We start from the raw sequence: 68380 nt of genomic DNA, 5'->3' as shown, positions 1-68380 counted from the left end.
CCTGTCACCACTCCTGCTGCTGTGACCACTAGGTAACCCTGCCTTCCACACACCTGGGAAAGGGAAGAGCAGCTTTTGTAGATATACAAACATTTAAAAACTCAACGTGGATGAGGTTTTGTGCCAGATGGGTTGTGGACAGTAAAGTAAAACCCACCCAGGTCCTCCCCTGGGGCACACTGAATACCAAGTGGAGAAAATCAGACTTTATGGTTTTTGTCCTACACGGGGGCTGCATCTAGACTGCCATGATTTTGCGCAAGAGAACATGGAAAAGTTTTTCCATTAAACGTATTTGTGCAAGAGAGCATCTATACCGGCATGTGCTTTTGCGCAAAAGCATCCGTGCCAGTGTAGACGCTCTCTTGCGCAAGAAATTAACGTTGCTGCCTACACTGGCCTCTTGCGCAAGAATACTTGCGCAAGAGGGATTATCCCTGAGCGGGAGTGTCAGAGTATTTGCGCAAGAACCACTGATTTTGTACATTACAAAGTCCGTGTTCTTGCGCAAATACTCACGGCCAGTGTAGACAGGTGGCAAGATTTTGCACACGAGCGGCTGCTTTTGCGCAAAATCATGCCAGTCAAGACGCAGCCGGGGTGTTTTCACCACCACGTCAGTGTAGAAGCAGTAATTTCCTATGCATGGGAACAGCATGCCCCCTGTACTGTAGCGGATGACAATCCAGTGCAGGGACTCAGATTTAATACTGTTAAACCAGTGTTTAGCTGCCAGTTGTGCTACACATACTCATGACAGGAGGTGTATGCCCTGAAGCGCTTGCACACTGTTATGGACAGGACAGACAGGGAGAGGGAGACTCGGAGAAGTGATTTGCCGAAGGTGACACAGCAAGTCAGTGGCAATGCTGGGACTAGAGCAGTGACTCCACCAGTGGTACGAGTATCCTTAAGGATTCTGGAGAGAGGGGGAAGAGGGAGGTGGGTATGTCAACACAATTGAAATTTGGAGAAAACTGGATTTGTTTTACGTTTTACAGTGCTTTCTTATTTTTGTACTTTTTACACCCCAAAATTCCATCGCCCACCCCACTGTGATTAAGTTGTTTAAACAATGTGTAGCAATAGTAGAAAAAAGTGTGTGTGTGCGCGTGTGTGTGTGTGTGTGTGTGAAGACTGTTGGTACTGGGAGTGTTCCTCTTTTTTTTTTTTTTTTTTTTAAAAGGGGTACTTTATTAAAAAAAGGTTGAGAAACACCGGCTTAGAGCACGCATTGCGTGACTCCCACCTCGCCGGCCATCTTTGCCTTTCAGCGATCGGACGCAACTGAGCCATGCTCATTTCATAGCCCAAGCCCTACCACAAAACTCCCATTGTAACGCAGCTCAGTGACACCCACGCTGTAATGCCCAGCATTTTACAGCGGGCAAGGGCCGTTGAGTGCAAACACTTGCTGGAGCCGTAACCCTTTCCAGGCACCAGGCCCGATGCTCAGGCAGCTAGTTATTACTTGTTTGGTCTTGATCCATGCCTGCAGCTCCATAGTTCAGCTACAAGGCAGTGTTCCCTGTAAACGGTGCGCTTGTGCCGCCACTCAGGAGAAAGGCAAATGCCACCTAGCTGATTAGCAGTGTGCCCACAGACAGGCTTTTTGTTTCTATTGGTGGTGCACATTCACACCTCTCCCGTGCAAATAATTTATTCCACACATGGATGGACAAAATTAGAGAGAACATTGATCAACATTGTTCTAGGAGCAGTACAAACACAGGTCAAAACAATCCCTGGTCTTCAGAGGAAGAATGGGAGGTTGCACTGAAACCATCTGATAAAAAAACCACTGCTCACTGTGTCCTGCTATTGCTACCGCATCCTAGTTTCTAGTGAACTCCCACTACAATGCCGCTCGTTTTCAATCCAGGCCTGGAGTGAGCATTGTACAGTCTGCTGCCCCCTACTGGACACCTGGCCTCCTGCACGCTGTGAGCTGCCTTTTGGCTGGACGTGGCTGTTAGCTGCTTGCTTTTTGTTTTCTCTGTAATTCATTATTTAAGATTTGTAGAGGGCGGAAACAGCAAAGCACCTTTCATTTGTTTGACATGAATTTGGCCACTGGGGCACAGGAGAATGAGTCACAATTGCACAGCAAATATGTGCACCGTGTCACGATGCTTGTGCTTGCACAGGACCACGTGCAATCACTAATTGTGCGTGCTAATCGAACACACATTTTTATGCAGAAAACAAGGCTCTCGGGAAAGATCATAAGCTATCAACCAAAGACAGCCACACGTGCAGGGCCCGCTAATCCCACCCCATGTCTGCCACCCGTCAACCGTCACTGCATATACTAGAGGGGCCCTCCGTTCAGCCAAGGTGACGCTCTGAAGCATGCTCTCAAAGGTGGGTTGCTGCCTTGCCTGACAATTCCCAGAGAGCAGGAATTTTGTGCCAGAGCCATTGTGGGTGGCAGCTGGGTGCTACGGAACGCTGCTGCTGCTGCTGACCCTGCAGCTGAGAAGGGCTCACTATGCTCTCCCCCCTCGCCACGCTTCCCGCAGCAGCGGAGCTGGGTTAACCCCTTCACAGGGCCAGACTGACCGCTGGGATCTGGCCAGTGACAGGAATTAAGTGAGCCCCACTGGAACCTCCAGAGTTCACGGCGAGTTCACCCAAAGGATGGGCAGAGATTTGGTAGATTCCTGGCACGGGTTAGGGCTGGAGTCTATCCAGACTCCTAAGCACTAGTCCCCGGGTAAGGGCAGGTTCGGGCTCTGTGCATTTCCAGAGTGGGCTGTGCTCCCAGGCAGGGCTAAGTGACAGGAACCGGCTGGGCGGAGGGGGAAATCCAGCTCTGTAATCCGAGCCCGGTAGGAATTCCCTGCCCTACCCAGCCCAGCTCATGACAGTCAGGTCAGGACTTGGCAGCTGCTGGGCACACCGGTCCAGGAGTCTCAGAGTAGGGTCCCAGCCAGAGCAGAGGGAAAGACGCATCCAGATTAGACTGGAGACAGGCACAGCTTGTGAGCGGTGATCTCCCTGCACCAGCCTGGCGTACGCTCCCCGCACACGGCTCAAGGGCAGCAGCCAGCCAGACACTCGTCCCCAGGGAAACGGCTCTATGCACCCATGTGATCCTCACGCAGGGCCCGTCTCTCCTTCCCCAGGCTCTTCAGTTGCTGCTTTCCCCAGCCTGGCCAAACTCCGAGGCGCGTGCACTGGTGTTCTGCCCAGATTGAAGGATGGGAGCGTCATGCCAGACGGACTCCCGCTCGGTGCGGCCACAGAGCCAGCGCAAGCGTCCCCTGCCATGCCCAAGCCCAGTTATTCCCCGCCCACAGCGTGAACCGGGACAGGACAGCTCCATTTGCAGGCCCAGCCGATCCTTTGCCTCTCCCATGTAACCACCACCAAGGGGCCAATGTGCTCGGGGCACCTAGTCATTAGCTCCTGGCCGGGAAGAATGGTACGGGCACCATGTCACACAACCGCTGGTCGGCTGCTAACGGGCAGGTCGCTAACCCGCCTGCAGCTGGAGCGTTCGAGAGGCCTGCCAGGTGAACGACGCTGGCGGCTGTTCCTCACCCCAAAATGAGTCCCCCACCCTCCTCACAAGAAGGGTCGAAACATGATTTTTTAAAGTCTTATTTCCTTACTAAGCCCCTGCTCTCAGGGCTGTGGGGGAGGAGGAGGGTGTGTGTGTGTGTGTGTGGGGGGTGAAAATCAGAGCCACGCCGTGGATCAGCCTGGGCCCGAACTGCAAACACATCTCGCTCAGCTCTACTGCCTCACGCCACACATCTGCTTGTGAAAGACTCCTCCCCCCCACATCGACTTCCCTGCGGTAGAAGGCTCCCCTTGAACTCAGTGGCGAGACTGCCACACATTTGCCCCGTGCTCCTTGTTTGAGTCTCAGGGGCAAGAAGGGAAACACTTCAGGAGGCACCGGCCTCGCTCCCGGCTGCTGTGACTTTTCGGAGCCGGCGGGTAGAGAGCAGAGCCCCTTGGGCAGGGCGAACCTCTCCGGGGGTTGGGCAGGACAAGGGACTGCACCAGTATAAATCCAGAGGAACTCTTCCTGCCTGCCCCAATCCCCCCTTTGATTCTCCTATGCACAGGAGGACCGTGGGGAAAACAGGACACTGCCCTGAGCCGGGAGAGGCCGGTGCCTACAGTCATTCCCCGGGGCAGCTTTCGCCTCCCCTAAAGTTCAACCATCTCGGCTCCATCCAGCCCCTTCCTAGTTTAGTTGCGGTCTCATCACAGCTCCCCCAGCAGATTGGAGTCCTCGTCTACAGCAGCCCCTGCTACTCCAGTGCCCAACCAGGCCACCCCTCGCTGTCCCAGTCCCGGCCCTGCGGCACCTCAAGCCTCTGCCTGGCCCACGGTGAGAGACCATCATGATAGAAGCCAGCCAGCACAAAGGGAGGGACTACCAGACTGTGTCCTGGTTCCCTTTCAGACAGCCACCTCCCATCTCACCCAAACACCACCCTGCTCCATGGAACCGGAGCACGAGACTAAATCCAGCCAGGCGGGTCTGGTGCACGGCCACGTGCTTCTGTGGCCGACCACCTTCCCCGATTAGGCCACATGTCAGCACGTGGTACGGATCCCTTCCCAGAGCCCCGTCGGCACCTTCTCTGCTAACTGCCGGAAGGGGTCCCCCTGGTGAAACAGAGCTGCCACCCTCTTGCAAGATCAGCTGCATGAGAGCTCGAGGCTGAGACCAGGACATGCCCTCTCCCCTCCTGCAAGGCAGCAGCTTCTGCCTTTGTCTCTGCACCGGGAGCAGGTTGACTTTTCTTGTGCCACTTGGCTCACATCCCCCTCCCTGCGCACACACGCCCTTGCGCGAGTGATAGACAGGAGGCTGGGAAGAGACTGTTCACAGCAGCTCACAGCTGGTGCAAAGGTGAGGAGGCGAAACTGAGACAGGGGAGTGGCCACCAGCCAGAACCCTGCGAAAGTAGCATCTGCCTGGGAAGAGCGAATCCAGTGAAGATGGGATCCAAAGGTCTTGTTACAGCTACACACAGAACTATCGAGGGGATCGCCCAAGGGGGCAACAGGCTGGAGACGGGAAACGTTGACAGACAGACACTGGGGCAGCGCAGGGCGTTCATCCCCAAGGCCCAATCAAACCCCAGGACCCGGTTCTTTCCCTTTGTCTGTCCATAATCATTCAAAACTCCACTGGCTTTTCACGGATCTAACCCCCCAGCCCTGGCACAGCGCCTGCCCGCCACAGGTCTCGCGTTGACCGCACGCTGGGGCCAAGGAGACCGGCCGGTCGGGGCGCTGAAGCCGGGCTCGCCCACCCTCGCTGCTGCCCAGGGAGCTTGTGTAATGGGTGGGCAGAGCGGAAGCAACAGGCAGGGTCCCAGCACAAGTGCAGGCACATCAAGGCGAGCCCGGGAGAGGGGCGAGTGCCGGGCGCTGCGCCGGGCAGGGCAGGGCGCACACACGTCGGGGCTGCCCGCCCCACACCCGCAGTCCCTCCCCAGGAGAGCCAGCCCCCGGGCCACTCCGCCACGGGCAGGCGAGCGCCCCTTGCGCCCCCGGGGGGCTCCCCGCTGCCCTGCGCCCCGGGCCCTACCTCGGCGCGGACGTCTCCATCCCCCGCCGCCGCGCCGCGCCCCACGCTGGCCAGCAGCAGCAGCAGCAGGCTCCAGCCGGGCAGCCCGGCGCTCCGCAGCCCGGCCCGGCGGCCCATGGCGCTGCCCGTCGTCCCGCGCCCCCGGGGGCCAAGGTCGCCGCTGCCCGCCCGGCCGGGGGACGCCGCGGGAGGCTCGCCGGGCCCCATGGCGCGGGGCCGCCGCCTTTGTCTGCTGCTCACGCGCCCCGCGGCCGCTCCATGGGGCCGGGCCGGGCCTCGCCAGGCGCCCCGGCTGCAGCGCTCGCGGCCTCCGGCTCCGTGCGGGCGGCCCCGCCTGCCGGCCTGGGCGGGCTCTTAAAGCGGCAGCCCCGAGCGGGCGGGTTACCCCCGCCCCCGCCCCGCCGAGAGCCAGCGGCCCGCCCCCCCCCCGCACTCGGCCACACCCCGACACAGACCCCCCCGCACTCAGCCACACCCCGACACACAGACCCCCCCCGCACTCAGCCACACCCCGACACAGACACCCCCCCCCGCACTCGGCCACACCCCGACACAGACACCCCCAAACTCGGGCACACCCCGACACAGACACCCCCCCCCACTCAGCCACACCCCGACACAGACACCCCCCCCCACTCAGCCACACCCCGACACACAACCCCCCCCTCCCGCACTCGGCCACACCCCGACACAGACACCCCCCCCCGCACTCAGCCACACCCCGACACAGACACCCCCCCCCCACTCGGCCACACCCCGACACAGACAGCCCCCCCCCGCACTCAGCCACACCCCGACACAGACACCCCCCAAACTCGGGTACACCCCGACACACAGACCCCCCCCCGCACTCAGCCACACCCCGACACAGACACCCCCCCCCCACTCGGCCACACCCCGACACAGACAGCCCCCCCCCGCACTCAGCCACACCCCGACACAGACACCCCCAAACTCGGGCACACCCCGACACACAACCCCCCCCTCCCGCACTCGGCCACACCCCGACACAGACACCCCCCCCCCCCGCACTCAGCCACACCCCGACACAGACACCCCCCCGCACTCGGCCACACCCCGACACAGACACCCCCCCCCGCACTTAGCCACACCCCGACACAGACCCCCCCCCCGCACTCAGCCACACCCCGACACAGACACCCCCCAAACTCGGGCACACCCCGACACAGACCCCCCCCCCGCACTCGGCCACACCCCGACACAGACACCCCCCCCACTCAGCCACACCCCGACACAGACCCCCCCCGCACTCAGCCACACCCCAACACAGACCCCCCCCCCACTCAGCCACACCCCGACACAGACACCCCCCCCCCGCACTCAGCCACACCCCGACACAGACACCCCCCCCCGCACTCAGCTACACCCCGACACAGACACCCCCCCCCACTCAGCCACACCCCGACACACAGACCCCCCCCACACTCAGCCACACCCCGACACAGACACCCCCCAAACTCGGGCACACCCCGACACAGACACCCCCCCACTCAGCCACACCCCGACACAGACACCCCCCAAACTCGGGCACACCCCGACACAGACCCCCCCACACTCAGCCACACCCCGACACAGACACCCCCCAAACTCGGGCACACCCCGACACAGATCCCCCCCCCCGCACTCGGCCACACCCCGACACAGACACCCCCCCCCCGCACTCAGCCACACCCCGACACAGACCCCCCCCCGCACTCGGCCACACCCCGACACAGACACCCCCCAAACTCGGGCACACCCCGACACAGACCCCCCCCCCGCACTCGGCCACACCCCGACACAGACACCCCCCCCGCACTCAGCCACACCCCGACACAGACCCCCCCCCCGCACTCGGCCACACCCCGACACAGACACCCCCCCCGCACTTAGCCACACCCCGACACAGACCCCCCCCCGCACTCAGCCACACCCCGACACAGACACCCCCCAAACTCGGGCACACCCCGACACAGACCCCCCCCCCGCACTCGGCCACACCCCGACACAGACACCCCCCCCGCACTCAGCCACACCCCGACACAGACCCCCCCCACTCAGCCACACCCCGACACAGACCCCCCCCCCGCACTCGGCCACACCCCGACACAGACAGCCCCCAAACTCGGGCACACCCCGACACAGACCCCCCCCCCCCGCACTCGGCCACACCCCGACACAGACACACACCCCCGCACTCAGCCACACCCCGACACAGACCCCCCCCCCCCCCGCACTCGGCCACACCCCGACACAGACACCCCCCACACTCGGCCACACCCCGACACAGACCCCCTTCATGCACAGACACAAACCCTCAACTCAGACACCCACCCACCCTCAGACATGCTATACACAGTCACTGCCGTACACACAGGCACAGTCTAGACCCCCTACACACATACTCCCAGTCACAGACACCCATACCCACACTCTGACATACACAAATACACACTCACACTCGCCCACAGACATGCACACAGCGGCACCCTCAGATTCACACACACATACACATTGAGACCTCTACACACACAAAGACACAGCTCCAGCAAGGCACACAACCAGAAGCACTTACAGACCCTAGTCACACACAGCCAGATCTGCAGAGTCAGTCAAATACACTCCCCATCCTGTCCCTAGACCCAGACACTAGCTTACAGGCCGACACATGATGTACACATACTAGCACCCCCTCCAGTCACAGAGTCAGTTCTATTCATTGAGGATGTATTGGCCAGCCCTTACACTAGGTAAATGCTTTTGTGGACCCCTTGGGAGGATGAGCTTGTCATTTCATTCATTCTGACTGCTGGGAGATTCCTGCTAGATCCTATCAGCAGCAGCTCTGCAGACAATCACACTGCTGCGGACCACTGGTCACTCTCAAACACACGCACCCACCCACCGACAAGTCATGCACAGAGCTTCCCACATGTGCATACAACCACAGCTATGTGCAAACACACAGACGGGTAGGCTAGACCAGAGAGATACTGTACCAGAGCTGGGCTACGCTCAAAACCTAGGTGCATATAGCTATGCCCTAGCTATACCAACAGGTGCTGGAACTGGGCGTGTTACTGCTTCCCCTCTCCCGATTTGAAGTGATTCCCATCATATACAGGGTTTACAGTTTGGCTCAATGGTTCTCAGCACCCCCCACTATACAAATTGTTCCAGCGCCCCAAAGCTATGCTGACCTATTCCACCCTGACCCCACACCGTCTGCTTCCTTCAACCATCGCCCAGGGAGGAGTGTCTACAGCGAGGGAAACCCCCTTTCCTGAGGTCACAGTGGCGTACGGCTGATTGAGTAGCTCTCGGGTAACACACGTGAAGGAGCCAGTGAGGCTCGTATAAACTAGCCAAAATAGTCTGATATTTGGGGCTATCTGGGGCCTGATTTTCAGCGGCACTGAGCATCCAAAAGTCTGGGGAAGTCAGGGAGAGCTGCCTGTCCTCAGCAATTATGGAAGTTTCTCAGCAAAAAACGCAAAATGCAGCAAAAAACGGAGGCCTTCAGAAACCAGGGCTCACGTTTCACAACAGCAGTCAGTGTCTGCAGAACATTACTTGCCTAGGTATTACGGTGCAGCAAGCATGGCCCGCAGTAATGAAGGAAGCATTTCCATTCCAAGCCTTTGTCGTGGGCATCAGATAACTTAGGCTAAGACGTGCCAATTTCCTTGCTCTTTCTAAGGTGAATGCTCTTGAAAATGTTAAAATTCCATCAAGATGAGTGCTAAGTTGTCTCCATGTGGGCATGGGAGGGCGGAGAGGTGTGAAAAGGGTCTTCTGGCTGTAGAGGCTGTTTCTCTTTGGCTGCATCTAGATTGGCATGATTTTCCGGAAATGCTTTTAACGGAAAAGTTTTCCATTAAAAGCATTTTTGGAACAGAGTGTCTAGATTGGCACGGACGCTTTTCCGCAAAAGCACTTTTCGCGATCGGGGCTTTTTTGCGGAAAACAAATCTGAGCTGTCTATGTTTTGCACAAAAGGACTTTTGCACGAACGGGAGCAGCATAGTATTTCCGCAAGAACACTGACAATCTTACATGAGATCGTCAGTGCTTTTGCGGAAATTCAAGCGGCCAGTGTAGACAGCTGGCAAGTTTTTCCGGAAAAGCGGCTGATTTTCCGAAAAAACTGGCCAGTCTAGACACAGCCTTTGTGCATATCGTCCGCTATGTATTTTAAATGCCTGGACTGTGTCCCCCATACAGGCCAAAACCTCTGGGGTGTTTGAATTTGGTTTAGAAACGTCAAAGGTGTAGGGTTTGGAAATCATGCACCATTTGTTAACTAGATCATTTGAGTTTAGCAGCCCAATTGGGAGGCTGCTAAAATAAATCTTGCCCATTTCTCTCTTTCTCTTTAAGGATTTTTGCCTTGCTCTCCATCACTGTTATATCTGGGCACCGCCCACAAAAATAGATTACCAACAGCAAAGTACTGCAGATTGAATGGAGTCTCTGGCTTGTTCTCCCTTTTCTGGTTCTCAGAAGCTCTGCTTGGGATAGAGTCTTCTGTTAGCAGGGAGCAAGGCAGCAGCTGATGCTGTGAATGCCTCTCTGGTTACAATGGTAAAGCTTCAGTTTTATTTCATTTTAATGTACGTCTCAAGCAGTGTCCCTATAATCTTTTCCATCCATGTGCATATTTTTTCCTTCCATGTGTGGAATACTTTTATGCACACCAAGACATGTGTGAATGTGCACCACAAACACAAAACCAGCTGGGCGGCATTTGAATTTCTCCTGGGCAGCTGCACAAGCACAGAGCTTACAAGGAACACAGGCTCTCAAGTATTTTTTCTCAGGGGATCTCAAAGCACTTTATAACCAATAATGAATTAAATCCAAGGCAGAGCCCCTGAAGCAAGCTTTTGGTGATCAGGCCCCTTGCATGTCTCTGGTCTGGAAATTCTGGCGCAGATTCAGACAAAATAAAAATGATATTTTTATATATTTAAAGTTATATATATTGAATTAAATATAAGCTTGAATAATACAGTTCCTCTCGAATTGCTGCTGGTTTGGAGTTTGATATTGGAGTCCATTTAATGTATCCAGTCCCCACAATTTCAGTTTGAACTGGCGATAGGACTGTGTATTGAAAATGCAGAGTTGGAGAGTGGTGGTTGTCACAGGGCAAAGTGTGTGTGTGTGTGTGTGTGTGTGTGTGTGTGTGTGTGTCAGTTGTCTCAGGATAAAGTGTGTGTAAGTGCATGTGTGTGTGTGTAGGGTTATCACAGGGTAAAGTGTGTGTGTGTGGGGAGGGAGGGAGGGTCATTTGGTACTGTCAGGTTGGCCACTTCTGCTAAAAAGTTTGGCAGTGAAATAGTTAACATTGTAAAGCATCATTAATATGTTCCAGAGTCAACACCCCAGTGAGACAAATGGGAGTTGCTCACACCTCCCTGGGCTATTGGCTCAGGCTCTCTGCAAATTCCCAGGCATCATTGCATCCCTCACACTTGGGTCACAGTTGGAAGATTTTGCTTCTCAGCCGTCAGGGGTGGGAACGGAGCTTTTAATAAAACGAAAGCTGAGACGCGGGAGCCCAAATCTGCAGGAAGCCCCTTAGCCAAGGCCGAAGGAGGCACCGGACACGCCTCTCCGCACAATCCTTCTGTTTCTCGGGCTACCAGGGACGTCCTGCTGGGCTGTCTCCCAGCAGGTTTATTTCCGTGTGTGATAAGCTGTGGCTGCATCAGCTCTTTACATCCAGTTACTGCCCTTGCTGAGCCAATGACATCCCCAGCATACCTGCCCTGGTGCCTCCCCGGGATGTGTTGTTAAAGGGGTGATGACTTGAATGCTCTTTCTGGAGCATGAAGCTCCAAGTGGCTGAGCACGTCACTCCTTGGCAGGGATGAGAACTCCTCATCCCTCCCCCGAGGCAGCTCCTGGGAGGGACCCCCACAGCCTTCCCAAAGCTCTGGGGGAGAACGCTGATCTCTCCTAAATGGAGGAAGGGGCACCCAATAACAAAAGGAGCCGCGTGCTCTCCGCACTGGTGGAAGCCAGAGGGCGAGGATGCTCAGCCCTGTGCGTGCTGGAGCCCGAGGACAGCCAGGAGAAAAGAGAGAGGTCACAGTCCGAGCCATTCAGTCATCTGGCCCCCGGCGCTGGATGTCCTGAAAGTGCAAGGCGAGCCCCCGTCCGGCCACACTGCGCTCTGCCCGTCGCACCACCAGGGCTGGACTCAACGGCGGCGCCCCTGGGTAAATCCAGACCATCTCCCTGGCCTCCCCGGACATCACTCTCTGCTTACCGTGTGCCAGAGCGGGCAGGGCTTCTGCCGCACCTGCGAGAACCCGCCACGCTCACAAAGAGCAGAGCAATCAGACAGGGAGTGCTTCCGGAGACTCGTTAAACGGCTGTTTCTCCAGCTGGAGGAGGCACTCATGAGGCTGGCGCAGACAAGGAAGCAAAGACGGGAGCCAGGTTCGTTCCAAGGGGAAAGAAAGCCTTGTTTGCCAAGGGTGGCCCAACCTGATTTCCTGGTCTGATCCTGCTCGGTTTCAGCTGATTCCCATGAACGCTGTCACAGAGTGAAGGCTGGAAGGGCCCACTAGATTAGTGAGTCTGACCGCCAGCATTTCACAGGCCACTAAGCAAGACCAGAGATACGGACCTCTACCAAGCCAGCCTGTCCCCACCCTCCCTGGGTCTCTTAGCTGTCATACCCGGAAAGCTCTCCCCACTCTTCTCGCAATCCCGCTCCCATCATGCCTCCTGCCCCGTCTACATGGCACGTGCAGCCCTGGTGACAAACACCCCCCACCCCCGGAGTTCCGCACGGACAACAGCCGCTTTTTTCACCAGTGACCTTGGGATGATCCTGCCGTGCCAAGCCCGTGGCTGCCTACCTGCGTCAGTACTGATGCATGCTGGGAAAGCTGGCCAGGGAGACATGCACCAGCCACCTGTGGAGCAATGACCTCTAGGACGCCCTACCACGCAGCGAGCTGGGAGAACAGAGGAGGAGCCAATCTGTTTACAGAGGCAGACAGGGAATGCTGCCCGCACTGCAAAACCAGGACAGGAAGGCTCCATGTGCTGGCATGATGCTCTGGCCAATGCTGCCAAGGTCACCAATTGAGCATTAACCCCAGTAAGAGTGGAGACAAACCACGAGGAAAGCTGACCAGGAGCAGACTGTTCAAAAGTGACGGCAGATCCGCCATCTCCCTGAAAGTCAGGGAGTCTTGACTGCTACGTGGCTAATACACTTTGCAACTAAGACACAGGGGCTTTTTACCCCCCTGTCGCTAACGGGTTACAAACGAGGCCAATCAGATGAGGGGGAAAAGGCCACGAAATTAAACTCCAGGAGTGGTTGATCTGGGCAGAATTCCTAGACCTGCAACTGATTCATTGGGAGACACTGGGAAAGTTACTTCGTCCAGTCTCTAAGGATGCTCATCCATGACCATGGTGTGAGGGGGCGGGGGTTAGTTTGGTATTATTGTGTGTAAAGCACATTGAGATCTGCGAATGGCAGAGCATAGAAATGTACAAAGTATTTCCACCCCCGCCACCAGGGAAGTCCTCCCACGTTCCTCATCAGGAAGTCCATCAGGTCCTCCTTTCCTCCCACCTTCCTGATCAGGGCAACCTCCTAACATCACCAATAGTGCAGAGCCATCGATGCAGTTGTGCATGACTGTGCAAGCCGCACGCACGTGGACAGAGCGCCATGCTGTGGGCATGGGTTGATGTCACCACATTCTCTCTGTGATGGGGTGGGCATACTCCGCACTAGATTGGGAGGGGTGAAAACCCTGTGGGCGGAGGAAGTCCCGCCCCTCCAACCCGACTGGGCATGCTCCAAGTGCTGGGGCAGTATAAAAGGCCAGGGAGCAGCTTCACCCGGGCTGGCCAGCGAAGGGGAAGGTTCTCTAGTCTAGATGGAGCTCCAGTGTGGTTACAGCCTGCAGTCCAGATAGAAGGAGCTGAAGGGCCCGAAAGCAGCGATTGCTCATCCTCCTACAGAGACCCGGGGAGAAGCAACTGCTGGGGAATTGGGAGACCCAGTAGCTATGTGGGATGATGCCTCAATGGGACCGGTAGGAAGCAACCCAGGGAGGGTGCAGGAGCCAATACTCCCACCCAGGTATCCTCAGCATGTTTTGGCCGGCGCCCCCACTCATAGAGCCCAGAGTCGGGACCCGGGTCCCCCTACCAAGGGCAAAACCCCCACCTCTTTGACTCTGGCCATTGGGCCCTACTGCCCCGCAACCAGGGGCACTCTTCTGTGAAAAGGATGTGTTAAGGCCCACCCAGTATATGTCAAATGAGCACTAATTTAGCTAGGAAAGTAAAAGGAAGGCAGCATTGTCAAGATACAGGAGATGTAAGCAAAAACCCAACATTTGATTGGATAAGCAACAATAATCCTCTTTTAGGGAAGTAAAAGTAGACGAAAACTGAAAAAGCAGCAAAGTACTGATAACCCCACTTTTAGGGAAATAAAAGTAGACAAAAGTTTAAAAAAATCCCCAACCCAGCTCCTAAAAAAGCAGCATAAGACAACAAAAACTAACGTCAGCATAGCCAGGCAAGAGGAAAAATACTGAAACAGGGTATATAAGGTTGAACTAAACAGACCAAAAATGGACAGGTTGCGAATCCGAAAAAGCCAGGTCTGATCCACCAGGGCTCCCTCCCAGGCGCTGAAACTCACTGCCGCTCCGAAAGGGGAACACTGGTCTTAAGTTGCAACGAAAAATCCAAAGGGAAAAACATAAGAATATCTCCTGATTCTAAACAATGCTTCTATCCAGCTTCATGTTAAGTATTATATAGGTATGTCTGATAACTCCTCAAACTGTTCAAAGGTACAGCTGCTCCCCGAGTTACGACCACCTCCACTTACGCCCATCCGCACTTACGACCAAAGCGTTCATAAATATGGATCCGAGTTACGAACAGCGATCCGTGCTTACGAACAGCGCGGTCGCCATGTAACTCTATGGGATCCGAGTTACGAACACTTCGAATTACGGACCAAGTGTTGGTCCGTAACTTGTTCATAACTCGGGGAGCGGCTGTAACTTTGGAGGATATAACTGCAGGAGGGGTTATTGTTCTCATCTTAGTTGTACTGTTTTTTCCACTAGTTGTATGTTACGCTGTCTTAAAAGAATTAAAGATAGTCAATTGATTTAAATGAAAAATTAATTATAAAAGCAAATAAAAATAAAGTCTTTGGTTAACCCTAAAAGGAAGCATCCCTCTGTCCGTGGTTTCAAATCCTTTAAAGAATCAATCACCAGTTACCAAAATCTTCGACTCCGGCCATTAAGCCTTGCTGCCCCTGAAGTAAGGGGCATGCGGCGACCGAACTCTGGGACAGTTCTATTCCTGTGATGGGGTGGGCAGATGCCACCGCAGCATCCAGCAGGGCCACGCTCATCCCGTCGCAAGGGTGGACTAAAATGCTCGTGTCACCGAAGCATTCACAAATGATTACTACACTAGAGTCCGGATTATCCGACCTTTGGTGATCCGACATTCCGCTTTATCCGACCCTGCAGCTCCCGGGGACAAAGCGGTGCTGGCAGGAGCAGCATCAGCGGCTCCAGGGCACGAGCCGGGAGAATGGCCCCGCTCGCTGCCTGGTCGCTCTCCTGGAACCGCTGATGCTGCTCCTGCCAGTGCTGCTTCGTCCCCGGGAGCTGCAGGCATCAGCGGCGCCAGGAGAGCGACGGGGCAGCGAGCGGGGCCGGGCACCCGGGAGCTGCAGGGAGGGAAGGCGCCAGGGCCAGGCAGGGGTGGGGACCAAGTGGCCCCAGCTACAGTAGAGTCCCTATCATCCGACATTTTTGGTAATCTGACTACCTGTCGGTCCCGTTTAGGTCGGATGATAGGGACTCTACTGTACATGGAGTGGTGGTGGTGGTGGGGGGAGGGGCAGTGTTCCTGCTAGCCACAAACAGTGACGGAGCATGACCTCCCAAGGTGTCACTGTTGGGGAACAGCTGATCGATCCCGATCCCTGGATTATTTTAGGGAAGAAAGAGAGTTGAACTGTTTCCCACTCAAGGTAGCTGGCATAGCTGCACGCCTGGGGTGAAATCCTAGCCTGCTAGAGGCAAATCTTCCACTGGTCCCCAAGGTCTTACCCTTAGACTCCGTGGACCATGCGCAAGTAACAGAGCACGGCTGCATAGGCAACGGTGATCTTTGGCAGAACTCGCTCTCAAGGCAGATTGTTTACGGGCTTGGGAGAAAGTGAGCGCGCGTTAGATTTCAGTTCGTATGAAAACACAGGCACCAGAGGCAGGAAGAGAAAGGTTTATTCATAAACGTTTTGAAGCTGTGAATTTCATCTTCTGGCCCCTGCAAACCCAGCAGGGAACCTGTTAAGAATTTTTAAAATTGAATACTGCAGGTAAGAAGTCGATACACGTACAGGGTGAGATTTTAAATGGCAAGGAGTCCCGTGATACAGGATTCTCTCAATGCCACGTTGGCCAGGGATACCACCCCCCTGCTGACCCTGCCCTGGAGAAAAGGGGCACCGAGGGGCGGATGCTCAGAAGCGCTCGACAGCCACAATTTCCTTGGAAGTCAAGGGCAGCGGCAGGTGCAGAGAATATACCAGGAAAACAGCTTTGTGGCAGCTACAAACCAGCGTTGATTCTAAACACAAAGCTTCAGGTTCTGGCAGGCAAAAATGGGGTGAGGGATACCAGGCCAGAAGGCTGGAGAGGCCAACCACCGGTCAGCCGAGGGCAGGAAAACACAGGCTGTTCGCAGTCCAGGGCTGTCCTTCCAGGATGCAGATAGTGGAGGAGGGGCTGGAACAAGGTACCTCCCGCCCTGCCCCGGAGACCGATGTTCTTGGCTTGCCCAAACCAAGTTAAACAGCAGCCCGTGATTCTGGGTTTGGGTAGGAGCCACGGGCTGCCAGATGCCCTTATTGTTAGCCAGCTCATGCTGCAAAGTCAGGGAGCAAGAAAGCCAACACTGCCCTCCTTTGGGCATCTGGCAGTACGACAAGCCTCCCGCGTCAGGAAGAAAATCTGCCCTTTAAAATAAATTCTCTTAACAATCTGTGCCCAGCTGCCCTTCTCCTCCCCAAAGGCTCTCTGGGCATCGGCTTAAAGCGGGGATGGGCAAACTGCTTGGCCCACAGGCCACGTCTGGGGAGGGAAATTACATGGCAGGCCATGACTGTAGGACTGGGGAGGGTTAGCGTGTGGGAGGGGGGCTCAGGGCAGAGGGTTGGGGAGCGGAATCAGGCCTCTATCTGGGCACCCCTTACACTGGGCGGCTCGTGGGTGGGAGCAGAGCAAGGCTGAGGCAGGCTCCCCTCCAGCCCTGGAAGAAGCGGCCGGCAGGTAGGGGGCTGGTCTCACCTACAGGCGCTGCCACCACAGCTCCCATTGGCTGTGGTTCTCCGTCCCCGGCCAATGGGAGCTGCAGGGTTGGCACCTGCTGGTGAGGGCAGCATGCAGCGCTCAGGGACCACAGCGATGTCCCGGCTGCCAGAGAGGTAACCCTAAAAGCCAGATTAAAAGCCCTCTTGCACTGCGGGCGGCCCACGAGCTGTCGTTTCCCCACTCCTGGTTCAAACTCTCCGCTTGTCCCGAACGGGAGGGAGACTGTTCAGCAAGGAAAGTCCAGAGCCTCCCCCCCTGCCAGATTTAACCCCACCCGGACTTGGCGCGAGGGTCTGGCATTCAGATTCGCCAGTGGGGCCATAAAAGCTTTGGGGAGGAGAAGCCTTACTAGGGGGCGTGTTCCCACTGAGCTGCAGGCAAAGCGATTCTCCGGCTGTCCTGAGAGAAGGATTTCGCTCCGCACCCATGGATCTTGTGGTTAACAGCCAAGGGCTCAGGACAGTGGCGCTGCTGTAGATCCCCATACGGCTAACGCAGCGCCATTTCCAGCGGTGTGACACTCGTCCTCCATCGACCCACACGCATCTTCACGGGAGGGTGACTATGGCTTAAAACACCAGGCCTCTGGCGACCACAGGGTGGTCTGTGCTGACGGCGGCCTACGCAGCACAGTAACTTAACCGCCTCATGTACACGCACCTCCCGGGTCCAGCGCCTGCACACACAGGTGGCCCGGCTCGAGGCGCCCAAGCTCCCTCGGCGGAGGAGCTGAGAACAACTGGGCGCAGGTGAGTGACACTTCAAACTGTCCCACGGTTGGCGGAGGCGCCCGGGCGGCTGGCTTCCTGTCTCCTACTTCAGGGGGAAGGAGAAGAACTTGTTCCCCGACTTGCAGCCGATCTGGTCCCCCTGGAACCGCAGCGGGAAGGCAGAGTCCTCAAATCCATCCGCAATCCCCTGGAACACACACCCGGGCCGGTGAGGGAAGCGTCAACGTGCGTGAGCAGAGGCCTCCCATGGGCCGGGCCGGTCGCTCACAGCACACGGACCACGGCTCCCGTACGGAAGCGGTGCAGAGACGAGGCAACGGTAGCAGCGGGGTCTCCTCAGGCACCTGAGAGGGGCGGAACTGAACTCCAACTCCCACCCGAAAGGTTCTCATCCCTTGTCTGAGTTTTACAGGCCAGTCACCTACAGGCTGCTGAAGAGTTACCCAAATCCCTCCCCATCCCTGGAGACACGGGGGCCAGTGGCATAGCGGAGGAGTTCGGGAGGGGGGCACTTGTCCCTGAACACCACGCTAGGGGGGTGCCAATTTAATCCCCCTCTGCTCTCCTTGTCATCCCTCGGCTCGCCTGCTCCTCCTCTGCCCACTGCCGGCGGCTGGAGCCTCCTCCCTGCCCCCAGCCCGACCCTCCTCCATCTCCACCGGCCTCCTCCCAGGGTCGGGCTCAGCTGTGCACCAGGTTTGGGGCCCTGCCGCACAACAGTGGTGGTGGGGGGGTCAAATTTTGCTGTTGCCCGTGGGGACATAACACCCTCGCTACGCCTCTGACTCGGGCTGGCGAGTTACTTGCATCCCCTGCCCCCACCGCCGTGCTTTCCTCGGAGAGGGCTCCCTCTGGAGTTACCTGCAGCTCCTGGAGACACTGCCCTTCCAGCCGGTCGCTCAGGTCCCCGGCACACCAGGCCAGGCTGATGTGGAAGGATGGGTTCTGCACAGAGAGACACAGCAGCTCAGCCAGAGGAAGGTGCAAGGTGGCGGTCACGTCTGGGGGCTGGCGTAACGCAGCCCTGCAGGGTCCCACCACCCAGGGCGCTTTCCGGGCACGAAGCCCCGCAAGGCGCTGCCACAGGGAAACGCCATTAGCGCCACTGTGCAGGCAGGTCCCCGAGGTGAGTCGGGGACAGGATTAGCCACCGCGAATCCTGGCTCCCTGTTGGCCTGCCTGGCCTAGCGTCTTTCGATGTGCTCCTGACTGCGGGGAAACGCCTCCCGCACTACACAGGCCTCTGAGTGGAGGTTTGACGCCTCCCAGCCGGACGCACGCTCCCAACTCAGCCCATGGACCAGAGTTTATTTAAAGCCCTTCCCCGAACCCTGTCAGTGAGTTTAGGCACCAGGGATAGGATGCTGGGTAGGCAGCTCAGGAGACTGTCCAAGAAAGGGACCTTCCTGCACAGCACCCTGCCGATGAGCCTCAGCCCCGACCGAGCCGAGACACTCCATGGCCCCCACAACCAGAAGCCCTTCTCCTGCGAGCAAGGTGCCTAGGAACGAGGCTCAGAGCCAAGCCACGCAGCTCACAGAAGGGCCATTGGAGGTAGAGTCCTGGGTTGGATGCTGACGTAAAAGCCTCGTGCTCTCCTGTGGAAATGGTGGCAGTAGAGAGAGGGGACTGGAGCAGGAGGCGAGTTCACATTTCCCCACTCCCCTTTTACTGGCTCCTTCTCAAGGTCAAGCCTCTTATGAACCTGTTCCCCCGGGCTCCATACTGAAGCCAGCGGAGCAGCGCAGAGCCCTGGGCGCCTCTGGAGATTTTGGAGAGGAGGAGACAAAATTGCCGACAAGAACCGAGACATTACTTTGTAGAACGTTGGGAGATCAAACTCCTCCATAACTTTATCCACCTCTGAGGCCAGATCCAGCAACTGAGAATGTCCACACGAGACCTCCAAGCCCACAAAAGTCCTGCACAGAGACCGGAGAAAGACCTGAGTGCTGGCAGATCTGCTAAGGAAACCTGTCCCACAGGAAGAGCAGTATTAATGCCCTACATGAGAGTCCCCCTGATGCATTTGGGCAGCCTGTGGAACTCCTTGCCACAGGATGTTGTGAAGACCAAGACTAACAGGATTCAGAAAAGAGTTAGATAAATTCATGGGGGTTAGCCAGGATGGGTAGGAATGGTGTCCCTGGCCTCTGTTTGTCAGGGGCTGGAACTAGATGACAGGGGCTTCCCTGTTCTGTTCACTCCCTCTGGGGCACCTGGCATTGGCCGCTGTTGGCAGACAGGACACTGGGCTAGGCGGACCTTTGGTCTGACCCAGTCTGGCTGTTCTTATGACTGTCCTTCTTACTTGTGTGCTTTGTTCAGCAGCGACACTGTTAACTATCTCAACACTTTAAATCAGTGTTGTTAGCTTCAGAGCGAACACGCAACAGAGATGACTGAGGCAGCTCTTCCTTCGGTCAGGGCTGTTCATAAAATCGTAGAGCTGGAAGAGACCTCAGGAGTCATCAAGTTCAGCTCGCTGCCCAAGGCAGGACCAATCCCAACTAAATCAACCCGGTTTAAGTCTTGTCAAGCCGAGACTTAAACACCTCTAGGGATGGAGGTTCCACCCCCTCCCTAGGGAACCCAGCCCAGCGCTTCACCACCCTCCTAGGGAAACAGTTTTTCCTAATATCCAACTTAGACCTCCCCCACTGTAACTTGAGACCATTGCTCCTTGTTCTGCCACCTGTCACTACTGAGAACAGCCTCTCTCCGTCCTCTTTGGAACCCCCCTTCAGGAAGTTGCAGGCTGCTCTCAAATCCCCCCTCACTCTTCTCTTCTGCAGACTAAACAAACCCAAATCCCTCACTCTCTCCTCATAGGTCTCTCCTGTTGTTTCAGGCTCTCTGCAGACTCAGGCAGACATCAGTGCATTACACTAAAGTCACCTTTGGCTAGAGACAGTTTTTTTTGTTAACAGGTGGAGGCTCTGCAGTGCAAGGTGAAAGATACCAGCTCAAGGAGCTGCCAAGAACTGGCCCAGTCAGGTAACTGGATTTGTTGATGTATTTTGGGTAGCCAGTGGTTGCAGCCCAGGATCAAAATGTACCCATCTAGGACTATGCCTGGCAGTGATGGGGGGGCTGGGAGGATAGCTCTGAAAAGCAGCAGGCTTTTGAGACAACAGGATATGACACGTCCATGGCGGGGCTTTGATCACGGGGTCTGTGCACAGCACGAGCCGCTTCCCGTCCACCCCTCCTCCTGCCAGTTTTGCCCTACTCCCCAGGGCTCTCTACAGCTAGGCTGCTGTGCTACTCACTCACCTGGTTTTGTACTGGTTGGTATACGCCTTCACCTGGCTGGCCGTACAGAAGAACCTGAAACAGGGGAAAGAAACAAAGCAGGAGAAGTCTCAGAGGGGGCGTTGTGTTTGTCTGGAATAGAAAAACCTTAGACAATGAATAGTCCTGCAGCACCGTAGAGACTAACACAAAACGTAGACAGCATCATGAGCTTTCGTGGGCACAGCCCACTTCTTCAGATGTCTGGAGTGTTGGATGTCTAGAAACAAAATCAATGAGGGAAGAAAGGGGAGGGAGGAGGGAAGAAGAAAAAAAATGGGGCAGGGGGACAAAGAATGAGGCAGAGGGTAGATAAGTAAGTATCAAAGAGAAAGCTGAGTATGTATGTAACTGGAAAAGGACAGATAGTCTAACAGAATAGTCAGTTTCCATGCTACATGAAGAGGGGTTCTATGTACTCTTAAGTACCTGGTGTTTGTTGTCATAAAAGGCCAAAACCAGGTACAGGCAGTCCCCGGGTTACGTACAAGATAGGGACTGTAGGTTTGTTCTTAAGTTGAATTTGTATGTAAGTCGGAACTGGTACATATTGTAGGGGAAACTCTAGCCAAACATTTCTCCAGAGCTCAGTTTTATTCTCCCACACCTCACTTCCCTCAGTCCTTTATTCTCAAGCTGAGGAGTCTGCTGAGAAAAGCCGCTCCGCGTCTCCCTGGTCTATTGGGGGGGTGGGGGGGGCGCTAGCTTCGCGTCTCCCTGGTTTGCTGGGGGGAAGCAGCTAGTGCAGGGTTGCCTCACCCCGTTTGTAAGTAGGGATCCGATGTAAGTTGGATCCATGTAACCCGGGGACTGCCTGTACTTAAGAGCAGTGTTTCTCAACCTTTTTGTACAAAGTACCACTTTAAAAAAAAGTATAAGTACCTCCACTACCTACAGTTTTCAGACACAATTTTTTTTCTACCATTACAACACATTTGTTTAAACAACTTAATCATAGCTGGGCAGGCAATGACATTTTTGGGTGTAAAAAGTACAAAAATAATAAAACGCTGTAAAACTTAACACAAACATTCAGTTGTCTCCGAATGTCAGTTGTGTTGACGTACCCCCCAGACTTCTCTCAGTACCCCTACGGGTGCTCGTACCACTGGTTGAGACACACTGCTTAAGAGTACTTAGAACTCTCTCTCTCAGCTTCAGGTAGCATGTAAATTCTAAAGGAGAAAGGCAGGCATCACTCGTCCTCTGTTGCAGAGGGGCTTCCCTCTTGCTGGCCAAGCAAAGGTCTGTTTCTATCAATGGTGAATCTGTACAAACTGAACACCCTTGGGGGGTAGATCAGTTGTTACCCCCCCTCCCTTGGCTGCCACTCTACTGTGCACTTCCTCGGCCCAGCCACCAACACAGCATGGGCCTGGGCAGTCTCCAAGCCAGTGGTAAGCACAGAACTCACAAGAGACCTTTGAAAAAACCAAAAATGGTCTGGGAGCACTTTATATACTAACAAAACATGTAGGCTGTGTCTACATTGGCGCGATCTTGCGCAAAAGCGGCCTCTTTTGTGCAAAAACGTGCTGCCTGTCTACACTGGCTGCGAGTTCTTGCGCAAGTACACTGACGTTCTACTGTATGAAATCAGTGCTTCTTGCACAAGAACTCTGACGCTCCCGCTCAGGAAGAAGCCCTCTTTGCACAACTGTTCTTGCGCAAGAGGCCAGTGTAAACAGGCAACATGAATTTCTTGCGCGAGAAAGCCCTATGGTTAAAATGGCCATCAGAGCTTTCTTGTGCAAGAGAGCATCTACTCTGGCGTGGATGCTCTTGAGCAAAAGCACATCTCTTGCGCAAAGGCACATGCCAGTGTCGACGCTCTCTTCTGGACGAGTTTTTGCACAAGATCATGCCAATGTAGCCGTAGCCGTAGATGGTATCATGAGCGTTTGTGGGCACGAAAGCTCACGATCCCATCTACATGTTTTGTCAGTCTATAAAGTGCCACCAGACCATTTGTTGTTTTGGCTGTAATAGACTAACTCGGCTACCCCTCTGAAGCAAGAGACCTTTGGTCAGAGATTTACAAGACAATACGCACGCTCACTGCTCTTGAACCCAGAGCCCCCTGCGTCTCAGCACAGCATCTGGGCCATTGGCCTCCTGGCCAGATTAACAGGGTGCCAGGTCCCGCGTCGGTTGAAATCCAAGGAAAAGCTCACACTGATTTCAGTGGGGGCAGCATCTCCCCACTGCATAGGGGTCTTGGGAGCAGACACTGGATTAACTGGGATCCAAAGCATGTCGGGGGAGTCGCTAGGGGTCACCGAGCCAGAGCAGGTTGCGGGGGGCTGGGGTGGCCCGAGGAGAGAGGGACAGGTGGGAAGTGTGCCCGGGGCTCCGCTGCTCCTACCTGTTGAAGGGGGCTATGCGTTCCTTGAGGGACTGGATCAAGGGGTTTATCCAGTGGTAGCGCAGCACCACGCACTGGGAGAGGCTGATGTGGAACTCCTCCATGGCGGTGAGCGACACCGTGTACCGGCGGCAGTGGGAAACGAGGAGCTCTACCAGCTCCAGCACCCCCTCCTGGATTTTACCTGCCAGGGAAAGAACAGCGGGATTAGGGCCTGACCCTCCCTCACAGCACCGGCCCCAGTGGGGAGGGGCTGGTCCCTCTGCCTGGCAATGACGTGCTCCCCGGATTCCAATGCCTGTCACACCGCCCCTGTGGAAATGGGGACCATTCTTATCCTTATTCTCCATGCGGAAACGAATAGGCACAGACTTGGGAATAAAACCTGGGAGTCCCCATTCCCAGTCTGCAGCTCTAACCATTGCACGGTGCTGCCTCTTGGCAGAGGACTCCTCTCTTATTTTAGACAGGGAACAAGCACTGACCTAGGCAGCAATGAGTAGCTATTGCCAAGCTGCCGACCCGGTAGAATACACAGCCAGGAGGTACTTGGCTATGCGCACACACGCCTCTCTTTTGAGTCCTGCGGCAGACCCGAGGCCTCCGACCCGCTCTGTCTGAATGGGCAGAACAGCAGGGAGTGGCAGCTCTAACAGCCACAGCCCTGGGAAGCAGCGGGTGTTAAGACCGAGACGGCGGACGCCATCGTGGGGAATGCGAACGCAGGGCGTCCCTGCCGGCTGGGCTCTCTACCCGTTTGCAGAGACAGGTGTGCACAAGATTTGCCCCACAGGTGATGTACGTGGAGCCCTAAACCCGGGCTATGTCACTCCCCCTGCTCCACTCCCATGGGTCTCTGTCCTTCATCTGTTCCACCAGCCTCACACTGGTACAGAGAGCTCCTGCTCTCACCCCAGAGCTCTGACATCCTCCCTTGCTCTAGAACAGCGGTTCCCAAACTTTTCAGCATCACACCCCCTTTCTGATTTTTGAGAAACCCTCAAGAGCCCCCCCCCCAAAATAGCAGCAAACCTTGAGAAAAAAAAGTTGCCCTTTTAAGAGCAGAGCTGGCATTGCCTTTTTAAAGTGGCCATTTTGAAGTCTGCCTGGGACACTCCATCCTCCCTCTGCCCCAATGGGGGGGGGGGATGATTGACAGGGGGCTGGGTCACCTGGAATTTCTTCATGCCTCCCCCTCCCCCCCCGGGAACCTATCAGTCGATAAGGGAAGGCGCTCAGTCCCGGCTCCTGCCAGCTCCGGGAACTACCCCCACTGCGGCTCCACAATTTAAATGTAGTAAGTAGGGATGTGAATGATGAGTGGACTAGTCACTTCCCCTCCGCTTGCTACCTCTATCGGAAGGAGGCAGCAAGGGGGAAGGGAGGGGTACTTCAAAGCGGCAGTGCCGCATGGAGCCCGGGGTCAGCTGGGGACTGCTTGAGTCCCCCACTGACCCCGTGCGCCCCACAGCGCTTTAGCCCTGGGGCTGTTGCTACACTTCAAAGGCAGAAGTGCCCTTATTGACTAATCGAATAGTCGATGCAAATTGCGTCAATTATTCAATTAGCCAAAGAATCGAAATTTTACATCCCTAGTAGTAACAACCTGGTAGTAACCCCTCCCCCCACGTTACTGCCTCTATGGGGGGAATGTGGCTCTGGTTCCTGCGTCCTCCCCTTGATTCCTGCTCCCCCCCCCGCCCCCCCCCCCCGATACAGAGGCGGTGGGGGAGAGGAGAGGAATGTGAGCAGTCGAGTAGTCCAGTGTTTCTCAACCAGTGGTACAAGTACCCATGGGGTACTCGAGAGAAGTCTGGGGAGGGGGGTACGTCAACACAACTGAAATGTGGAGAAAACTGAATTTGTGTGTTAAGTTTTACAGCTTTTTATTATTTTTGTACTTTTTACACCCAGAAATGTCATTGTCCAGCCCGGCTATGATTAAGTTGTTTAAACAAATGTGTTGCAATGGCAGAAAAAAATTATGTGTGTCTGAAACTGTAGGTACTGGGGGTACTTCTAATTTTTTTTTATGGGGTACTTTATAAAAATAGGTTGAGAAACACTGGAGTAGTCGACTTGACCGCCCGATAAGCCTGTACTTGACTACTTGCTTCCATCCCTAACCTAGACAGGGCTGAAGTTACCTACAGGGCAGGTAGACGTATGTTGCCCAGTTGCCCCGCTCGTGGGGAAAGTTGCGTACTCGTCCGCCATGCTTGGTGTTGTCATCCGTGAACTCCTCTTCCTGGTCCCTGAACATGTTTAGCACGCTGTCTGGCACCGGGAGGCGAGGAAGCGGCATGCTGCAGGAAAGTTGGGGGGAGAAAGGAGGAAATTAGCGTGCATGGCCACCCTGAGAAACACGTGTCCTTGGCCAGGTGCACCACAGACAACTGCGGGTCCTTCCCCTTTTGCACAGACATGCAAAGGGTTCTGGAGCCAGGGAGGGTTCCCCCTTTCTCAGTGCAAGCACCTCCGTCTCTCAGTGCCAGTCCCCTGGTGCAGGGCAGCTGACCTGTCAAACCTACTCAGGACACAATCGGGCACAGCCATCAGGCCACCTTGCCAAGATCCAGAAATAAACTAGCCAGGGCCATGGGGGCTGGGAAGGGGGAGTCCAGGCCTAGCTTAGGAAGTCCTGCCAGTCAGGACTGGGGAGGGGCCAGCAGGTCTTCCGAAGTGGATTAAAGTGAACGCCGCAAGGGTGCGCCCAAGAAGAGTGAGGGCAGGGGGCGTGAATAGATACCGCAGTGCTCAGTGTGCACCCAGCTTATTCCACAAACCAATCCCTTGTAGACAGGCCTTAGATCGGCCAACCTGCAGCGCCTCCCGATTCCCGCAGGCCCGGACTCGGCTACTACACACCAGCCAGTAGGGGCTAGGGCCCGTGTAGACAAGGCTTAGCGCGGGCCCAGGGCAGCGCACCGGCCCCGGGGGTCCGGCCTGAGGGCCCGGGCAGAACCGGGAGGGGCCCAGGGGGCGGAGTGGACCCGGGTGGGAGGGGGGCAGCTCGCGCTCTGCCCAGCTCCTCGCGAACTCCGGTGTCACTCCGGAGCCGGGCGGGGAGCGATGCGCGCACGGCCCAGGGCCGCCGCGCTCCACCGGGCAGCCAGGCCCACCTGGCTCCGGGGGGCGCCGCCTCCCCCGCCGCGGGCTCCGGAGATTCATCCTCGGAGCTGCTGCTGCTGTAGCCCACCAGCGCCGCCCCGCTCATGGGGCCGGCTCCGGCGCCGCCTCGCTCCCTTCCTCGGGCGCGCCCCGTGCGGCAGCGAGTCGCGTCCCCCGGCTCGCCGCGCTCCGGCCCCGCTGTTCCAGCCCAGGCGGGGCGAGGCCTCCGGGCTGCAGGGGGAGGCGCTCGCAGGGAGCGGGCAGGAGGCGAGAACCCAGAGCGCGTGGGGCGCTGCCGCGGGGAAGCGCCCGGCCCGGGGTATCCGCGGGGCACCGGGCAGAGAGGGGCTCGCACTCGAATTTTAACCCCCCCCCCCAGCACTGGGCTAATCCCACCAGTTCGTCCAGGCTGCTCTTGTCCTGCCCATTGGGGTGCTTGGGGAGGGGGGCGCTGTCCTGGTCGCAAGACGCTCACAGGGTGGAGGGTCTCTTCCTTGTACCTGGGGGCACCTGAGCCGCCCAGCAGAGATGCAGACACCTCCCCGGGAGCTGGAAGGCAGCTGGTGGGAGCCCTCGCAGTCCCCGCCCCCGTGGTACCACCCCCTGGTGAGGGGAGCAAGGGGACCCAAAGCCAGACCTGTGCAGGAGAGCGGGGGGGGGGGGGGGGGGGGGGGGGGGGAAGGTGTTTCACGACTAAGCTGTGATCTACTCAAGAAATCCGGCCAGCCTCGGCCTTGGCTCCCAATTGATATGGGGCGTGGGGAGAGGGGGATTTTGCAAGGAAAATGGGACAGATGAAACGGGGCTGAGATGAGCGCAGACCCCTCTAGGGCCATGGCATCAGAGCCAGCTGGTCCGAGTCTGTCCACAGAATCTGTCTAGTCTAGCGGGGCAGCCATACACCAGCCGCCCCCCCCCCAGTCTGTCAGGAGCATCAGCCCCCCCCCCCCAGTATAGCGGGGCAGCCATACACCAGCCGCCCCCCCCAGTCTGTCAGGAGTGTCAGGAGCATCAGCCCCCCCCCCAGGTCTAGCGGGGCAGCCATAAACCAGCCGCCCCCCCCCCAGTCTGTCTGGGGCAGCCATACACCAGCCGCCCCCCCCCAGTCTGTCTGGGGCAGCCATACACCAGCCGCCCCCCCCCCAGTCTGTCTGGGGCAGCCATACACCAGCCGCCCCCCCCAGTCTGTCTGGGGCAGCCATACACCAGCCGCCCCCCCCCCCAGTCTGTCTGGGGCAGCCCTGCATCAGCCCTTTCCCCTCCCACCCACTCTGTCAGGGGCAGCCCCCCCAGTCTAGCGGGGCAGCCATACACCAGCCGCCCCCTCCCCCCCAGTCTGTCTGGGGCAGCCCCCCCCAGTCTGTCTGGGGCAGCCATACACCAGCCGCCCCCCCCCAGTCTGTCTGGGGCAGCCATACACCAGCCGCCCCCCCCCAGTCTGTCAGGAGCATCAGCCCCCCCCCCCAGTCTAGCGGGGCAGCCATACACCAGCCGCCCCCCCCCCAGTCTGTCTGGGGCAGCCATACACCAGCCGCCCCCCCCCCAGTCTGTCTGGGGCAGCCATACACCAGCCGCCCCCCCCCAGTCTGTCTGGGGCAGCCATACACCAGCCGCCCCCCCCCCCCCAGTCTGTCTGGGGCAGCCATACACCAGCCGCCCCCCCCCCCCAGTCTGTCTGGGGCAGCCCTGCATCAGCCCTTTCCCCTCCCACCCACTCTGTCAGGGGCAGCCCCCCCAGTCTAGCGGGGCAGCCATACACCAGCCGCCCCCTCCCCCCCAGTCTGTCTGGGGCAGCCCTTTCCCACGCCTCTTGAGGCCAAGGCTATAGCGGCTCCCCAGAAGTTCCCGCCGCGGTCCGGCAGGGGGCGGTGGTGCGGGGGCGCAGTTCCCGCCGCGGTCCGGCAGGGGGCGGTGGCGCGGGGGCGCAGTTCCCGCCGCGGTCCGGCAGGGGGCGGTGGCGCGGGGGCGCAGTTCCCGCCGCGGTCCGGCAGGGGGCAGCCCCACACCCGGCCCCGCCTCCCGCTCGGCCTCCCTCCGTCCCGGGGCTCGCAGCCGCCGCCCAGCGCCGAGCGGGCCCCACCCGGCAGCGGGACCCCAGCGCCGCCCGCCCGCCGCCTCGGCCCCGCCCCGCGGGTCGCGCCGCCACGCCAGCCCGGGGATCCGGAGGCGCCCGCAGGCCGCGGCCTGCCCGAGGCCGCCCCCCCGCCGGGCCCGGCCTGCAGGTGAGGGGAGCCCCCCCCCAGTGCCGGCGGGTCCCGGGCCAGGGGCGCTGCGGCCCGGATCTCAGGCGGGTCCCCAGCCGGCGCTGCGACCCGCTTCTGCTCCGTCCGCCCTGCCCCCCACCCCCGGGGGGCCCCGCAGACCGGGCCCGGGCACCGAACCGGGCCCCTCTGCCTCGGCGGATCCCTCGTGGCGTCTCGCTCCTCTCCCTTCCCCCGCAGTTTTGTCCCTCCCCACTGGAGATCCCCCCCCCGGGACCCCGTCTGGGGGGAGAGGAGCGGTTACTCCTAAGGACGCCAGCCCCATTTCTTGTCTGGTTTGCAAGTGACACTTGGTGCTTTGGGTGTCTCCTCCGCGGGTCTGGTGGAGCAGGGGGCGGGATAGGGCAGAGGAGGACCCTGCGGGATTATTTCCTGTCCTGTTTCTAGGCTTTATTACAAAGAGGACTTTCAGTAGGGTATTTGTAGCGTTTCTGGCTTCTTTTTGCCTATTTTTTACCTGTCCGGCGAGTTCTCCGTAACGGTGTGGTTTGTTCTAGTGAGCAATGGTTTGCCTATGACCCCCCCCGGGGTGAAGGCTGGCTAGAGGACTCTTGTATGGGGTAGCTTGCGAATTATCCACTAAAAAAGTAAAGATGCCTCTGAGGAACCGGTAGCAACTGAGGGTGCCTGGTTTTGTCTAAAGATCTAGCTGTATCTTCTGGTGGGGAATGCCTGGAGCTCACTGTTAACATGCTTGTTAAATATGTTTAATCTTAAGGTTGTGCTGCAGGCTGACGAAAGCCAAGTCATTCAGAGGAACACTTGTGCTGGAATTAATTGAGGTACAGACTGTTCCTGTGATTTCTTCTATGCCCTGTGCTGCTGTAATCTCCTTGGCTTGGAGTCTGAACCCTTCTGTCTTGCCTGTCACCTCTGCTTTGGGCCTGCACTCAGGAGTTATTCTTCTCTTCCTGATGTTTTGTTTGGTGCTGGGATTGCGACTTGGAAGCTGAGCAGAAATGAGCTTGGGCCTGCAATGGAAAGGTGGTGATGAGAACACAAATAGGTTCGTAACAGACAGGCAAGAGAAGTGATGTGCAGAAGGTGGACCAGACGATGATTCACAATCTATATTCCCTCCTCTTCTCCACTTTTGAGAGTGCTTCTCATTCTGGCACTCTTGTTAAATTGTCATCCTCTTCTGTGTCCCACCAAGGGACCAGCTAGATTGAAAGGCTGCACTAATTTGCTTATGTTTATGTATATAGTGCAGTCTGTAACGGCTTTGTTTATGTGGGTATTACCTAGCAGTTTCCATGCTGCATCCGACTATAGTCCACGTCTCTGCCAAGTGCTTATCTATGAAACCGCACAACAGCCAACTACAGAATAAACTTGCCTACAGGGGAAGATTTTTTTTTCTTCTCCCTGGGTAATCAGTGGTTGCCTTATACCCTGAAACATGAGTCTCTTCTTAAACTCTTACTCTAGCTAGTATAACTGCAGATATTCTTTTAGTAGAAATCGCTCTAAATTAATGCTGGGGATGGAGTGGAATATGTGGGACTGGAAGAGGAGTTTTCCCTGTGAAGTCGCCAGCCCTAAGAAGTTTGGTGGCTTTCCTGAATTAAATATTAACTGTTAAATATAGCGTCGTAAGGCAAATTGGTTAGTGAAGCATTCTATTGATATTGGAGTGTCCTGTTGAGTATCAAAACAGTGCAACTCTGGGTGAAGTTTTGGGTTGATTTTTGACGCTTGTCCCTGACGTCTGAGATGTTTCCAGCAATGAATGGGAGCCATCAATTGCTGCTGAATCCAAAGTCACCTCTTAATGAGAAAATAATATGAAGATGAAGCTTTTGAGTGGGGCCTGGGATATGGTCCAGTAGGAATATTGCTACCCGTAGAATTCTTGCCAGGGGATTGTCTATTCCTGGGCCCTGCTGTTATCCACCATCCTTCTCTTGTATCTGCTTTTGGCTCAGGCTTCGTACTAGAAGGTGTTTGGTGCGTTTTCTTAGTCCCCTGTGTTATGCATCTGGAAGGATTACAACTCCTGTTGCTGCTTGATTGTAAGGTAAAAAACATGATAACGTTCATTGGGCCAGTGAGTAAATTCTGCACAAGTTTTTAGGCTCCAACGATCCTCCTTTCAACAGTTTGCGTCTCTGTAATCAGCCAGTCGCATTATCTACTGAGGCCATGTTCGCTAAGAGACCTATATAGCTACAAACTCTTTTGGGTTCTTTGATCTGTCTGTAAATGGGTCTCTGACTAGTCTAATTGGTTAATGTTGTGTGGCCCATTATGAACAAAGTATGTTCTTCCTAGCTTTTTCAGATAGTATGCTGCAGAAGATGTTTTATTGACTTGGATCTGCTCTGGAGTGAGGCTGTTTTATTTCTACAGCTGGGGTATCGGGTTCACTAACAAAGCTGGGGACTGGAAGTATATCCTGACACCTCAGAGGTGGTTTACCCAATTGAGCCTTTGGTACTCAGCCAGTCCTAACTGGATCAGACCAGCCTCCACTTCCCCAGGGATCCTGTCGTTCTGTGTAAAATTTGATTGGCTCTTAGCATGCAGCAGTGTGTATCTACCTGCACGATAGGGACACCGCATTTTGGTATTAGTAGATGAGTAGAACCCCAGGAGTTCCTTCCTGCTCCTGTGCAGAGACCTTTTTGTGAAGAGCGGCATATTCCATCTGACAAGGGACTGTGTGTCATCTTGAGAAGGTTGGGCTTGCCTTGTGGTTAACAAGAGACTTTCACCATCTCTAGCCAATGGATTCTTAACCAGTGTCTGCCCTGGGAGTTGAAATTAAAATACAGGTGAATTTATTGCAATTGACTACGTGCTCAGTTGTCTTTGAGAATTTAGGGAAGAGATGGTGATGTTCTCAATGTGTGCCCTAAATTTGGACAAAAGAACCTCCAAACTCTTCCTAAACGGGAAGAGCCACTAGACGCATATACACAGGCTTCCCTTTCGGGACTATCATACTTGATTGGAAATGCAGAAAGCCAAAAAACCAAGACAGACGGTCATTAGGAAACAGCCTGTTTTAACGGGGTTAGGTATTGTGAAGGGGCATATGACTGTCACGGAAGGATGTGGTCTCTGCTGGTCCTAGGTCAAACTTGCCCCGGGTGGGTCTGGTTGCAGGTCTCAGGAATGTGTTCCTCCTGACTCAGTTAGTTTTCCCCTTTTATGTTACGTGTGGCTTGCATAGAACTGATTATTTTTAATCTGCTCCAGGGGTCTGCAACCTATGGAGTTCTCATCTGTCCCAAAATACATGCAACTTTTAAAATTAAAATGAAAAATTAATTCACAAATTTAAAACCACACAGCTACTCATGTAGCCTGCCTGACTGCATGCATGAACCTGAATTTGACCGGTTATGATGCAAACGTCAAAGAAATGCGCGGAAAGATGCAGCAGCCGAAGTCCCATTAAATAAAATCTGTGAGTACGTTTCATTGAGGCTGTTAACCATCGTGTCAATTATCAGTAGTATTAAGCTGTACATTTTCAGTCCTGCAAATGGGCATCCTTAGGCGGCTCTTGGTTGACCGCTCGTTCTGACCGTCGATGTCGTTTGGCTCTTTGGTTTGAAAAGGTTGCCGACCCCTGGACTCAAGGGTTGGACGTACGGTTAGCTTGCTTGCCTGTGGGACCTGACGTGAGCTCTCTTCTTTCCTTGCAGAGTTGCTCCTTGGCGAGTGTTCCCCTCCTCTTCAAGCGTGCGAGCGTTGGCTGAGCATGGACAAGAGCCTCCGGTTGTCTTCAAGACACATTTTTGCTTCCGGTTTCTGTTGAGTTTGTCCAAAAACCTCTTGAGAAATGGTCTAACAGAGCCGCCTGGCATCTGAGGTCCACAGCCTGGGCTGGATTCTTCACCCCCAGTTCAGGCCAGCCGCTTGGGCTCGGTATCTCGACAGAGTCGGTTCCCTCGACTGGGAAGCTGAAGCTGTGTCTGCTAAAACCCCATTTCTTTTTCCCAAGCATGTCAGAAAGCTGGCAGCAGCCCCCACCACAGCAACCGCCAGCCCAGCAACAACACCACACGGGGGCAGCAGCCCTCTCCGAGCACGCCATCCCGTCGAGCACCGCCGAGAACCCTTTGGGTTGCGCCGTCTACGGCATCCTGCTCCAGCCGGACCCCAGCCTGCAGCACCACCAGCACCCCCCAGTCCAGGCGGGAGAGCCGTCCCACAAATGCGGGGTGTGCGGCCACGACCTCACTCACCTGTCCAGCCCACACGAGCACCAGTGTCTGCCAGGGCATGACCGCTCCTTCCAGTGCACCCAGTGCCTGAAGATCTTCCACCAGGCCACTGATCTCCTGGAGCACCAGTGCATCCAGGTGGAACAGAAGCCCTTTGTGTGTGGGGTCTGCAAGATGGGCTTCTCCCTGCTCACCTCCCTGGCCCAGCACCACAACGTCCACAACGGCAGCGCCATGAAGTGCTCCATCTGTGAGAAGACCTACAAGCCGCCCGAGGCAGAGCCCTCCCAGGCCCCCGACCCCACGGAGAAGCCCTACAGCTGCTCCATTTGCCAGAAGACCTTCAAGCACCTCTCGGAGCTCTCCCGGCACGAGCGCATCCACACCGGCGAGAAGCCGTACAAGTGCACCCTGTGCGACAAGAGCTTCAGCCAGTCCTCGCACCTGGTGCACCACAAGCGGACGCACAGCTCGGAGCGGCCGTACAAGTGCACGGTGTGTGAGAAGACCTTCAAGCACCGCTCGCACCTGGTGCGCCACATGTACGCCCACTCGGGCGAGCACCTCTTCAAGTGCAGCGTCTGCGAGCTGCACTTCAAGGAGTCGTCGGAGCTGCTGCAGCACCCGTGCACGCCCAGCGGGGAGCGCCCCTTCCGCTGTGGCGCGTGCCACAAGGCCTTCAAGCGCCCCTCGGACCTGCGGCAGCACGAGCGCACGCACAGCGAGGAGCGCCCCTTCAAGTGCGACCTCTGCCAGATGAGCTTCAAGCAGCAGTACGCCCTCATGCGCCACCGCCGCACCCACAAGGCGCCGGAGCCCTTCAAGTGCAACTTGTGTGAGAAGGGCTTTGTGCAGCCTTCGCACCTGGTCTATCACCAGCATGTGCACGGCATCGAGAACCTCTTCAAGTGCAACGTCTGCCAGAAGGGCTTCAACCAGTCCTCGGAGCTGCTGCGGCACAAGTGCGTGCAGAACGCGGAGCGGCCCTTCAAGTGCACCGTGTGCAACAAGGCCTACAAGAGGGCCTCCGCCCTGCAGAAGCACCAGCTCTCGCATTGCGCCGAGAAGCCGCTCAAGTGCACGCTGTGCGAGAGACGCTTCTTCTCCTCCTCAGAGTTTGTGCAGCACCGCTGCGACCCGGCGCGCGAGAAACCCCTCAAGTGCCCGGACTGCGAGAAGCGCTTCAAGTACGCCTCCGACCTGCAGCGGCACCGGCGCGTGCACACGGGCGAGAAGCCGTACAAGTGCCCCTCGTGCGAGAAGGCCTTCAAGCAGCGCGAGCACCTCAACAAGCACCACAGCGTGCACGCCCGGGAGCAGCAGTACAAGTGCATGTGGTGCGGGGAGCGGTTCCTGGACTTGGGCCTGCTGCAGGAGCACAGCGTCCAGCACACGGCCGAGGGAGCGTACCAGGTGGCTGCCTGCTTGCCGTGAGCCTCCGCCGCGGGCTTCAGCTTGCCTGCAAACTTCCTGGAGCAGCCCTCTCCCCTCTCCCGATCAGACAGGATTCACGCCCACCGGTGGGAGCAGAGCCGTGCGTCTGCTTGGCGGAGATCCGGCCTCGGTGTTCTCTCCCAGCCGTACTAGCGTCATCGTGATTGGACGGACCCCGTGGGAGAAGGCCGGGGGGGGGGGTGGAGGAGAAGGGGAGGAAATATCGACAGCAAATCGCGCACTTGCTTGTCCTTTTCCGGACTGCAGTTTGCACTGCCCCTGCAGTTCAGTGCGCCGGAAGCGTGCGGGTCTCTGTCCCGCTGCCCCCGGGGACTCGAGCCCTCGGTCCCTTGAGTGAGCCGGCTGCCTGGCTCAGGAGCAAGCCAGAGCCACCGCCAGGCTGCAGTGCTGGGAGCCGTCCGGCTTGTTAGTTCAAATACAGCAAAGTTGCTTACAGGCAGGTTCGGGTCACTAGCACTGGTTGACCAAATGGGCCTTACGGCAGCCCAGACACACTTCAGTAGAGTGAGCGAGGGGAGGATGGGGGACATTGGTTTGTCCCAAGCCCACCGCTGCTTTTCCAGTGCCTGCTGGCTGGAGAAGTCTGCACAGGACCCTCTCCGCTCCCGCCAGGAACACTGAGGGTTACCGGTGTGCTGCGTGGGGTTTGGAGAAGTTGGCTAGGCCAGGCCTGCAGATGGCCACTATTCCTGGCTCTAATTGGCCGAGCACCTTAAGTTTACAAGCTGCTCGCCTGGGGAGAATTTCTGAATTTGCTGAGGGGCATAGCTCTGCTCTTGAGTCTTAAATCTGCTGCCAACGCCAGTCCTTCTCGGGTAGTGATGCACTTGTGCTGGGTATGTACTGCCCGCCGCCGGGGGCTCTGGGCTTCAGTGGAGAGCTCTCGGGGTGGGGAAAACACTATTCAACCACAGCTTGGAAAAATCGGCGAGAGAGAAGCTTGTTTCAAAAATGAGGGTTTGGGAGCTAGAAGACTGTAACCCCCGTTCCGATTCTATGGCATTAAATTGTGATCCTTTGCCGCATAGCCTCTTTATTCTGATCGTGCCGCGAGGAGCAGAGATTTCGTTCTCTCCTGTGTAAACGGCGTCTCGGGAAGGGCAGGTTAGCAGAGGGTCAGGGAGGAATGCCTTCTCTTCTGGGTGTCCCTGTGGAGCCCTCTCATCGGTCCCTTAGCCTACCGGCATCCTTCGTGGGAATTGCATCTGTACATTGCATGTTCAGAATGGACCTCTCTAGTCCAGCGCCCTCGGGACCTGACCAGTCCCGGATGAGGGATTTTGCCGGACCAGGGGAGGTCATATCTGGCTCCCTTGCTACTGGCTCCTCCCAGCCCTGGACCAGCCACCGGCTTCCTGACTGACTCCCCCTTGCCACCAGCCTCACTACCCTGCCAGTGTGCCCCCCCCCCCCCTTCCCTGCTATGCTGGGCAGTTGAGCTGCCTGCATGCTTGGCCCCTCCGGGCTGCCCCGCTACAGTGCACTGAGCTCCTGGCCCCGCCGGGCAGCCCCTTTGGGTTGGGCCTGGCTGCCCAGATGTGGCGCACCAGGCAAGCCCAGCTGCCAGGAGCCTAGCCACCAGGAATATCTGGTCCTGCCGGACGACGGATGTTGCCGGGCCAGGGAATCCTGGATAACAGAGGTTCAACTTTTTTTACAGCAAATCTCCAGCCTCTGTTCTCCCATTTGACAAAGCTGGTCCAGCCCCAGAAGCCGTCTGGAGAATACCGTTGGCTTCTTACGCCCAAGGGTTCTTCCGCTAATGCGTGGCCCTTCCTGCGCATCACACACAACCCTTCCTCTGCCTCCAGCTCGGGGGCCTGTCGGAATGGGGGTTGTAACCAGGGAGAGCAGTGGTGGTCTCATGTCCCACATGCTGCCCAAATGGGCTGGGGCACCAGAGCGGTTCCATTGTAGGGGCCAAACACCCAGGTGAGCCATGTGAAGGTTACATCCTGCTTGCTTTCCCTTAAAGGATCCCCCCTCCCTGTCCACTTCCAGCACCATAAAGAGGAACAGTGCTGATTTCCACTGGGGAGGTTGGAAAAGCTGAATGAACAGGTCCTGGCAGCTTTAAGGCGTTGAAATGATCCCTGCCGTCCGGCACCCCTGGGGGAGGGACTGATGCTCTTCATGTTTCATTCTGCCTCTCAGATGTAGAACCGATTTCTACTGAGCTTTCTGTCTGTGTTTTTTTCTATTTTTTTTAAAGCAATTTGTTAAAATCCATTAAAAGCAATCCTGCCTGGTTTAATCGGATGTCATTTTGCATCTTTCAAAAGAGACTCCGTTCTAGGTGGCTGTTTGTTGATGTGACTATATCGAGTTCAGTGTCTTCTTAACTACAGGAGTAAAACTGAAACAAGCAAGAAAAGCTCATCTTGTTCAGGGTGTCTTTATGAGTGGGGAAGCTTGGGGAGGCAGAGGAAGCTGGCTTTGGATGGGACATGGCTATTGGAACTTTAAATTCAGGATGTGTTGGGGTGGAATTAAGGAGCCAAATTGTTCAACGTGCAATACAGGCTGTCCTCTCTGGCAGTCCAAGATACGTTCCAAAAAACTTGGACTTACAGCGAAACAAAAGCGGGGAGTTGTTGAAGTGGCTGACTTCTATTGGCGCAAATTGGGGGCTTTTTGGCGCGACTTCAGAGTGGGGAAGGGGAGGACTTCTAGCGCATCAGTTCCTACAAGCGTCAGCAGTGTTAGTGCGGAACGGATGTATCCCGGGACGCCCTGTACACTTGGGTATAGAGACTGTTTTTGTTCCCTCTACAGAGCATTTTACCATTTGCACTAAGCGCACGGGGCATCCCTTGGGACCCACCGATGCTTGTGAGTTGGCTCTTAAGATAACACACGCCTTTGAAATTAAAAATCAAGAGGGTCTCCCAGTGTCACGCTGTGACTTACATTGACGGCCAGAAGTATTGATAGTTCAGAACCTACAGGTAAACGTGCTGCTGTGCCCTAAGGAGCAGTAACAGACTTTCTCTCAGTGCGCCGCCTGCGATTGTATTTAACTCGGTCGACAAAAGAGCAAACCATGGATTAGAAAGTTTCGCTGTAGTTAAACAGCAAGCAATATTATGGGTGGCTGATATATCACATCACACCCTGCTCAAGAGAGGAAGAGGGATTCTGTAGAGGTGGATCTGAATGTACAGTCGGCAGCAGAGGTATGGCATTCACAGTCTCCAAATGGCTTTCAAGGAGGGAGATAAATTATTGTCCAGCTACTCAAGCTCCCTTCCTGTTGCAACTCAAGTTAGTTTCCCCTTTTTCCTCTGCTCCCACTCTGGTTTCTGTTCGGGATGTAACAGTGTAGTTGATTGGCTGTTAAGCAAAAGCTCATTAGTTAACGCTATAGTGTTTCTCAGCCAGTGGTACGAATACCCTTAGGGGAGGGGGGAACGTCAACACAACTGAAATTCGGAAAAAACGGAATTTTTGTGTTAAGTTTTACAGCGCTTTATTATTTTTGTACTTTTTACACCCCAAAATTTCATTGCCCGCCCGGCTATGATTGAGTTGTTTAAACAAATGTGTTGCAATGGTAGGAAAAAAAAATGTGTCTGAAAACTGTAGGTACTGGGGGTACTTATTATTATTATTATTTATTATTTAAAAGGGGGGGTACTTAATAAAAAAAAGTCGAGAAACGCTGCTATAGACTATGTGCACCCCACCCACTGCTAGTACATTTTTTAGCAGGCTGGCCAGCAGCCCAGCTCAGTCCTGGCTTGCGCCGGGTCTGGCAGCTCAGACCCCCCACCAGGACAGGGGCTGCTGCCACCCTGTGCTGCTGCCTCTGTATCAGAGGCAGCAGCACCGAGTGGAAGGGGGCTCCCCCAAGTGAGGCCGGAGCACACTGTCTGCTGGCCCCGCCCCTGGGGACAATAAACTAGTCGAGTAACCAATAAGATTTCATGAGGTTAATCGACTAGTCAATTAACCGATATTTAACATCCCTAGTTTCTGTCTTGCCCATTACAGAGCAACAGCTAGCTCTGGATGTGCAGGGTCTGCACTCAGCTCAGCACCTCTCTTGCTTTGGAGCAGTTTAAAGTATGTGAACCCAGGCTAACCCAGGCGCTGCTGCGCTCTCATGCTGCGTTTAGCTGTTGGTTCCCGCCAGGAAGGCAATGGCTGCTGAGCCAAACCCTCACTGATGTGGCCTCTGAGAAGGAGAAAGACCCTCCCCATGTTCCCTTTGCACCCCAGGACCTAAGCTAGTAGATTTCATGTGCTTCAGCCCTGGGGTGCGGCAGCAGGGGGGCTGGAGCGCCAGCGCGGGCTCCCCAATGCTAGAGGGAAACCCTGAGCCTCGGGGGCCAGATCCAGGCAAGCTGGGGGCCACATGTGGCCCCCGGGCCTGAGGTTCCCCACCCCTGATGTCTGCCTATAATTGCCAAATCTCAGTGGGGTCGCCATGTGAGTCTGTATCTGCAAAAACGACGATGAGTCCTGGGGCAGCTAGAGGCTACTAAAAGCTTATGCCCAAATAAATCCATTAGCCCTTACAGTGCCACGGGACTCCGTGTTTTTATAATTGCCAGAGAGTCTTCCTTTGTCAAGTAAATAGCTGGTAATACCCAACAGAGGCCCGTCGTGAGGCCAGTGGTACAAGAGTGTTAGGCTTGTTCAGAGCGGCTAGGTGAGGGGGTTACTCATTTCTACCCCCTTTAAGGCCCTTCCGTGCTGCCAGAACCGAATCCGGTCCAGGATCTCTCGAATGTTTGCAATATGTGGAAATGTAGTTTGTAACTACAAGCTAGAGAGCTGCATTTCTTAGGTCTGTACCCTGCCAGGGCGGTTACCCAGTTCCCTGGGGTAACGAGGGTGCATCCCAGGAGCCTGAATACTAAATGTGCAGGTGACAATGTGACGGCAAAGATTCGGGGATGGTGGGGGTGTGTGTGTGTGTGTAGCCGATCAAAAATGAAATGAATCAACAATATGATCAAACTGCAAAACAAGGGATACGCTACCGGGGTGTGCTATGCAAGACACAGGAGGTAACTGTCCTGTTGTCTCTGCTTAGGCCCCAGCTGGAGTATTGTGTCCAGGTCTGGGTGCCGTGCTTTGGAAAAGACGAGGGCAAACTGGAGAGAGTCCAGGGATAGCAACAAAAATGAAGTTTATGAGACCTGACACGGAGAGAGGTTAAAAAGCCCAGGCACGTTTAGTCTTCAGGAAAGGCTGAAGGGAGGTTGAGGGGAGGATCTGAGTCTTTGGCTGTGTCGAGAGGCGCTACAAAGCGGATGGTGACCAGTTGCTCTCCATGTGCCCTGAAGGGTCGGACAAGTTATGGGCTTGGTCTGTGGCAAGGGTGATTTTAGGAAAAGCTCCTTTGCGGTGAGGGAAGTTTAGCTCTGGAGTGGGCTTTCAAGGGAGGTGGTGGAAGTTCTCCAGTTTGGACAAATACCTGTCGGGAATGGCCTAGATTTAGTTGGACCTGTCTCTACCAAGAGGTCTGGATGAGATGGGCTCTTGAGGCCCTTTTCCCTCCTCGACTTCTGAGTGTGGCTTCAGGGCTACCGTTAGCTTGTTCAGTTTGGTAACTGCCATCCAATTCCACTTCCCTAACAGCTGATAATGGGCTGTGTTGTAGGAGCCAATTATCGGTCGGTTCTCTGTGGCTGGACCTTTGGTTGCAGCGTTAAAATGCTGTCCCAGAGAGGAGGTCAAGGCGAGGCCAAGTTGGGTGGCAGAACTGATATATCAACCACGGGTTTTTACAAGGCAACGAAAACTTTGTCGACAAGCTGTCCCATGAAAATGTTTTGAGTGGGGAGAAGAGGACTGGTCTGTAGCACTGTGCCTGTTGGTGTCTGATTGTTTCCACCTGTGGTACAACACTAGAAGAGACCACCCTGGTTCCCCCGTTGGAGGCTTTTGCCGCGGTACAACAGCCGCCGTTCTGAAGGAGGTTCCGATGAAGCCATTCTAGTGGGCGGAAGGGCTCGTCCTTTGTTGACTGTTGGCGTTTAACTTTCAAACCAAAGAGCATGTGTGTGGGTGGGTGGAGGGTAGCCCCACACAGCCGCTCCTTGTCTGTTCACGGTACCTAACAGGCTTCGCCAGCTTTATCGCAGCCTTCCGAAAATGTGGACTGCTGAGGTTTCGCTGCCTAGAGTGTGGGATGTTTGACCTGGAAAGCCAGGCCCAGGCGCTGAACAGCTGTGAAATGTTATTGGCTGAGTGGGCAGTGGTCCGTCTTAGGTGTGGCTGTGTGTTCTAACGTGAAGCCCTAAAAAAATGGAAGAATAGGAATAAAAAGATGAAACTTTTGGAAACTTGAGAAGATTGGACGAGGAGGGCAGGGGGAAGGGGTAGAATCCTAGGGCTGGAAGAGACCTTAGGAAGTCAACGAGTCCAGTCCCCTGCCAAAACAGGACGAACCCCATCTAAATCAGCCCAGCTAGGGCTTTGTCAAGCCGAGACTTAGAAACCTCTAGGGATGGAGATTCCACCCCCTCCCTAGGGAACCCAGCCCAGTGCTTCCCCCCTCCTAGGGAAATATTTTTTCTTAATATCCAACCTCGACCTCCCCCACGGCACCTTGAGACCGTTGCTCCTTGTTCTGCCATCCGTCACCATTGAGAACAGCCTGTCTCCATCCTCTTTGGAACCTCCCTTCAGGAAGTTGAAGGCTGCTACCAAATCCCCCCTCACTCTTTGCTTCTGCAGACTAAACAGACCCAAATCCCTCCGCTTCTCCTTGTAAGTCATGCGCTTCAGCCCCCAAACCATTTTGGTTGCCCTCCACTGGACTCTCTCCAATGCGCCCACATCCTTTCTGTAGTGGGAGGCCCAGAATTGGAACCAGTCCTCACCAGAGCCGAATAAAGGGGAATAATCACTTCTCTGGATCTGCTGGCAATGCTCCTCCTAATGCAGCCTAATATGCCATTCGCCTTCTTGGCTACAAGGGCGCCCTGTTGACTCATCTCCAGCTTCTCATCCACTGGAATCCCCAGGCCCTTTTCTGCAGAACTGCTACCTAGCCAGTCAGTCCCCAGTCTATAACAATGCTTGGGATTCTTCCGTCCCAAGTGCAGGACTCTACACTTGTCCTTGTTGAACCTCATCTGATTTCTTTTGGCCCAATCCTCTAATCCGTCTTGGTCACTCTGGACCCTCTCCCTGCCCTCCAACGTATCTGCCTCTCCCCTGGTACTTGCGTCGTCAGCCAGGAGACGACCTTCCAGACAAGGTGTTCTGTTCTTCCCAGCTGCATGTTTGTTTCCAGGAAGAAGAGTCGTCCTTGTTCATCTTTCTGCCCTTTTCCTTTCTACACATCCCCAGGATGCCTCCATCTCTTTATTTTCTCCCTCTCGTGTCTCTTGTGCAGACTTCATTACCGCCTCTGGGTTTCTTTGCACCTCTTACATTGGCTGTGCTCTCTGTGAACGATGGTACAGTCTTCCCTGTTGCCGGATTCTGCTATGGATTACCCCTAGGAGAGGGGTGGTAGTTGTCCTTTCCCGAAGGCCTCTGCAGGGGGGATTTTGGAGGAACCTGATGGGTTACGGTGCCATTGAATTCCACGGGGATTTGAGCAACTAATTCACCTGCGGCCCATCACGGCAGTGCATGGACTGGGGCAGCTGGCGGAAGGAAAGGGTTTGTGCAGCTGCGTTCATTCAGGGGTCCGTTCCATTGTGGGCGCACCCGGTCAGCCTGCGATGGGGCAGGCTAGGGGGTATTGGCAGTACAGAACGCTGCCCGGGCAAGTGGTGAGAGTGACTCGTTGGAAGCTCCTGGGATGGCTGTGATGAATTGGTGGCATCTAGTGTGAGACGCTACGGGTGTAGGGAATTTAGAAACGTCAATCTCTCCTTTAAAGGGTGGTTCCTACTACTGTCTCTGGGACTGTGGCTCTCGAAAGGCTTCACCCCGATGTCATATGTACCACCTACGTGTCCCCTTTCCGTGCCCTGAGGACAGTCGTCGGGTCTCCGCCCCGTATTCAGTGGTGGTTTCGGGGCGTGATGCGGAGGGAGTGTGTCCCTCTCTGAGCTGGTCTCCTGTGGAGGCCCTAGGCTTGTTTGCTTGCCGTGTGGCTACTAGAGAAGTTGGTGCTGATGACAGTGATCAATTAAGGGAGAACTGGAGGATGGCTGAGGATGGGTGCGGCCTGGGACGATGGGTTGGCACAGACTCCCCTGCAATTGCTTGACATTGTGGGGGAACAGAGCACTTGATTTCCTTCAGGCATTTCAGTTGAACCGGGACTGCAACCGGTAACTGGATATTAACGAACAAAGCAAGGAACGTAACCCATAGCGTTCATTATCTTGACCAAGCTGGGGCGTGCCGAGTTAATTCGCAGGAAGATTTCTGTTCCTGTCTGGGCACTAATGCAATAATGACAGCAAGGAGGAATGCTGGGATTCCGCTCCTCTGTGGAGTCTGGCAAATTGATCTTCTCCTGTGACTTGGGATTCACTTTGTTCCTGCATGGCGCTTTCTGAAAGTGCATTATGGTCATCTAAGAACTGAACCTCACAACAGCCCTGAACTTCGGAGAGTGACTCCCTTTGCCAGAACTCCAGGGTGGAATTCTAATCCCAGACTCCAGGTGCTTGTCACTAAAGTTTCATATGATCCATGGGTCTGGCTCCTTTTCAGGGGCAGTTCTTTGCTGCAGTGGAGCCAGGTCAATAGTAGAGGTCCAGCCATGGTCTCTGATGGGGCGAAGTTACAGGCGGAGCCGCATAACCTTTGGTTTTGACTCCATGCCTGGGAATTAGCAGGGCTGTGTGAGATCGTACCCGTGAGCGACGAGGCTTCTGTGGGGGTCGCAATGCCTTTAACACTGCTCTCTGTGTGTTTATAAGCCAGTCTCCCATACGTGTGTGTGTATGTTTGACTTTACTAATAAAGTAAAGTGTAGGTTTTGCTTTACTAATAAATTTATTATTATTTATACCTTCCTGCGGATTTGTACGGTTTCTAGAGGGGGCAGGCAATTACTCTCTTTGTATATCTGTTCCTGGTGCTGCTCCTGGTTTTGAGCATTTGTGGAGGAAACCGTAGCTTGTACTGCTGACCCAAAAGGTCACCCGATGGGAGAGCTGTTCAGGATTCCAGCCACTGCAGCGAACAGCAGAGAAGAGAAAGTTCGGGTGCATCTGAGGGCTGCTGTCCTCTGTCTCCTCTCCTGGGATGGAAGGCTATGGCCAAAGTCTTCCTGGCTGCCCGCTTAGCAGTGATGGCTCAGAGGCAGCAGCGTGGGGTGGCAGCAGCCCCTATCCTGGGCTGGGCTCAGAGCCCCTGGACCCGGCGCAAGCCAGAACTGAGCTGGACTGCCTGCCCACCCGGCTCTGAATACACTTTAAATGCAGATCTTCAGCGGGGGTAGGTCCTGGACCTGGTGCAAGCCAGGAATGAGTCAGGCTGCTGGCCAGCCTGCTAAAACATTTACTGGTGGGGGCGGGGGGGAAATGCATGTGGCCAACAGCATTAACCCATAAGCTTTTGCCAATCAGTTAATTGACGACACTATCACATCCCTAATCCAACCTCCTGCTTATCTTAGAAAAGGATCCGTCCCATTATTTGTAAATTGCCTTTTTATTATCTGTCTTAACTTGCTTCATCCACCTGCCACGGACCGTGCTCTTCCCAATCTATCTCCCTCTTTCATCCTCCCTCGACAGCCTGCCTCTAGTTATTTAGCCAGTCCACTCTAAGCTGCCCCTACACACAAGACTACCGTACTTGCCAAAACACACAGACCCCGGCAGGATGCGCAGTTAGCTCATCGGTTACACACAGCACTGCTGCCTCTGTACTAGAGGCAACAGTAGGGAGTGGGAGGGTCCGCAGAGGTGGCTGCACAGGAGCCTGTATGTGTGGGGACCTGGCTTAAAAGCCAGCTCCCTGTGCTTACTGGCTCCTGCTGTATCAGAGGCAGCAGACCTGCTTAAAAGCCGGCAAGTTCCTACCTCTTCCCCCTCCGCCCAGCTGAAATTCTCTGCGGTTACACGTTTCCCAGAATAAATGCATTTTAACCTCGCCGTTGGCAATGCCTTGCTCCCTGACGTTGGCGGGCTGTGAGGTGGCAGATAAGCCTCGCTGCTGCTCTTGGGTCTCGCCAACCAACAGGAAATCGCTCAGAGGGCTACGCGATTGCTCCAAGCAACGAGGCCGAACTGGGGCGCCCGCCTGCTCCCTTCTGGGCCAGACTGTGCCGTCCGTTCTCACAGAGGTCCCCACCTCGGCAGGTAAATCCTAGTGCTTCTCAGACCAGGGCCCACCTTGTGCTGTGTGTAAACGGGGCGTGTGTGTGTGCCACATGAAGGAGAGTGAAACGGAGACTGGCTAACCCTCATTTTACAAGGCACTCCGGCCTTCCTCACCACCCGTAACGGCTCACGCCGGGTCCAGCAATGGCCGCCTGACGGCTTTTTAGTTGTTGAATTCCCAAAAAGCATTCGCTGCACCCGGTAGGACTCAGAGGCTGTGTCTAGACTGACCAGTTTTTCTGGAAAATCAGTCGCTTTTCCGGAAAAACTTGCCAGCTGGCCGCCTGAATTTCCGAAAAGCACTGACTTCCTACTGTCTGAAATCAGTGCTTCTTGCAGAAATACTATGCTGCTCCCGTTCAGGCAAAAGTCCCTTTTGCACAAAGCTTTTGTGCAAAAGGGCCAGTATAGACAGCTCCGATTTGTTTACTGCAAAAAAGCCCCGATCGTGAAAATGGCGATCGGGGCTTTTTTGTGGAAAAGCGCGTCTAGATTGGCACGGACGCTTTTCCGCAAAAAGTGCCAATCTAGACGCTCTTTTCTGAGCATTTCCGGAAAATCATGTCCATCTAGATGCAGCCAGTCACTTGGCCTGGTGTTTAAGGGGTGAGGCAGAAGGTGAAGAGCTCGTAGCTACGCGACCGGCACCAAACCTGTGTCTTGTGACTGGGCAAGGCGCTGACTAGATAGTAGGGTCTCTTCCTGCCCTGGGCGCCGTGCTGCCACAGGTGGCTGGATTAGGAGGGTAGCGTGACAGTACAGCTACCCTGTTAAGAGCCTCCTGCGGTTGGGGTTGCTTTACAGCTGTCTCTCCCTCCCCCGGCCTGTCTCTGGCTGTAGGTGCATCACCCTATTTGTGCACAACAATTATGAGTGTCGCCCGGAGGTTCCTGTGCATATGGGGCTAGATGCTGGATGTGAAACGTTCCCTGTCCTGAACACCCTGCACTTGGACAGCCAGGGCCCTACCAAATCCACCGTCTGTTTTGGTCAATTTCATGGTCCGCTGAATGGGCCTGGTTAACATAGGCCCTACACATGCTTGGTAACCCCCTTCTTCTGAGATGCTTGTGTGTTCTATATCCCTGCCTCTGTGACGTCTGCGCCGTGCACCTGAGGAAGTGGGTTTGACCCACGAACATCGGTTGGTCTGTCAGGCGCCACGGGCCTCCTTGCTGGTTTTACAAATGCAGATTAACATGGGAGCGACTCTCAGACCTGTCGCCCCGTGGTATGCAGCTTGCGCCCATCGCTGCCCCATGTGGGCGGCTCACCACGCCTCCGTTTTTATCCTCGCACCACTCCCGGCAGGCAGGGCAGTGTGACTCTGTCCCCATTTCGCTGAGAGGAAACTGAGGCACAGAGCCACCCAAGTTCAAACACACGCTGGTGCGGCCTAGGCCTGGGCCCATTTTAAAGGCACCTTCCGACTGCGGCCGAGTCTGCTCTGCCGGCCCCGGGGTGCAGAAACGTGGTGGGAGGGGAGCTAACAAGCAGGCGCCGAGGTGGGCGGGTGGTAAGAAAACGGCTCTCTTGCTGGTGTATCTGCAGGGAGGGATCTGGAGGTGGCTGGATGCGGGAGCGATGAGCCGGTGAAAGACTGGAAGTAAATGCTGGCAGGTTAAGTGGTAGGAGGGGTGGAGTGGAAGAGGGAACAGATCTTGGGAATCTAACGGACAGGACACCGGGTTAAGGGCTGCCTCCGCATCCAGGATCCCCCGTCTGAGCTACCAGTGGGTGGCAGGGACGGAGAAGAGCCTCTGAGAGACGTACAGTATCTGGCACGATGGCGCCCAGAGGCTTGATTGGTGCGTCTGCGTACAGCTGCCTGGTGCCGCTCTGGCAAAGGGCCAGCAAAGCGCTTCCTTCTCCAGCTTGCACAACGCCCTGGGCCTGGTTCCGTTCATCTCTTCCTCGCAACTCGGGCAGAACCGCAGGGCGGGGAGAAGGAGGTCTGACCCCGCCCCTCCCGGAAGCTCCTCCCACAGCCTCTCTTTGGCGTATCCATTTTCAGAGCGGCTTTTATTGGCTAGGAAGTGCAGCGGGTATCCTGCCTTTCCCCTGGCGGCCCGCCGGTCTCCTGCGCCCCTCGGGCTCTGCACCCCTTCCTGGTTCCCGCTGCCTAGCGCCAGGGCTGGAGGTAGTGAGAGCGGCTGGGGAGGGAAGCAGATGCAGCATGTGATGAAGCCCAACAAATGGCGGCACCGGATGGTCCCCCCTTCCCTCGAAGCCTTGGGAGAGGCCTTAATTCGGGGGTGGCCAACCTGTGGCTCTTCAGAAGTGAATAGGCAGCTCCTTGCCTAGGTACCAAATCCAGCGCCGGAGCTACCGGTGCCAACTTTCCTCTGGGCCGGAGGGTGCTCACTGTTCAACCCCCAGCTCCACCCTTTCCCCCTAAAATCCTTCCACTTCCCACCCTCTCCACTGCGCCTGTCACACACATGCCTCCCCCTCCAGTGTCACCCACCGAGAGAGCTGATCCCAGTGGGCAGGAGGAAAAGGAGAAGAGGCGCTGACCGGTGGGGCTGCCCATGGGCGGGATGTGCTGGGAGTGGGGGTGGAGAGATGATCGGGGCTGGTGACCTAGAACTGTGGCTCTTAGGCAACGTGCATTGCTCAATTCTGGCTCCTTCTCAGGTTTAGGTTGGCCACCTCTGCCTTAACCCTCCTTTCCCTGGGCCGCTTCCCTTCCCCTTGTCTGTTCCGCATAGACCCCCTCTCTCCTTCCACAGTGCCAGCCGCTCCAGGGACCCTCCCCTCCCTGTCCCTTCTCCCCCAGCCTTTTTAGGGCTCAGCTATCTGCTTCCTCCGTCGCAGTAATGTAAACAGCCCCCCTGCCCCTAATCATAGAATCGGCAGAGACCTCAGAAGGTCACTGAGTCCAGCCCCCTACCCTAGGCAGGACCAATCCCAACTAAATAACCCAGCCAGGGCTTTGTCAAACCGAGACTTAAAAATCTCTAGGGATGGAGATTCCACCCCCTCCCTAGGTAACCCATTCCAGTGCTTCCCACCCTCCTAGGGAAATAGTTTTTCCTAATTTCCAACCTAGACCTCCCCCACTGTAACTTGAGCCCATTGCTCCTTGTTCTGCCATCTGTCACTACTGAGAACAGCCTCTCTCCAGCCTCTTTGGAACCTCCCTTCAGGAAGTTGCAGGCTGCTCTCAAATCCCCCCTCATTCTTCTCTTCTGCAGACTTAACAAGCCCAAAATCCCTCAGCCTCTCCTCATAGGTCATGTGCTCCAGCCCCCTAATCATTTTGGTTGCCCTCCGCTGGACCCTCTCCAATGCGCCCACATCTCTTCTGTAGTGGGGGGCCCAACTGGACACAATACTCCATGGCTACGTCTAGACTGGCATGATTTTCCACAAATGCTTTTAACGGAAAAGTTTTCCGTTAAAAGCATTTGCGGAAAAGAGAGTCTAGATTGGCACGGACACTTTTCCACAAAAGCACTTTTTGCTGAAAAGCGTCCGTGCCAATCTAGATGTGCTTTTCCGCAAAAAAGCCCCGATCGCCATTTTCGCGATCCAGGCTTTTTTGCGCAAAACAAATCTGAGCTGTCTACACTGGCCCTTTTGCGCAAAAGGACTTTTGCCAGAATGGGAGCAGCATAGTATTTCCGCATGAAGCACTGATTTCTTACATGAGATCGTCAGTGTTCTTGCGGAAATTCAAGCGGCCAGTGTAGACAGCTGGCAAATTTTTCCGCAAAAGCATTTGCTTTTGCGGAAAAACTTGCCAGTCTAGATGCAGCCCAGACGTGGCCTCATAATGCGCAGACCCAACTAACCAAGCGACTGTCGCCTTAGCCTAGGGGACCCAGGTCTCTCTCTGCTAGCAGGAGTTTGCGCAAACCAGCTCGCCGGCACTCCCAAGTAGATGCACCAGAGAGATGTGACTGAATTCGTGGTGGCACAGGATCCAGGGCTTAGCACATCCCCCAAACGGGAGGTCTCTGGAACTGGCGCAGACCTAACATGGTCTGCGGCAGTGACTCCAAGACTGCATGCGAGGTCTTTACATGCCCTGCATGCATGTGTGCTGCTTCCGGGCTCGAAGGAGATGGAGCAGGAAGGAATTGCTAACGGCTTTCCCTGCGTGGCACTAGCTTTCTGCACAGCCTCGTGATGGGGGAAGGTTTTTTTCCTCTGTGGTGGGAGAGGCGTGCAGTTGAAATGTAGGCGAGGCTAAAGGCAGGGGGGATAGCATTATCCCGTCCTTCAGCAAGCCAAAATGGGCCAGCGGGTCCCCTTATTTTGTGCGTGGATACAGCATCCAATCAGCCAGAACTGGGGTGTGCATCTGTTCCCTGTAAGCTCTGCGCTGGTGCGGCTGCTCTGGAGAGATTCAAGAGCCGCCCAGCTGATTAGTAGAGCACCCACGGCTAGGTCTTGTGTTTCTACTGGTGGTGCACATTCACTCGTGCCTCAGTGCACATACAATTATTCCGCACATGGATGGAAAAATTAGATGGTACGTTGATGTGCGTGGCATTTGTCTCCTTTCCCAGCTGGAAGTGTGAGGCTGGTGGGGATTTGCTTGTGTCTGGGACCCTCTTCCTTTCACTGGTGATTAGTCTCCTGGGAGGGCATGGAGTTTGCCACCTGGTCCTCTGGGAGTATCTGGCAAGGGGCTATGTGCAAGTTACTCTCCTCCCCAGAGCCGGCTCCCTTAGGGTGAGAGCAATTGTTCCCTCCTTCCCTGTGCTCCATTCCCCAGGGCTCCCTCCTCCTTCTCCGGTCCCCCCCGATCTCTCCCCGCCCCCTTGCAGAATTCAGCAGCCTCTCTGCCGTTTACCTGTACGCTGAGCCGAAGCTCCGGAAGATGTTGCTGCAGAGGAAGGGAAGATTGTCTGTGAGTCGCAGAGAAGCACCCCAAGGGGTCCCAGCGGCTGCCTGCGGTGGGGATCCCGGAGCTACTTACGTGCTGTTGTACGGCAGGGGCTTCTGTCCGTATCGGTCCAGGCTCGGGTTCTGATTGAGGCAGTACTGGAAGGACACAGCGCCGGGAGGGGAGTCAGGGCTGGGCACTGGAGCCAAGTAGCATCCACTCTCTATCTGCACCCCTGTGCTGCCACCTGTCCGGCCTCTAGAGCAGGGATGGGGGGGAGGCTATCAGAGGCCACTGTCCCTCAGAAGAAATCTCTACCCCAGTGTTTCTCAAGCTTTTTAAGACTGAGGAACACCAGACAATAATTTTTTGTTTATTATCTGAGCAGCAGCAGCTGGTGGTTGACTCTAAGGGCCGAGCCCCTTGCAGGGCGGGAGGAGACTTCGTGCTCCCCCCGCCCCACAGGCCAATCAGGGCTTGGGGACGAGGGGAGTGGGCGACGTCTCCTCCCGCCCTGCCCCTGTCCTGCAAGGAGCACACGGCCCTGATTAGCCGGGGGGCGGGGGAGTGACAGGACCTCCGCGGGCCAGATCAATCTGCTTGGCAGGCCGGATCCAGCCGATGGAGGCCCTTCTGATCCCCCTCCCCCGATCTAGTCTGACCCCCTGCCCGTGACAGCGTTCTGCTCAGCAAAAAGCCCAGCCGCGAGGAGCTCAAACTGAAATTCCCCTTTTCTCCAGGCCCGGCGTGATCCCCGGCGCTCCCAGCAGGAGGCAGCGCACTACGGCTCAGTGGTAGAGAACTCCTTACCCGCCAGGTCTGAGCCACGTCTGGCTTCAAGTGTCTAACAGCGTAACAGCTGAACCCGAGCACTGTGGGGAGAGACAGGTGCGCGTGTGTTACCATCCCGAGGGCCGCCAGCCCTCTCGCACGCTGATGTTTTCACGGTGGCGTTGATGGATCGCTCCCCAAGCCCGGCCCAACGCCCCCAGCACGCTGTGGCCACTTCCACCCCTCTCCCCTTCCCTGCGAGCCCAGCACTGCCGTGGTGCCAATTTGTCGTATTTTACACTGCTCCCCAGCTTGCCTTGCCCAGGTTGCTGCCAGTTTCAGTACCATGCTGGGGGCTTTGGGCCAGACTGCAAAGAGAAACAGCCACGCTGCAAGTCGTTGGCAAATTTCACACCATCAGACTAGGGCTGAGTAAGGCCTTGGAGCAGCTGTCTCATTACACAGGCAACTTCCCCTGCTTTTGGTATTCACACCTCCCCATCTGCTGCTAGGCGCCAGCCACGCCCCCCTACTGAACTGCTCATGGTCCTGTGAGTTAAGCCTCAGGAGGGACCCCAGGCGCAGGCCGCTTTGGAACCTGTCTCGCAACTGGGCAGGCGGGAGGGTTGTAGAGCCGCCTGTGTACGAGAGGCGCTGATTGGCGGTGGCTTTTCCCGGCGCCCACCGCCTGCCGGGCCGTACCTTTCTTGTCCACGCTGGGCAGCTTGAATTCTCCGGCAGAAGAGACAAAGCGTGACCAGTCCTCCATGGCGCGCGTGTAGCTTGGCCATTCCTCGTGGTTGGTGCTGGGGGTGAGCGGCGCCATCTTCCCTGCGCGGTACCGTGCGGTGAGCGACTTGCCCATCTCCGTCATGCCCTGCGGGGCACAGCAAAGGAGAGCTGTCGCAGCGGTAAAACCCCCCTTCTTCTCTCGGCTGACCTCTCCAAAGATTTGCGGCTGGGGACTTGCTTTGGCATCTAAACGCCTCCGCTAACAGCGCCCAGGGAAGCGATCCTGCTGCCTTGCCCTCTAAAGCCCACGGTTATGGCCCGTGATGGCAAAAAATGCAGCGGCAAAAGAGTGACTTGGGCAGAGCTTGTGCCGATTGGAAGCTACACGCGCCTGAGCTGAAACAGGGAAGATCCAAGCATCACAGAGCTTGGGGTCAAAGCCAGATGGATCCAAGTTTGACAGGAAGTCGGGTGCAGGCCACCGGGAGCCTGCTTAGCGGGTGAGCTTAGACAGAGTCCCTCTTTGCCTCGGTTTGCTCTTCCCAGGTAACTGCTGAGGAAGCTAAACCTTGGGAGGGACAGCCAGCGCCCAGAGAGAGAACAAGCCCCACCCACCTGGCGTTCAGGAGAAATCGAGGCCAAACGGCTCATAAGGAAGCAATGTCAGTTGTAGCTTTTATTCCCCTGCCATTCCCAATCTCACCGTTCCCTCTCCCCGCTTAAACCCCTTGCTCACCACGCTTCTCCGAAGCCTTTCAGCAGGGCCGCTGATCAATGGATGCACCCCCCCACACTTCTCCAAGGAGGGACCTACCGTAGAACCCCGAGTCTCATTTCTACTGAGGGGGCTTAACCCCCTCTTGCAGTACGAAGGGTTCTTAGTGCGCACGGAAAACAGGAATAGCGCTGGGGCCCTTTTGTGGGTTTATGCAGCGACAGAGCTGAAAGTGGCCTTAGCGAAAATGAGAATTGTGAGGTGACATATTTTGCCTCAAAAATCCCCACTGCTGCCACCAGTAGTTCAGGCTTTTGTCTGTCACGTGGGCGTGCTAGGGGAGAATATCTATTGTGTGTGTTTTATTGAGTGAAAACTCACATTTAACAAACCAGGCATATCTGTCCAATGCAAATATTTAAAAATGTTGGCCAGATGTGCACTGCCTGGTCTCCAAAACAGCACCTGGAGTAACACAATGGTGAGAAAATCTCTCTGCTCTGCTTGTTGGGTAGGGGGCACAGTGCACTCTGCTCACCACTGGGTGGTGCCGCCTCCTGATGATTAGCTCCACGTGGTTCAGCCCCCTCTTTCTCCTCATCTTCCCGGGGGGGGGGGGGGCGCGGTTTGTGGGCTGGATCCGGTCTGCAGGGGGAGCAAGCGGCTCCCTGCGCTGCCATTCCCCCTCTCCCCGGCTGAGGGAGCCGCCAATGGGAGCAGCGGGAGGCACGGACCCAAGTAAGCACCCCCATTCCTGTTGTGCCCAGCCCCTGCACCTCCAGTCCACTCCTGTGTCTTCCCTTGCTCCTGTACCCTCCCTCCCACCCAGACCCCCCATTCCCAGCCTGCTCCTGCACCCTCCCTCCCAGAGCACAGCTCAGCCCTCAATGCCGTGCAGAGAGTCCCTTTGGCGCTCCCACAACAGTTCAAAGGAGCTCTGGGCCCCTTTGCATGGCCAGGCTCCAGGGCGGTTGCCCCCTTTGCCCTGCCCCCATTGGCAGCCGGCCCGCCCCCTACTTCCCGCTCCGATTCTGCACCTCCATGCTCTCCTGCACCCATTTTGTCGTCAGGGTGCTGGCGGGGGGTCCGTGGCAAGGTTTGCGTTGAGCGGGGCGGGCAAGTTCGAGACACACTGTCCTCCCGCAGCTCTCGGAGCAACTCCTGCTCCCCGTCTGCCCCGGATGGAGCAGGGCAGGGTCTCCCAAGCCCGGAACTGCTCTTTAACCTGTCACTGCCCAGTGAGGAGTTTATACAGCCCACGACAGGCGCACGCCTCCGCACAGTATGCAATTGGGGAATTCTTTTTTCACAGTAACGATCTCCCGTATTTTTTGAACCATCCTTCTGGAGTTGGACTGTTGTTCTATTTCAGTCGCCGCTGCTGCTGTTTTAACTACTGTGTCATTGAACCGTGCCTTGCTCTGGTCCACCCGCATGGTGGTTATGATGCTGGGTGCCCTGTCTATATTCAGGCTCCAGCTGCAGGACCTGTGTTGATGGTCACAACAGTGAGGAAATTGAATAGTCCAGCATTGACCAGGGCAACAGACGTAACTCTAGTTCTCCTCCCCACGTCCTCCTTCGAGCAGGGCTGAACACAACTCGACCTTTCGGCGTGACACCCTTCCGGAAGGGATACTGGGCCCTGTTGGAAGGAGGTGTGTGGTATGTCTTCCTAGCTGGTGATGAAACTCACTGGGCCCTGTCTGCCAGCAGCCACGTTCCTTTCAGTGGGGCAGGATGGGAATCAGTGGTCAAAACTGATCCGAAAAAGCAGACGTGTTCCCTGGACACGACAGAGTTTTTCCGGGATGCCCCTGGTATCCCGGAAGAACTCTGCAGTCTAGACATAGCCTGGGATGGGAAGGCACAAGGGGGTTATAGGAAAGGCCAACAGGTCTTGGTCCTGCAGAGCAGTGACTGATTTCTTAGCTCTCAGTTTGGCTGCAGTGACTCACCAGGGTCGGGAGGCGCTTGTTGGGGACTCCCGCCAGAGTGAAGGACGCGTTGGCGAAATCCTCTGCAGGAGAGAGCAAGGAGAGACGTGAGAACCGCGGCCTCCTGGGCCGCTTCCGCAGAGTGGAGCCCAGGCCTGGCCCAGGCGCATGTCCTAGGCAGCGCTGGGCGTTGGAGCCGGTTCCCCTGCCAGCCAGTGCAGGCTCAGGGCCAGACTCTCGTAGAACATTGGTTGGAAACCAGGAGCGACCGTAGGTCCCTGGAGCGAGCCCTGGGCTCCTGCTATCAAAGGGTCCCAACCTGTGTCTGAATAGGGCTGTTGGCGGTAAAGCCAGGTCTCCCAGCGCACTGTCCGCAGGCCCAGAGAACAGCCCAAAGCCCCGAGGTGGCATTACCTTTGGTGCAGGCGGTCGTGTCCCGGGAGTGCTCCTCGGGGAGTTTGTTCCCCGCTGAGTCCATATCCATTCGCCGTAGGGTCGGCAGCTCTGGGTGGTAAAGCCTGTCCTTGACTCCCGCCAGCATGACTTTCCGGGGGTCCAGGGGCAGTAGCACGGCTGGGGCCGTGTAGACACGGTGGCCATCGTCCGGCCACGGGACCAGATCAATCACTCGGGCCATTGATGTACGCTAGCAAAGAGAGCACAATTGAGCGGACGCGCGCAAACACGGGACACGTATTGCGAGCAGCTGGATCCTGACCGATGGCCCAGGAGCCCCGAGGGCGTGGGGTGCCCAGGACGTCCGGTTTGTCCCCGAGAGCTGGGGCGGGGCGTGTTTCCCGGTGTCGCTGCTGGTGGGCTAGCCAAGGCCCAGCCCGAGGAGGGGGCTCAATGCATGTTTGGTGGGTGTTCCCTGAGCCCCTCACAAATCCCTTTTGGCCTTGGGCATCCTGCCAGCACGCCAGGGGATCACACAGGGCCTGAGGGAGCAGCTCGCCCTGGGCAGTCCTGGTGACGGTACAGGGAACGCTGCAGTCTGCGCAGGTCTCCGGGCAGCAGCGGCCTTACGCACTGAGGCTCACGGTCTCAGCAGGGGCTCCGACGTTGCGGCGCCTCCTTTTCCCAGTGCCCATCTTCGGACAGGGACATCGGTGCCCTACGTCCACGCCTCACTTCGTGCCTTCTTCCGCTGCCCAGCACGTGGGATCGGAAATCGATTGTTTATAGCCAGGCCCAAACATACAACCGGATTTGCTCCAATCCCGCAGCCAGAGACAAACAGCGACAGGATCTCTGTCAGGCCTTCTTCAAACTGAAACACCCGCCCCCCCAGGGAAGTGAACAAACAGACGGACAGAGCCAGACGGGTACCCCAGGCATCAACTTCCTCAAGAGCGGCCCAACAAAGAAAACAACAGAACGCTGGTCATCACCTACAGCCCCCAACCTAACCTCCGGCACATCACTGACAATCGACACCCTATCCTGGAAAACGACCCCTCACTCTCACAGGCCTTGGGGACAGGCCAGTTCTCACCTACTGACAACCCCCTCACCTCAGACAAATTCTTTCTAGCAACCTCGTAACACACTTCCATCATGATCACCCAGGAACCCAACCCTGCAATCAGCCCCAGTGCCAACTCTGCCCACACATCTATACAGGCTCCATTAGCACAGGCCCTAACTACATAAACCACCACATCAGAGGCTCCTACAACTGCACCGCCACTAATGTGATCTGTGCCATCAAGTGCCAACAATGCCCCTCGGCTACGGATATTGGTCAAATCCTCTACGATGAAGGATTAATGGACACAAATCAGATATTCGGAACGGTAACACGCACAAACCTCGCGGGAAATATTGTAACCTGCTTGGGCACTCATTAATGGATCTCCAAGTGGTTATTACAAAACAATTAAAAAAACCAGCTGGAAAGAGAAACTTCAGAAATTGCCTTTGTCTGCAAATTTGACACTTTTAATCAAAGTCTGAACAAAGACTTGACCTGGCTGGGCTGCTACATTCAACACCCTAAGTATCGGGCACCTTGGTGGTTGTTTAAGTTCTTTTGCTACCTATTGGGAGCCCACAGCTCCGGTCGTACCATCCAGTAACCCCCCGGCTGCGTTGTTTGTAGAGCCTGTCCTGGATCCGCTCCTGCCTTTTTAGAGCCGGATCTGACTCTGCCCGGCGTCAGCTGAAAGGTGCCCGCTGCGATGGGGCCGCAGTTTGTAAACTCCGTAGGGCCCCGGCCTACTGTACAGAGCCATGCGCCCTTAGGGTGCCTTAGAAATAACAGTGCGCCCAGCTCTGCGGAGGGCACATGACTGCAGATGAGGAACGAAGCAGAAGAGGGTTGCAGACCGCTGTCCTGCCCCTCTGGAGCAGGAGAGGGAGGAGAGACCCAACAAAGCCGACCTAAGGAGGAAACGTTCCAGGAATGGTTTTTTAATCTGCCCCGCTGGAGAAGAACTTGGTTAAAATCAGTAAAAAACCTCTTATTCTAAGTAAAATCAAGTGAAAATCGCTTAGAAACACGGGGGCATAATGTTGCTGTTAAATATACTATTCTGGCTCCTGATTTGTGGTCTCTCTTGTATGCGGATTTCACTCCGTCAGCCACACACCCTCTGGTTCGGCTCAGCCCCAGACTTTAGGAAAGTTCATATCCACCTTTGAATCACCTCCCAGCAGCCCCTAGCGCCAAAGCAGGGCTGAAAGGATATCCTGGTTTCTAACCCCGCTGAACTTAGAGGAACGAAGCTCTGACATCTGCCGCTTGCTGCATTCAGGAAAGCCTTGGCAGGGAGTTCATTGCGAGTCTCCTTCCTTCCCCCGCACTGCGGCAGGGGGCTGTGTGATGAGGATTTGACTCCCCAGAGACGCTCCCTGTGGCTCCAAAGACAGAGAGAGAGAGAGAGAGAGAGAGAGAGAGACATCAGCCCCAGGACATGAAAGTTTTGCTGGACTCCTTAGATTCTTCTCCTGGGAGCAGTGTTGACCGAAAGAGATGACAAAGTGCAAGGGAAAAGCAACACCAGAGCATGAGGATTGACTATAAATCTCCCGCTGGGGCATGAGTCTGTCCTAGCACGTTTGGGGGGGCTGCCCCAGTATAAATAGTAAATAATAATAAAAACCTAAATCGCAGCGATACCTATTTTCTCAGCGTTCTCCGCATTGTCTTAGGCCTGATGCATGCGCCAGTCACTCTGTTTACTGATCCCTTATTGCCCCATGGCAACAGGCAGCCAATATCAAAATAGTTGCCAGGCGACGAGGGCAGGGTTGCTAAGTAACCAGAACAGTGTCCCTGCAGTTACCTGGTAACTGGTGCCATGACTGAAAGGAAAGTTCCTGCCCTCCAGCCAGCTGCTGCTGCTTCCTGAGACAGAGCGGGTTTGGTTTAGGGTTATCCTACGTCCGGTTGATCCCACACACGTCCTCCTCTTCGGCCTTTACGTCTCCGGCCGGCCGGGTTTGTTAAATATCTAAAAGTGTCTGGGCTTTTGCCCTGCTCCTTCTTTTCCAAACAAATGTAGATGTTTAATTTGCGGTGCCTGAAAAAAAAAAGTTCCCCTTCCGTCGGCCTCTGCTCCCCCCACCCGCCACGCCGCTGCCCTAAGGACCCTCCCATCTCTCTGCAGCCAAACTTTCAGCCAATGGGAGCCTGGCCTTTCCCATCCAGCGGCTGCAGCCCTTGCCCAGTGGCTGCTGGAAGCCAGCAGCCACCTGACTCCTCCCCTCTCCTTGGGGGACTCCTGCAACCAGACCCTCTCAGCCTCCTCCCCCATCTCCTGCCCTTTGCAATGAAAGCCCCCGTGAACTCTTCTCTGTAGTAGGCGGCAGCCCAGGTCAGAGCAAAATGCTGGGCATGGACGTGCCGGACAGGTGGGCCCTGAAGTTGTCTCAAGTTCAGGACGGGATGGGGCTCGACACGGCCCCGCAGAGTGAAAAGGGTGGGTGATCTCGCTGCTGCTTCCTGGCACCCCTGTGGTAGGCATGCCGGGGAGAGCAGGCGGCCTCAGGGGCTGTGTGCGGGCTGGGGGAAGAGGGGATGTCTCAGAAGGCAGCGGTGTAGCTTGCAAGCCGCTCCGGCCGCCTCCCACACGTTGAGTTTCCAAAATGCCAGCTGCCCTATCTCCACTCGCTGCCTGCGGCTCTGTTATGCCGACTGAATCCCAGCCCTCTCTGTGCCAGCGCTCCCTTCGCTTCTGTCCGCCTTGCAACGAAGAAACCCCCCAGCGTCGCGTGGTCTGGTGTCTTTCATTGAACCAGCAGGCTAGGACTGAAACCGTGATCAGCAACAAAGGTCCCCCAGAGGAGTGGATGGCATAAAATGGTTAGCCTAGCTTGGCAGCCACCTGTCCGTACCCAAGCACAGCGCGGGCTAATCGTGTGTATAGGATGGGGTTGTGGGAGGTTTTAATTTGGAGGGCTTTTAAAAGTTTTAAAAACCCAGATAGTCCCTGTCCGATTTCTCCATTTCCTTTGCCTTGTAGATGCAAATACACCTCACTCCTCACCAAACTCCTGCTGTTTTCTAATTTTTAACAGAATACGTTGAATTTGCTTTTCAGGATAATGAAACTGGCTGCAAAAGCAAACCGAGACCTCAATTAAGTGCAAGTCCCTTTTTTTCAAAACAGGTCACTTTCCCTGACAGATGTTAATTACATTGAAAATGTTTTTGATTATCCACAATCTCAATCATCCAGGGTCTCCCATAATATTTAGGTAATTGAAGTGGTACAGAACTAAAATGAACAATCCCACATTAAATTAAACTTCAGTTTTTTGCTGGGTTTTTTTTTACTCTCTTGTTTTGAGTCTCTGTCCCATTTTGGGGACTTCTTAGTTTGAGGGAAGTTCTGTTTGGTCTGTCTTGTGGTATGTGCAATTCACCTTACTCCTCTGAATACAGAGCAATTCATCAACATGATTTCCTATTTCAATAGGCACATCAGGAGGAAGAAAACTGAAGAAGACCGGTGAAAGGAAGGACTCAGAACATGTAAAGAGGAACATTAAAATTTGAATAATTATAACATTGATTTTTGAGGCCTTAACTCTTGTTCTTATTTCTAGATACTCAATGTAGATGACATGCAGTACACAGTATATTATATACTCACATTGTATACTCACTGTTAGTGGTTGTATATGCGCACGTTGTATTACAATGTGAGTTGGTTGATGCCGATACAGATACACTCTCTCTCCAGAGTGTCCTCTTTTTGTGAAAGTTCAAATACAGTCACCCTAGTTTGTTTGCAAGTGGGGGAACCGTCTGGAAAGGAGAGTGCTGAAGTGGGAAAGTGCAGTGTCCCACCCTCAAAGCTATCCCCAAGCTCAGAGGTCACCTAAGGAGCCCAGAGATCTGCCAACAGCACCATCAATATCATGCGTACAGTGTGGGAAGGAAGTGAACAGGGAATTGTGCACCTGAGAAAGCAAAGGTCATGGCACCTGGCATTTCACTCCTCACCCAGAGAAGTGAAAAAACAGATGGACAGAGCCAGACGAGTACCCAGGTATGAACTATTTCAAGATAGGCCCTACAAAAAAACAACAGGACACCACTTGTCATCACCTACAGCCCCCAACTTAAACCCCTCCAGCGCGTCACTGACAATCTACACCCTATCCTGGAAAATGATCCTTCACTCTCACAGGCCTTGGGGGACAGGCCACGTGTCACCTACAGACGACCCTCTCACCTCAAACAAATCCTGTCCAGAAACCACGCAACACACCTCCATCATAATCACCCAGCAACCCAACCCTGCAATCAGCCCCAGTGCCAACTCTGTCCACACATTTGCACAGGCGATATCATCACGAGACCTAGCCACGTAAACCACCACATCAGAGGCTCGTACAACTGCACCTCCACCAATGTGATCTTGGACATCAAGTGCCAACAATGCCCCTCTGCCATGGACATTGGCCATACTGGACAGTGTCTGCGGGAACGAAATAATGGACACAAATCAGGTAGCTGAAAAGGCAACACGCACAAACCTGTTGGGGAACATTTTAACTTGCCCGTGGACTGATTCATGGAACTCAAAGTTACCATGTTGTTTCAAACCAATTTCAAAAGCCACTCGACAGGGAAGCGACAGAACTTAATTTCATTTACAAGATTGATTCCTACAGCAGAAGTCTAAACAAAGATATTGGCTGGATGGCCCGCTACATTCCACCTCCTACTGACATAAAAACCCAAACAAATGAGACTTAGAGTGGGTACTAAGTATTCTGATCAGTTTCATTTAGCATGGACACTCTGACAATTTTTTCCCCTTTTTTTTCTTCTTTTTCCTCCTCTTCCCCCATCCCCCCTCTGTGTTATTTATCTGAAAACTGGACCAACCCCTTAAACTCCGGTCATCTGAAGAAGTGGGTTGCACCCATGAAAGCTCATGATCCCATCTACGTGTTTTGTTAGTCTCGAAGGTGCTGCAGGACTATTTGCTATTTAAGTTTTTCCAGTTGCAGGCTAACACGACTCCCCCTTCTGAAACTTTTGTGTCACTCCTCGGCTAAGCAAACATGACAGCATGCTAGATTTCCTGGAAGGGCAGGCAGGGGGCCTAAAAAAGCTCCTGGGGGAGTGAACAGCGAGGGTTGCCAAGTGTCCAGTTTTCTCCCAGACTGTCCGTTATTTGGATCCCCTGTCCGGTAAAAAAAACAGAAAATACCGGATATGTGAAATGTCCAGTATTGCCTGTTTCCCTCGGATGGAAGCCCGGCGGGGACAATTTTCCCCTGCTGCATCTGGCGGGGGCAGGGGAGTGAGGAGCATGGGGCCATTTAAAGGAGCAGCCCCTTTTTTTTCTCAACAGATTTTTTTCCCGGTGTTTTTTTTTTTTGGGGGGGGAGGGCATGTTTGGTATTTTTTGTTAAACCATCTGGCAACCCTGTGCACAGTGAGAAGACGGCGTGCCCCCACCCCTGAGCCAGGGAACGTGCCAAGAGTGGTCAGAAATGCTCACTTTCCGAAGGGGCTTCTCCATTTGTGCACTCTGGTCGCTTGGTGTGTAGAGGGCGTCCATTGGAAACCCTAAGCACCCAGCCACACAGGGGAAGGCTGTGGCCAGCACTTTCAGACATGGTGGCCGACAGCCCCTGCTTTCAAACTCAGCCACCCGCAGCTGCCCCAGGAGACATTTCCTCTGTGGACAAAAGGCCATTGACTCAGGGCCCTCAACGAGCAGGGTGCGGGGGTAAGGGGAGCACATGTAGGGAGAGCCAAGGAGTTTGTGTCCTGAGCCCAGTCATGGCGTTCCGCTGTGGCCGGAGCCCCCGTGAATGCCGCAGGGAACCTTGTGTCGTACGGACGCTGCATGGACGCCTCATCGTCCCTTTGCAGCTGCAGGAACAACTCGATGGCCAGATGTGACGTGCGCGCGAGACCGACCAGCATTTTCCCCAACAGCGGGGGAGCTGCTTCCCGAGGAGGCAGAGGGCGCGGCCTGGCCGCCGCTGGCGCCAAATGCGGACGGAGGCACAGGGGTGGCGGGCATGCTGCGCGAAGCACCACAGGGCATCGAGACGGGACCCAGGATGCCCTGCGCCTCCCCACACGTCTCTGCGGCAGAAGAGAAAGAGGCACTGCGCAGAATGCACCGCTCCCAAAGGCACCGCAAGTGTTGCAAGTGTGGCCACGCCACGGCACTGGCAGCTGCCTGTGTGGACACCCAACCGCGTTTTCATGGCTGCTCCCCGTGAGTAGCGCTGTAACTGCCTGAGCTTTGCATCTGCCAGTGTAGACAGGGCCTTAGACTTGGAAAGGGCACAGAGAAGGACAAGCAAAATGATTAGGAGTAGGGAGCAGCTTCCCTGTGAGGAGAGCTTCGAAAGACTGGGACTGTTCGGCCTGGATACAGGATCTAGAACAGGGGTGGCCAACCCGTGGCTCGCGAGCCGCACGCAGCTCTTCAAAGAAAAAAATTGCAGCTTCTGCACTTGCACCCGCAGCTCCCGGCTCTGAAAGGGGCAGCGTGTTTCTGTCTGAAAGAGACAGAGCCGGAGCTGTGATGTCCCGTGCAGACTTCAAAATGTCTGCTCTTAAAAGGGCGGCGGCCAGGGCTTTTTTTTTTTTCACTCAATAACTTTTTTCCCTTGGCTCTTCATGCTGTATCCTCCACTATTTTGGCTCTTTCTCTGTAACAGGTTGACCACCCCTGGTCTAGAAACAGCTGGGACAAAGTCAAAAGGGAAGTGTTAATTGCTCTTTCAGATAACACAAAAACCAGGCATCACCCAATGAAATCAACAGGCAGCAGGTTTAAAGCAAACAAAGGAAGCATTTCTTCACACACCGCACACAGTCAACCTGTGGAACTCCTTTCCAGGGGATGCTGTGAAAGCCAAAAGCATAACTGGGTTCAAAAAAGCATTGGGTAAGTTCATGGAGGGTAGATCCATCCGCGGCCATTAGTCAAGATGGTCAGCGACACCATCTCACGCTTGGGGTACAAAGCTGGGACTGGGTAACGGGAGATGGGTGACTCAGGATATTGGGCCAGATGAACAAGGTTAGTTGATATAGGTGAGAGGATTATTCCAGGAGTGGGTGGGTGAAATTCTGTGGCCTGCATTATGCAGGGGGTCAGACTAGATGATCATGGTGGTCCCTTCTGTCCTTAAAGTCTATGAGTTGGGTGTTGGAGGTTCCAGCAAGGAGGGGTGGGTAGATTTGGATGGACTGGAGCAGGGTGTGTCCAACTGACTCCCCGAGGTGCAGACGTAGGCCTGGGCACCTCGTACAATGTAAATTGCCATGACTACGGTGCAAAGGGGTGTGAAGAATCCACGCCCTGATGCCATATCTGTGTCCCGTGGTGCGGCTGTCGCTGGGTTAATGGGATAATGCTGCTGCTTTCTATGTGGCTCTGGGTGGTGGTGTCCTGCAGCCAAGGAAAAGCTCAGCCGTTCGCTGTGGGCTGTATGTATGCAATGGGGGTGATTCCACCGTAGCTAGACTGCAGCGTAGGCACAGTCAGACTGGAAATACGGCTCACGTGGAGAAGAGGGAGGGCAGTGAACCGTCAGGACAGCTGACCAAAGTCGTGATGGATTCTCTGTGCTTGCTATTTTTAATCAAGACCAGATGTTTTTTCTTAAAAGTTCTGGTTCCCAGAGAAATGATCTGGGGGAAGTTCTGGCCTCTGTTAGATCAGGCTTGGGGGTTCTCAAACTGGGAGTGGCAACCCCTCAGGTTATTACGGGGGCCTTGCAAGCTGTCAGTGCCTGTGCATACCGGGGCTCCGGCTGACACTGCCATATGCAGGGCTGACAGCCCGAGCCCTTCAGAGCTGGGTGGCTGGCGAGCAGCGGCTGCTGGCCGGGTGCTCGGCTCTGACGGCAGTGCTGCACCCAGCAGCAATACACAAGGAAGAATGTCATCACTCAGTGCCCCTGTTCTCCAGAAGGAGCATGGGAAAACCAGCAAGGGAGGAATTAGGGGCATCTGGAAATCCTGTTAGTCTGCCAGGGTCAGCAGTAAATGGATCAGCCTGCCGTTGGCATCCTCAGCAAATGTAGGATTAGCTCAATGACATCCTCACTGTCATCAGACCTGCTCTCTCTCCGTCCCATCTCCCCCCCCCATGTACCTTTTGTGCCTCTCTCCTCCCTGTGTGATAGCCCTCTGTGTTCTTAAATCTTGAGTTAGGGCAGAGTTTGGGGTTGTAGACTGACCTTCTTCCCCATGCCGCCTTATAGTTGAACCTCACCCCCAAGTTTAGGAGACAGCCTTATATTCCAAAATCTCTGTGCTGGGATAGTCTTGCAGACGTCCGTTTGGGAGTGTACCCCTGTAGTACAGTGTTACGTCAAACCTGAAGCCACTATCATTTGGGATAATTGTATAGTTTTTCTGTATCTGAGTTTGGGACAGCCCTAGAGCCCTGAATTTCAGAGTCGAGTTGGTGCTTTAGAAGGGTAACGTCTCCAGCTTCGGCGGGTATTAAGAGGAATCTGCAGATTCACAAAAGCCCGGAGACTGCCAATCTAAGAAGCAGAGAGAGCTCCGAGTCTGGTACAACAGCAATTCCCGACTGCCGATGCACGGACCGGCGAACTGCTGGCTGCTGGGCCACCGCGGCTGCCAGAGCTGAAGCTGGCTGCTGTGCGGAGGTTCAGGGGGCTGGAGGACATATCTTGGTGGACATGTAAGACATTATTTGCATATTCATGATGTGCATAATAACTATGCGAATATGCAAATAGAATGTTGCCGGTCCGCCCAAAGCTTGTGACTTGGTCGGCCGGTCTGCGGTATAAAAAAGGGTTTGGAAACACGGTGATACAAGGCGCGGAAGGCGATGTGAGGGGAGGTCACACCGGATTGTCGGGCAGCTGTGCTGTGGGTTTTGTGGCGCGTCGCTGGGCTCTGGGATGATCACACACTTCAGTGTGCTACTGCACAGGTTTGTGCCTCTGGGGTAGAGGCCAGCTGCCCCCATGAATCCCATTTTCATACGGTGTCCTCTGCTAATCCCTGGCGAGGATTATAGTGACTCGGGAACGGTAACAAATCCAGACTCCCTCACTGGCTGCTGCAAGAGATTACCAGGTAAACAGAGAAGGCAACACACGCTGTCCCTGAGATTAGTTTCCTCTCACGCACTTTTGGCAGAAGACCCAGGGAAAACCAGGCCGTCTGCATTGCTCTGCACTCTGCTCTGGGGTAAGTCCTGTTACCGAGAGCCGGAGGGAGCGTGGCGAAGAGGAACTGAGCAGGGGGCGACAGCGCTGGGGCGGGGGTGGTACCCTGTGGGATTTGCTCTAGGGCCCCCTCTGGCGTTGGGTTGGGTGTCGAGGTTGTGGGTGAAGGGACAGCAGGAACCCTGCCTGGACAGTAGCCCAGGTGAGAGACCCCCACTGAGAATGGGTCAGAGACCCGTGGCCCCTAATTGCACAGCCCCTGCGATCCTGTCTGGCACTTTTTCCTTGGGCAGGCCTGGGGGCGTCTCTCTGTGCTGGGCCCCAATTTCCCGCTGGCATCGGCTCCTGGCTGCTCCGGCCCCAGCTCCGCTCTGCTCCTGCTCTGCCCCCAGCCCTCTGGGCTGTTTCTCTGGCCCCTCTGGCTGGCCCGGTCCTGCCCCCAGCTCCGCTCAGGCCCCTGCTGTGTCCCTAGTCCTGCCCTCTCTGACACCGGCCACTGCAGCTCACACAGACGGTGCCCTCCCAGCCTCCTCCCTCCCTCATTGGCCTGCCCTCCCTGCCAATCAGGCTGACCTGGAGTCTTGGCCTCTCCCAGTTGTTCCTGGGAGCTGTCCCGATTTTTCATCATCCCTTCCCTTTCCTTTTGGTACTGGAGGGTTAGCCAGCCAACCCCCCCACCGAGCTTAGTAAGGGGTCAACAGTCCCCTTACACATGCGTGTGCAAATGAGTGCACCAAAACACGCACAGGACCGTGTCCCTCCTTTGCTTGTGCAATTGCTCCACCAATGGTCACTTGAACGGGCAAATCATCGACCTCTGGGGACTCTGTTTCCCCGGACAACCAGCTTCCTATGGGACCCTCGAATGTTAACCCCCCTCTGAATTGCAGCGCCCCCTGCTCTCGCTAGCAGGGAGTGCATCCGTACAGCCGGTCAGCACCTAGCATGCCTTTGGGCTCAGCATCGGTAATCGTTGTGTATGTCTCTGATAAAGTGCACACCTTGATCATTTACCTGCAGTTTATCCTGCATATTTGACCATCTCACCTGCTCACTGCCCCCAGCCTGTCCCTGCTGGGTCTAACTCACATTCCAAACCACGGAGCACCTGCATTGTGGCAGGGAAATCTTTCATCCCCCGGTGCAAATCCAACCCTCCATCACCCATCTTCTACTCTCTGAACCACTGGCCACTCGGTGCCATATTCATTCCTGCCCCAGGGACGAGGTGCCTACATTCCAGTATCTCCTGCTCCTGCTTGGCTTTGTGCCAGGATGGGTGGGAGGAGAGATTTCAGGCTTTCCTGGGGGAAGTAGAATTCACTTCTAGTCCTAAAAAGTGACTTATCCACACGCATTGGGACTATGTTGTGCAGCTTTCTCTGGACTTTGCCACTAGTGAGGGACGTGACGACCCCCAAAATCCTGGGGGTTAAATCACTCTGCCACAAAACGCTGTTGTGTGTTTTCTCTACCATCCCGTTCACCCAGTGGTTCTCCAGAAGAAACTGTGATTGCTGGGTTTGGGTTTGGGAAAGCAATTGTTTCTGTATTTTGGGACGCCCTAAACACTCGGCTACCATGTAACCAATAATAGCAAAGTGTCATCTATAATACAAATACCAAATCTGTGCTTGTACTTTTGGTTGGGGACAAGCATTCCTTGCACACCTTAGTTGTGCAATTGAATGTGCATTTTTGCACTCTGCACACGTTTACCCCAGTGGCAATCACAGAACTGTTCTTCAGGTACCTCAATGTGGGTTTACGGTAAACAGATTTCTGAGCACGTCAAAGCTCTTGTGCTAAGCCAGGGGTGGCCAAGAAAATTTAATAACGAGAGCTGAAATAGTGTTGGAAAAAATGCAAAGAGCTGCACCAGAATTGTCAAGCAAAAAAAAAAAAAAAAAGAGGCTACCCCTTTAAGAAACAAGCTTAGGCTTTTTGGCTCCCGTCGATGGCTGCCATTGGGCGCCATTTTGAATCACTGCCCCGGTTAGCACAGCGGAGCCAGGAGGAGGATGGGTGGGGGCCATTGGAGGGATGCAAGAGTGGCTTCACAAGCCGCACTTTTTGGGGAGAAGAGCCATATGTGTCTCGTGAGCTGCGGGTTGCCCACCCCTGTGCTAAGCGAAGGGAGATGGTGAGCTTCCAACCCCAGTGAGATGGGCGAATTTTCAGCCTGCTGAGGTAGAGGGCGGTGGTAGTGCATGGTTCTTCAACACTTAGCCAGTCGGCCATCACCGTTGATCGACAATGCTGATACTTTGTGTGGAAAGCCTCCAATTTTGTCCGGTCTGTGCAGCGTAGACAGTGTCTGTGTTTCACAGTTGTACAACAGTATGGGAAGGATACCGCTTGAATAAATCCTCAACTTGGTTGTCGTACTAAGATGATGGTGATTCCATATTCATTGTAAATGGCCCATGGCAGATGAGGCACTGCCAATCTGATGGGGAACCTGGTTCAATACATCAACAGAAAGGTTGTGAGCAAGACACGAGAAGTCATTCTTCAGCTCTACTCTGTGCTGATCAGGCCTCAGTTGGAGTCTTGTGTCCAGTTCTGGGCACCACGTTTCAAGAAAGATGTGGAGAAATTGGAGAGGGTCCAGAGAAGAGCAACAAAAATGATGAAAGGTCTAGAGAACATGAGCTCTGAGGGAAGGCTGAAGGAATTGGGCTTGTTTTGTTTGGAGAGGAGAAGACCGAGAGGGTCATTATAACAGTTTTCAGGTATCTAAAAGGGTGTCACAAGGAGGAGGGAGAAAAATTGTTCTCCTTGGCCTGTGAAGATAGAACAAGAAGCAATGGACTTAAATTGCAGCAAGGGAGGTTTAGGTTGGACATTAAGAAAAATTTCCTACCTGTCAGGTTGGTTAAGCACTGGAATAAATTGCCCTAGGAAGGTTGTGGAGTCTCCATTGTTGGAGATATTTAAGAGCAGGTTAGACAGACACCTGTCTGGGATGATGTAGACTGTGATTGGTCCTACCATGAGGGCAGGGGACCGGACTTAATGACCTTGCGAGGTCCCTTCCAGTCCTAGTGTTCTATGATTCTATGAAATTGTCTCTGGCTTCCTACTGTGTATGTGTGGATTAAGGAGCTCCAGATAGCTCTTAAAATAGTACTTCCTGTTCCACATGCGACAGAACACGAACTAGAGTGCATGGCAGAGGAAATGCCCTGTTTTTCTGAGATGCTTCTAAATCAGCACAGGTGACCTGGCCTCCTTCTTTGGCAAACAGGTAAAATTACAACCAAAGGCTGCTGCTGGGAGGAGGAAAAGAATTTACTCCCAGATTCAGCCTTTCTGTGGAGTTCCTGGACTGCCAGGCACAGCGAGTGACTTGCAGGCATTTGGAAATATTGCATAGCGGCAAGTATTGGGAAGTAGGGCATGTCTGAATGAGCAAAAGGTCCAAGGAGATGGGCGTATATATCCTGAACACCAGAGGCTCCTGTGGACGTAGAAGATACAACTAGGAACTGGTGCACAGAGAAGAATTAGCCATTTTACTGTGCAATGCCCTAAAGATGAACAAACAATGTGCTGCTGGTACCAAAAATACCTGCTGTATTCTCTGGTGTTAATAGGAGTCTCGCACATCACACAGTAATTATTCCATGCCACCATGAATCAGATTACCCTGCACTGGAGAAAATGTAGGTTAAATATTAGCAATGAGTAGAGTACGCTGCCCTGTATCATCCATCTATCCATCCACCCCCACACCCACCCATCCATCCATCCATCCATCCATCCCTCCTTCTGTCTGTCCATCCATCCCCACACCCATCGTCCATCCGTCCATCCATCCATCCCCACCCATTCCCATACTCATCCAGCCATCCATCTACCTCCACACCCACCATCCATCCATCCATCCATCCATCCATCCATCCATCCATCCATCCCCACACTCATCTCTCCATCCCTCCTTCTGTATGTCCATCCATCCCCACACTCACCATTCATCCATCCATCCCCACACTCATCTCTCCATCCCTCCTTCTGTATGTCCATCCATCCATCCATCCATCCATCCATCCATTCCTCCTTCCAATCATCCATCTATCCCATTCCCACACTCACCAACCATCCCTCCTTCCATCCATCCATCCATCCATCCATCCA

At 55.2% G+C, this 68380-nt stretch overlaps 4 protein-coding genes and 1 long non-coding RNA gene across 12 annotated transcripts in view; 2 read left to right on the top strand and 3 right to left on the bottom strand.

The window, feature by feature from the left end:
• MMP15 (matrix metallopeptidase 15) overlaps positions 1–5897 on the bottom strand; it is a 22598-nt gene extending 16701 nt beyond the window's left edge. The window contains exon 1 of the mRNA XM_075940462.1: positions 5561–5897. Coding sequence (XP_075796577.1) covers positions 5561–5767 — 207 coding nt within the window. The 5' untranslated portion in view covers positions 5768–5897. The remainder of the gene's footprint in view (positions 1–5560) is intronic.
• A 9954-nt stretch (positions 5898–15851) lies between these two features.
• On the bottom strand, positions 15852–27040 carry USB1 (U6 snRNA biogenesis phosphodiesterase 1). Of its 3 annotated transcripts, none has more exons than XM_075940459.1 (7): positions 26958–27040; positions 25498–25652; positions 23347–23530; positions 20964–21017; positions 19504–19609; positions 18549–18632; positions 15852–17874 (listed from the first exon to the last, which is right to left on the bottom strand). In XM_075940459.1, the coding sequence occupies exons 2-7, from the start codon at positions 25649–25651 to the stop codon at positions 17770–17772; spliced, it is 687 nt and encodes a 228-aa protein (XP_075796574.1). In that variant the 5' UTR covers position 25652; positions 26958–27040; the 3' UTR covers positions 15852–17769. The 3 variants fall into 3 exon arrangements, with proteins under 3 accessions (XP_075796574.1, XP_075796575.1, XP_075796573.1); XM_075940460.1 differs by having other exon boundaries at positions 26933–27034; XM_075940458.1 differs by lacking the exon at positions 26958–27040 and adding an exon at positions 26469–26852.
• A 1324-nt stretch (positions 27041–28364) lies between these two features.
• Positions 28365–35372, top strand: ZNF319 (zinc finger protein 319). 5 transcript variants are annotated; one of them, XM_075940452.1, is made up of 3 exons: positions 28365–28679; positions 29437–29500; positions 32375–35372. In XM_075940452.1, the coding sequence occupies exon 3, from the start codon at positions 32675–32677 to the stop codon at positions 34328–34330; it is 1656 nt and encodes a 551-aa protein (XP_075796567.1). In that variant the 5' UTR covers positions 28365–28679; positions 29437–29500; positions 32375–32674; the 3' UTR covers positions 34331–35372. The 5 variants fall into 5 exon arrangements, with proteins under 5 accessions (XP_075796567.1, XP_075796568.1, XP_075796570.1 ...); XM_075940453.1 differs by lacking the exon at positions 29437–29500; XM_075940455.1 differs by lacking the exons at positions 28365–28679; positions 29437–29500 and adding an exon at positions 29538–29724.
• Positions 35373–46607: 11235 nt separating this feature from the next.
• Positions 46608–56823, bottom strand: SPMIP8 (sperm microtubule inner protein 8). Of its 2 annotated transcripts, XM_075940461.1 has the most exons (9): positions 56718–56789; positions 56234–56449; positions 54011–54242; positions 53618–53679; positions 50915–51089; positions 50252–50313; positions 49535–49599; positions 49409–49441; positions 46608–46757 (listed from the first exon to the last, which is right to left on the bottom strand). In XM_075940461.1, exons 3-9 carry the CDS (start codon positions 54231–54233, stop codon positions 46727–46729), a joined length of 651 nt encoding a protein of 216 aa, XP_075796576.1. In that variant the 5' UTR covers positions 54234–54242; positions 56234–56449; positions 56718–56789; the 3' UTR covers positions 46608–46726. The 2 variants fall into 2 exon arrangements, with proteins under 2 accessions (XP_075796576.1, XP_025043014.1); XM_025187229.2 differs by lacking the exon at positions 56234–56449 and having other exon boundaries at positions 56718–56823.
• LOC112546602 (uncharacterized) lies at positions 56370–58614 on the top strand. Its single transcript, XR_003090334.2, has 3 exons — positions 56370–57038; positions 57400–57519; positions 58519–58614. It is a non-coding gene; the product is annotated as an uncharacterized LOC112546602 (long non-coding RNA).
• The last annotated feature ends 9766 nt before the right edge of the window (positions 58615–68380 follow it).

This window comes from Pelodiscus sinensis, chromosome 12 (assembly GCF_049634645.1).
Source record: "Pelodiscus sinensis isolate JC-2024 chromosome 12, ASM4963464v1, whole genome shotgun sequence".
Classification (NCBI taxonomy): Eukaryota; Metazoa; Chordata; order Testudines; family Trionychidae; genus Pelodiscus; species Pelodiscus sinensis.
The sequence above is the reverse complement of the archived record's forward strand: the minus strand, read 5'-3'. Positions and strand labels throughout refer to the sequence as shown.

Bases quoted from the DNA above. Each gene is read 5' to 3' on its own strand.
- USB1 (XM_075940458.1), bottom strand. From the start codon at position 26,563: ATGAGCGGGGCGGCGCTGGTGGGCTACAGCAGCAGCAGCTCCGAGGAT. The intron at 21,018-23,346 runs GTAGGAGCAGCG...CCCCTGTTTCAG, and splicing joins CGCATAGCCCCCTTCAACAG to GTTCTTCTGTACGGCCAGCC. The intron at 19,610-20,963 runs GTGAGTGAGTAG...GTCTCTGTGCAG, and splicing joins ACCAACCAGTACAAAACCAG to GACTTTTGTGGGCTTGGAGG.
- ZNF319 (XM_075940453.1), top strand. From the start codon at position 32,675: ATGTCAGAAAGCTGGCAGCAGCCCCCACCACAGCAACCGCCAGCCCAG.
- SPMIP8 (XM_025187229.2), bottom strand. From the start codon at position 54,233: ATGGCCCGAGTGATTGATCTGGTCCCGTGGCCGGACGATGGCCACCGT. The intron at 50,314-50,914 runs GTACGGCCCGGC...CTCTCCCCACAG, and splicing joins GCCCAGCGTGGACAAGAAAG to TGCTCGGGTTCAGCTGTTAC. The intron at 49,600-50,251 runs GTAAGGAGTTCT...GTGTCCTTCCAG, and splicing joins ACGTGGCTCAGACCTGGCGG to TACTGCCTCAATCAGAACCC.